Source organism: Manis pentadactyla, chromosome 1, assembly GCF_030020395.1.
Source record: "Manis pentadactyla isolate mManPen7 chromosome 1, mManPen7.hap1, whole genome shotgun sequence".
NCBI lineage: Eukaryota > Metazoa > Chordata > Mammalia > Pholidota > Manidae > Manis > Manis pentadactyla.
In genome coordinates this window covers 91,477,224-91,530,060 of record NC_080019.1, presented here as the reverse complement: position 1 = coordinate 91,530,060, position 52,837 = coordinate 91,477,224, and the positions used below count along the sequence as shown (strand labels likewise).

Below are 52,837 nucleotides of genomic sequence, written 5' to 3'. Positions count from 1 at the left end.
TCTCAATATTATTGTAGCAACAGACATATTCATGGGGAAAATGCACTTGGTTTGATGAATAATCATACTAAATTATCAGTCTGAAAACTTAATGAGCTGTGTGGTCTTAGACAAGTTATTTACCTTCTCTGTGCTTTTGCTTTCTCAATTACAAAATAGACATAATAGTACCTACACTTCATAGGGTTGTGAAAATAAAACTAAATTACTAAAGATAATTCATTCAAAGCATCTGGCAAATGCCCTGAAAACATGTGCTCAATACTTTAAAAAAAATTTCTCTAAAGAAATCTTAAGTTATAGAGCCAATCTATAAATCAAGAAAGCAAAGGAATTTAAAAGTTATTCCTATTATTCACTATGGGAAAGGACTAAGATATTTCTATCACACCAAATGATTTTTTTGGATGAAGCAATTCTGAACAACACAGTAGAACTGCCTCGGAAAATTAAACGTATTCTAGAAACAAAAAACTTAGTATTTGTTCATTCACAATCTCAGTGACTACAATATATGATAAAATTCCAGCAGACTCAAGTTCAACTAGCATTTACTAAGTTATAAGCTACTGCTAACAGATACTAAGTAAATGAAATTGACTAGGTAGCAAATCTGTAAACTATATCATATTATTTAGAGCTTCAGAATCATTAATGAACATAGATAAGGATAGCATATGCAAGGGTCTGTTTTTCATTTCATAGGTCCACAAGAGAGTAACATTTATACTCTTAAAAACAGGCAGTTATAAATTTGCAGAAGACACAAATTGAAGCAATCAGCTGTATATAAAACATTTAGAATTTAGCCAGCATTTTAATATCCCAACAAAGAATCTGAAAAATGTTCTCTATTAAGAATATGTAGAATCCACTCTTAAACAAAAAAAAAGCCTGTTCATTAAAAGACAATACTCTAAAAAGTGTCATGATATATGCAATTTACTCTCAAGTTACTGTTTAGCAAAACAATAATTTAAAAAAATTAAAAAATATAAAGGTATGAGACACAGATAGATGGACAATTAAACAACAGATAAAGCAAATGATCAAACAAATTATCTGATAAGTTTAAAAGAGTGTTTATTGTTGAGTCTAGAAGGAAGGTATATATGGCTGTCCTTTGTACTGTTATTTCAGCATTTCTATATGTTGAACATTCTTATAGAAAAAACATCTGGAAAGGAAGTTCACAGACATTCTGAATTTAGTCTCTTCCCCCTTAAATAAATACTAACTATATTTCAGTAAGTCATTTTATTTGAAGTTTTTAAATAAATTATCAAACCAATCAAGTTGAGATATACACAGAATTATCCTTGACTATAACAGAAGCTCCTGAATATAATAGGAAGGGCTTTTAAAATATGTTTCAGCCTGAATTCATTCCACTGGAATCCATTAAAGTGTCTAAACCTTACAGATTCAGTTATAGTCAACTGAAAGAGAAAGTTTAGTTTTTGGCTTTCCCTTTTTTAATAGGAAGTTGACCTGTAGCTTCCAAATACTTATTAATGAGGTCTTCTTGTGTGGCTGGTGAACATGGCTGGTATCTGCAGTACTCCATTGTGTATTCTCCCTTTCCCTAAGGAGTTAAAAAAAAAATAAGTTGTTTGGTTTTTTTAACTATTAAGGAAAATTCATGCAAAGACAAGATTTCACAAATTTGATCATTCTGTAGGGTGGTTTCTTGAAGAACACTGAGGTCAAGTTTAAACAGTTGCTTACCTCGGTGCATGACCTAAGCTCAGTGGAATAACCAAACATATCATTTAAAGGGACCTGAAAACAAACACAGTAGATATTTTGGCATTGCTTACTGAAAAATTTTTGAGGAAAATACAGAGAACCCTTAGTCAGAAAACTTCAGATTTCTACTAACTCCTCATGGTTTAAAAGAATTAAAAGCCAGAGAGAAACATTTTTGTTTTACTTAAGTAGAAATCCTATTTTTTAAGTAATTTCATTTGACAAACTAGGAACCAAATCTTTCAGCTTCACAGAGTGGTCACCACTGACAGTCTTCCCTCCTCATCCCCACTCCACTCTCTAGCTACAGCTCAAGCATTTAAAGCGCTTCTTCTGTGAAAATGTTAATACAATTTTCCTTTGGACACCTCAATAATATGCTGATAGCAGTGTCTTCTAAGAAGCCTTATGAACACTTTTTCCCATGAGATTTAAGTCAAGTAAGGTATGGGCAATGTGTAAGTATTATCCCAACAAATCAGAGGTAACATGATAAGGTAGCTATGTAAATAAAGTTATAATGAGAAAGGTAACATACAGCTAAGAAAATGACATTCACAAAAGGCCAACATGAAAAGAATCTTATTTTTAGCTTCTGCACTTTAGAGTTGCTCTAGCAGCAAATTATAGAAATTGCCACACATACATAAACCACAAATTCAACAAATTGCCAGGGAAGTGTGTCAATTTGCTCTACAGTCTCCAAAAACAAAAGCTAACTCTAATTTCCTTCTGTGGTTACTAAAAGCAAGATTGTCAGTGACCAACAGTACTTACATCTGCATATAGTGTAAAATAGTCCTCAATTCCATCTTGTCCTGTGATTACCCCATGACGCCGGTTAATTCCCGCAATCACTGGTCCCTGGAATTCAGTTGGGGCTATAACTTCCACAGACATAACAGGTTCAATAATACATACTGTTGCATTTGCCAAGGCTGGGTTTAAAAATAAATAAATTAGTTAATTTTTATTAATCTTTAAACATACTAGAATTCTCTTCTATCCATATATACAAAAGGGAGATAGATGTTCTATTTTTCTAGTAGCATTAACAGTCACTCTTGTAAATGGAAATTCCAGTAAGTCAACACTTATCAAAGCATTAGCATTAGCATTTCCATGACCATATTTTTATCTTTAAACATTATTAAGCTGCAGAGAGTAACATAAAAAGGGTCTTAAAATAACATTCAGTCAAGTCCTCTGTCATCTAAATTATCTAGCTGAAGGTTATTTATTTTGTTTCTGAAAATCTTCAGGAGTAAAGTCACTGTTAAGTCTTTGACCAAGGTAAACCAAATTTTTCTTGATGGTCCCTGGCAGACAGTTCTTTGTAAAAGAGAATAACTTTTATCATGGGTGGGAGGAGGACTGCAGGCACTCTTCATATACTTGGAGACAATAATCAAGTCTTTGAGATTATTGAGAAAATAATCTACTGAGAAAAATTTGCTAGGCTGAAATTTTTCAACATCTGTTGATAATTATAAGACCAAGTTTTCAGTTTCTGCTCTAACAAGTTATATGCCTTTTGGAAAAAACAAATCTGTCCAGGTCTCAAGTTTTTTCACCTACAAAATATAAAGACATTGGATGTGAAGAGCCATTTAAGCAGTAAAATCTAATGTGTACATCCATGTTTTTTTTAATCCCACTTAATATATAATTAGAACACTTCTTAGTATAACAAATGCTTATTTAGGCTTAAATGTAACATTATAGAGAGAATATAATAAAACTTCAAACTTTCGTACTTAATTTAGACATTATCATAGTGAGGAATAATACTTTAGCCTCAGACTGGGTGAATTATTGCTAAAGAGTTTAAGCAGAACCAAAAATACGACAAAGAAAATATCTCATTTTAAAATAATCACAGTTTTCCAAGCATTTTAAAAATAATAAACTAGCTATCATTGTATATTCATTAAAGACACTATTATATTAGCTTAAGTGCAATGATTATAAGAAAAGCAATTTAATATACTTGCATTTCTTTAAAATATTTCCTATTCAAATCATATCTTAGCTTAGACCTATCTTTCACTAATTAGTCTTAATTAGTGAATTTTTTTCTGAAAACAGAAATAACTGAACTTTGCAGATTTCTAAGCTTCATAAGCTAACCTGCAAAACCCTACACAGACATCTAAAGCAGTTGATTATCTTATCAATTCTGGACTGTAGAAATAGAGTCTATTTCTCTATTTCATGTAACCTCTAGGTTTACAACAGCATAGCTTCTAAATAAATGCAATTAATGAAGAAGGCACCCAAGAGGTGTGAGCAGACATATTATGATGCAGTTACACATTTATCTGATGTTTTCCACAGGTCACTAATATAAAAGAGCTAGACTGGGAAAGGGGCCTATGTTAAAGGGAAGGAAGGAGCCAAGGCCACAGTGCCCATCACTTGTGGAGGACAGCCTGTCCAGTTCAGTTTCATATTCTCTCACCTTGCTCCTTTCCTCTTAGCTCCCTCTTTCTTGCTAAAGCCACCTCTTGACTCATGTCCAAAGAACCCTGCTCTTATTTATACTTTCTTCTAACCTCATTCAGTGTGACAAGACTCCAGAGCTAATTCACCCTGCCATTTTTTGATAGTCACATGGCAACAAAGTCCTAAAAACAATTTTTCCTCAAGCAGATTCACGTGGTCCATAGCTTTTTAAGGTACCAAGTGAAAATACCAATATCATTGTATGAGCTTTTAAGCCTAAGTGGTGGGCAGAGGTGGTAATGTTTCTATTTCAGCCCATTAGGAATAATGCTGGTAACCATCAGGGCTGGGTGCTGAAGAGGCTGAGGAGGTGGTCAAGCACTATGACTCTGGTCTGGGTTTAATTCCACCAATAACTAGCTTGTAACTTTGGGTTATTCAGTTACCTGCTAAGAGTCCCAGTTTTCTCAACTGTAAGGTCTCTGTGAAGATAAGATAGTAATTCATGTACTTGGCACACTATATAGCACATAAAGCAATCAATAAATATTGCTATGACCACTCTGAGACAAAAGCTGGGGAACGGGTGGCATAGCACAGTGCTAAGTCAAAGGCAACAGGCAGGGAAGCGGGATTAGCATTCATTATGCTCAAATACATAAGTGCAAGTGCTTGAAAGTAAATTCTCATTTAATATTGTGGAATTACTATCTCCAAGCAGCCTGGAGAAAGTTCCAATGACTTGCCCATTTCCACATAGTAAGTAAGTATACAGCACAACCAGGATTCAAACTCAAAGCCCATTGTGTAATGGGACAGGAGGTCCAAAAAGGGGGCACTAATATGAGTTAAATGAGCTAACCATGACTCTGGGTAGGCCTTCATTTCTCTTATAGAGTGGTGACAAGTTCGATGGTTTTTAGGGAGGCTAAGCGTAGTACTCTTTCTAAAACTGGCCACAAAAAATGATGGCAATGGTCACAACCATAAGGTGAAATGCATGAAATGCCCAAACAGAACATTCAATTTCATACTTTAGTTTTAGTTATGTCAGTGATTCATCTCAGGAGCAAAGTTTAAATTATGATTCGGAATAGTTCCTACTTTTCACTTTTTTAATGAAAAACACATGAGAATTTGAACTATTTTTCTCCCAGTTTTAGTAATAGAGGATCTAAATATAAGCTCTTCTGATACCAGGCTTGTTTATCAACATTTTCGCCCTAAAATTTTGATACAGTATTCAATGGAGGTACATGCATGAGAAGTTGATTTTCTTACTGAGCTTGGCAAAAACTTCCTTTCACCTTTTACACACTGTCTTTTTTAAAAAATCTTTGCATTTTTAAAAACTGAAATGGAGTTGATATACAATACTGGTTTCAGTTGTACAACAGTGATTCCAATTATATACATGACGAAATGCTCATCACAATAACTGTAGTTACCATCTGTCAACAAAGATAATACAGTATTATTGACTATATTCCCCAAGTTGTACTTTCAATCCTGTGGCTATTTGTTTTATAACTAGAAGTTTGTTCCTCTTTATTCCCTTCACGTGTTTGTCCCATCTCCCCCAGCCCCAGCCCTACAGCAATCACTAGTCTGTTCTGTGTCCATGAGTCTATTCCTCTTCCGTTTGGTTGGCTTTTCATTTTTTTAGATTCCACATATAAGTGACAATCATATACTTTTGTCTTTCCATCATGGAGAAATAAAAATCAGATAAAGAAACAGCAAAGTAATTCATTGTTCATGCTAGCACTCTGCTTATCTGCACATGTTTTTCTGGCAAACCGCCACCCCCAGTACTTCTCAATTAAATTATCACCTTAGTGCTTTTCCTTTGTATGCCCATCAGGCAATTAATCATACTTAATATTTGTACACTTAAAAAATTAAAAATTCAATGGTACATACTCAACTCTTCAGTTAATATTCATAGATATGCAGACTATTGTTATGGATATATGTGTATATTCTGGGCATGTACATCTTATATTTCATATTTTATATAGGAACAATTAAACAGGATGAGGTTCTCTGTTGACTGACAACCATACCAATTATCTGGCTTACATAGCCTCTATGTCCAGGAAAGCTACCAATTTCCAGTCAAGAACCAGTATAAAACAAATTGAAACACCAATTGCTCTAATAGTACTTTAAAAAAATGTAACAATGTGTATGTATGCCAAATCATGACACAGTTTGTTTTAAATATCTTACAATTTTGTCAGTTATACCTCAGTAAAGCTGAATAAAGTCCATAAAGTGATCATAGCTAATTTTTCAGTTTAAAATGGTAAATGAGGGCAAGAGGCAGGTGTTTTAATCTGAATCATACCTAATAAAGTCTATTTTCTTTGTGACTTTATTTGCCTTTTTCCTATTCATGCAATCTCCAGATTGTGACAAGACCTCTAGATCAGATTTCAGTGGCATTTTAAAGACAACTAGCATAAAGAGCATAGAGGATTTTCTTTCCCTTTCACAATAGACATGAAAACACAAGTCACTAATGGTTTCCATTAGTTTAAATAAGGAATTAGCAACCTGGTCAAGGAATGAGCAATCTTCTCCAACTATTGCCCCACACCTGCTCACAGATGCAAACAGACCAAAAACAACATAGAGGTGAAAATTCATAGAGAATCAATAAAATCCTGACTTACAGAATGCTTAGGAAATGTGTTATGCTTTAACTAATTTTCTACTGCCCATTTTGATCTTCTTTGATTAAAGTATTTATGGAATGTTTTGTGAATCATAATGTAATTTTCCTATGTAAAGACACTTATGGACATTACTAATGAACTACCAGATAACAAATATGGAAGAAGTGACAGAGAGAATGGATTTTCTGCTCCAGGACACACTTAGAAGTTCTTTTGTTGAGTGACCCTGATGTCAAACTGCTGCGCTGTCATTTTCTTCTCTCTTAAAAGTAACCAATGTTGATATATTTGTAGTTGCTTAGGATTCTGCTTCCTCAGGGTTTTAATACACATTCTGTGTGGAAAACGTTGATAATTTTAGTATTTTTGCAGGAAGTCTGCACTGTGAATAAGGTTTACTGAATTATTAAAAAATACTTTGCTATCTACAAAATGCCTAAAAGCCTATGTCAAACATGAAAAAATTACTTATAAATTTATAGATTTCCTGACATCTGAATAAATCACTAAAAATAGCATGACTGTAGTTAATATTTCTTTAAAATATTTCTTGGAATTCTGAGCATTTCTATCTTCTCTATTATACACAGAACTTACAGATTGTCTATTAATTTAAACACACGAAAAATACCAGATAATTTAGGAGAACAAGGTAAGCTTTTAATTTTGCAAGAAAGAGAACACAGTAATCTATCCTCACTTCAATTCTATAGATCCTACCCAGTACTGGCCATGTGCCCTCCTGCACTGCCTGGTGCCTGGGCTCAGAGACCAAAGCACCGTGGGGCCATCTGCAGCTCAGAGGGACTACAGGGCAAACAGATGCGGTGATGTGGCAAGTACTAGGACATACAGTACCTTGTTTCACAGCACCTTCTCCTGCGCGGATGAAGGAGATCTCATTGGAATCAACCATGTGATGCGCTCCATCTTGCAGGACAAACCGGAGCCCAGAGAGCTTGTGACCAGAAAGAGGGCCTTTCTCACAGGCATCCAAAAACCCCTGTTAATGAATGAACACAACTTCTAGAAGGAGTGGCTTTCACTTGCAGATGAATTACTAAGAACCTCCCCATATTTTAATGTTCAGAAGCTTAAATTTTTATGAATGCTATATATTTCACTCCTCAAAAAAAAAGTTTTAAAAGGTTGAACAGGTTTACTATTTGGTTTTATTAGTGTGGCATCTAGATAAGCAATCCCTTGGAAAAGCATACTACTTAAAGGTATGAGCTGGTATGAAAGTGATGCAGAAAGTGCTAACACTTTCTCATAACCTCAACTGCAGCAATTACTTAACTTTCAGAACCCATTATGGAAACAGTATGATCTTAACTTCACAAGGAGGAAACCCTAGAAAGGCAAATCTAAGGAACTCCCTCAAGAAAACCTCCATCAACACTGGCATTTATTCAACAGCTGTGTCTTGAGCTCCTACTATAAGCCTATCACTGTTCTGCCTCTATGGCAGACCACTACATTATAGCTTTAGTGTTTCACAACGTTTTAAAAACTAGAATTAGAAGGTAATTTCACTTTTCCAAATGCAATTTTTAAAAATAAAACCAGTTTCAGTGAGGTATAATGATATACAAAAAAACTATACATATTTAGAGAGTACAATTTGATAAGTTTGCGATTCTTTGTCATTCAGTCACTTTACAGGTATTTGTAGAGCACCTGCAATTCAAGTCAGTTTTCCTTGGCAAACAATCCATGGCTGCACATACAGTACAATAGTTTTTACAATTCAAAGATGTAAATTCTATATACTGAAAAATATCTAGGCTCTCCTTGACTACATTTACCTTGGAAGATAGAAGATAATTTAAAAGTGCATAAATGAAAAATAGTCTTGAAATAAAGAACAATGAATGAAACACACTAATCACAAAAAGTTACCACCACTGAAACTAAAATGGCAATCTGTTAAAAAAGATTTCTAGGAGGTTAAATAAAAACTTAAACACCTCAATCTATAATAGATTGCTAAAGGTTTACAATAGTCTTAAAGCCTGTGACTTAGAAAGTGAACCAAACACTAACCCCTTTTATATGCAAAGCTCTCCACAATGCCCAAAGAAATATCATAGCTTCTTATCTGATTCTCAGTTCTGTGAGTTCAGGTTTAAGTATTTTACTCTCAGTTTACAAATGAAGAAACTGGCTCTGAACACTATGACTTACCAAAGAACACATTAATCAACAGCAGAGATGATGGCAGCACCCAGACATTGGGAATCTTAACGAATCATCATTCTACTACAGTTGTACACCTAAAACTTCCATAAATCCCCAATGACTACTACAAATTTCAACTGATTACACTCAATGAAGTAGTTTCAATTTACCATAACTATGAAGACAGAACATAATTCCCCTAACTGTCATAGCATATATTTATAGCTCTTGAAGATTCTAAATGAGATGGAAAGCTTACAATCAGGTAAAGAAGCAGGACTAATTAAAATGAACCATGGAAGAATATGACAGAAATATGATTTGATATCTAATAATCTATTTTTGAATTTTAAAAATGCAAGAAAGTTATTTTCTGTTTTTACCTTTTCTACAGCAGGCACAAACTGCTTTGGAACATTTGCCCCAAATGTTTCATCTGAAAACTCCAACTTAATGTAGTTCTCTGGGTCCAGAGGCTCCAGTACACCTATTACTTTTCCAAACTGGCCTGCACCACCCGATTGTTTTTTATGTGTAAACTCAAACCTGAAAGTGATTTCGGAGGGGGAAAAAAAAATCAACATAGTATTATGTAATTACCAAAACAGAATTACTCTGACTCATTTAAATGAAAATAGACATTTCATCATTTATTTTTTCCTTTGAATATCATGGCCTTGTTCTTAAATTTTATTGTAGAATATGTTTAAAAATGAATCCTTTCTTTTCTGTTCTTAGTTGTTGGTGAGGGTAGGGTGGGTAGGATACACCACAAAGCCATCCATGGTTTTCCTTAATTCTGCCAATTCTTTTATTTCACAAGTAGAAAAGTAAAAATCAAGTAATTAAACTAAAAAGTTGGTCTGAGGTTCTTGTTCTAGTAACCTACATCCCAAAGAGCTACCTACTTCTCTTGGAATGCCTGCCTTCTCTGAGACACAGTGTTCCCTTCTTAAATCTCTGTATCTGAGGACAGTTATTTGAAAATAGGACCTTTGCAGTTTATTCAGATAGTTGTTTGATTTTACTACTTAGACCTTATAGACTGATACAATACAAAAGGGAGTTTCAGGTGAAAAAACTGACACCTGAAAATGAATAACAGCAACATGATAATGTTAAGTCAGCATATATAATATAAATGATAATGTAAACAGACATATATAGACAGAGGTTAGTGTTTACTTCAAATCACTAATGGTAACATAAATAGGATAGTATAAGCATTTTATATACATATTAAACATATGTAAACATAGGCTACTGTATCACTGAAAAAAGCATTTCATGAATATGTATTGTTTGCAAGGCATTTCTTCCTTTAAACTGAAACCTTCCTCAAGATCATAAGTGGAAGAGGCCAGCTGCTTTCAAAATTGTCTGCAGATAAATGACACTACTAAGTATATGTTCCTGCATACAGATCTGTGAATGGTTTGGAAGAAGTAAGTATCAGTTTTGGTACAGAAGATGCCACCTTGGAATAAGCAGATATGGTAAAGAGCCTAAGTGTCAATGTGTCTGATAAACTGCCTTTAAATAATCATCTGATGATCAAGAGCTTCAGGATGGACTAGGAAAACAAAATGCGGAAAGGTTGATTTTCCTGGGAGGGGGTCGGGGTTGGGGAAGCAGCTATTAAAACTGAGAAAAGAAAGGAGAGAAACAACTATAAAGAGCAGAATCACTGAAGGGATTCCAAACTGTGATCCATTGACGTATCCCTGAGTATGTACAAATTCTGAGACATTTTAAATTGTTTTCAACTTGACAACAATGTAACATATATACAAACATACCCTAGATCTGTGCTAGGTGGTAATCACTATTTATGTATATCTACGTTTAAATTAAATAAAATTAAATGCAATTTAAAATTCAGTTTCTTCATTTGCACTAGTCACGTTTCAAGTGGTCATCAGCCAAATGGGGAGAGTGGCTGCCGAATGGGACAGCACTGAACACATAGTCTGTGCTATGTGCACAGCACAGACAGAACATTCCTGTTACTGCACGAAGTTCTATTGGATAGCCCTGCTCTGGAGGACCAACTCATAAACAAGTAAACCAGGCAGCTTCAGGGACCATGTTGGAATTATAATCAAGACTTTATCGTAGCTTAGAGAAGAGGTGGAAGAATTAAGACACCACTTGGTAGGTAATTAATAGGCATGCTGAAGGTGAAAGGACCACACCCCTATAACGAGACCACTATCTGGTTGTGAAATGCAATTTAGTTTGGGCAAAACATCATCTCTCACATTAAAATTAATGTTAATTAGAACTGTGTTAGTTTTATTATCTCTACCTTGTAGATTAATTTTGACTTTATAGAGGTGCCAAAGTTGCAAGCCACAGGTGGTTTTACTTTTATGTTCATACAGTTCTCTAAAATTATAGCAATGTATCCGATCTCAGAGACTCATAATAATATTTTTAAAGGTAACCCATACATTATGTAAATATGAGGATATCAGACCACTCTAAAGCTTTAGTAAGACTTTAAGGACTCAAATACAGTAATGAAATTCTCTTATTGCAGTTTATTCATTCAATGCTAAATAGGCAGTTAAATTTTTTAATGTAATAATTTTATTTTAAAAAGAATATTGGTACATGTACTTTTAGCAGTTGCCTAATATGTCACAACCTATTTACTAACCTTGATCTACAGAGATGGTAATTGTATTCATAAAGCTTCAAAACTTTATCTGGAAGCGACTTTCTCTAGGAAGCTCACGTTACACTTCTTACAAGTCTAACTGCCAATAACATAGGAGATGTTATCTAGCTATTTGTAAAACTTAAAATTTCATTATCAGCCAAAAGCTCTTTGTATATCATCAGAATGTATTCTGCCACTCTTTCCTGGACACTATCAAAGGAGCATATAATTCAAACAATTCACACACACACACATAATAACAACCTAAGAGGTTGGCTGATGGATGAATGACCCACCTCTGCCCCCAATCCCCCGACCCCCACAAAAAACCTTCAATTTTTTAGAAAAAGTCTTAAGAAGAAAAACAAACAAACCCCTTCTTTCATCCTCTAATTACTCGATAGTTGTTGGCTACCTTAACTAGAAAGGATAGGAAATGACTTGTTGCTTACTATTTTTTAAATATCTACTTCAAAGAATTTACAAATAAATTAAAAAGAGTATTTAAAGAGAACACATTACAAATACACTGTTAATTTTTTTTTAAAAAGCACCACTACAACATACATGTCTACTCAAAGAACCTTCAAAAATCCAGTTTGAGACAGGAGCAAAGAATCTATTTCCAAGCCCACAAGCTAAAACTGAAGGTTTGGCCATACATCTGATGCAAACGAACCTTAGCTTCCTGATCTAGGGCAAATCCAAAGAATTAAGTCTAAATGACAGCTCCCTCCGAAGTGACACAAGAAGATAAGAAATCTAGAGAGTGAAAATGCGCTGCCCACCAAAAGTTAGCACTTGCTTAAGCAGCTTGCAAAATCCCGCTTTTGTTAGAAGCTCCTTTGATGTAGCACTGTATTGAAAGTCAGTTCTTACATATGCTTCCAACAGAAGTTGGAAGCATGATATTATATCAAAACCTCATCTTTCTAAGATCAGTAAAGGAAGTGAGGGGTGAGGTGGATTAAAAAAAATAATGTTTTTCTAATCCAAATCACATAACCCTCCATATTAAGGCTAGTTTGCAGTTTCTCACCCTGATTTGGGCAGCACCAGGCCAACCCCACAGAAAGCTGGGGATGCGCAAGCCCCTTTCTGGACTCTCAAAATCGTAAGGGGAAAGAAGGAATGAGTCGCTACCAGGAGCTACTTTGCACTTTGCCCCATACCTGACACTGCGGGTGGTGTACAAGGAAGTTGTACTCCACACTTTTCGTGGTGAGGCAACTAGAGGCCCCAAAGACGCTCCATTAAGGCAAAGGCCAGAACGTTCAACCCTCCCAGCACTTCCGTTAAAGTTCTGTAAAAGAAAGGATGAAGTTCCCGCCAACCTAAGCCACCAACTGTTCGCGCACACCCTCCAACCTTTCAGGCCGGAAAGGAAGCCAGGGCTCCCCCAAGGCAGGGACCTGCGGTAAACGTAGGCGGCAGCAGGGCGGGGCCCCACGAGCAGCTCGGCCAGCAGCTGCTTCCCGACAGGGGAGGGGGGAGAAAGGAAGGAAGGAAGGAAGACGGAGGGAGGGAAGGCGCTGGCGATCCGGGCCCCGCTCAGCCCCAGCGTACAGCCAGCCTGGCGCGCCCACACTCCGCCTTAGCCCTCGAGCAGTGGTGGACGCACCCAAGTTCCCTCCGGGCTGCAAGCCTGAGCAGCCACGCACTCGCCTAGTGCTGCTCCCCCGAGATGGAAATCCCGCCGACTCACTACCCAGCCTCCCGGGCGGCCTCGGTGGCGGAGAACTGCATCAACTACCAACAGGGGACCCCCCACAAGGTATTTCTGGTGCAGACAGTCAAGCAAGCCAGCATGGAGGTGAGTCTGATGAGCGGCGCGGGCACCCACTTTCGCTCCCTCTGAGGCCAAGGGTCTGAACCTCACTCCACAGGCAGCTCCCCTCCCACCCCGACCCGGCCTGCTTTGGGACTCTCCGCTCGCCTCAGGTCTACAGAAGTTAACGATTCTGAGCATAGCTGACACTCTAGAACGGCAGGGTCTGTTTGTTATTTTCGTGAGACATCAATACAATTTTTATGGACACTATTACAAAGAAATGGGAAAATGGTCTAAATGGGGGACAGCATTTTCTCCTTTCCCCAAGTGAAACCTGTAGAAACCATTCAAAAGAACCTTAAAACTGCTACTCCGTTTCTCATATACTACATCAGTCTGAACCAACAAAAGCTCCCATCTTGATCTTTCTTCCCCTGAATTTTAAGACCAATCCTTAAGACCCTTTGACCACAGTGAAGGGGGAAACAAACAGCAGGAGAAGCTGACAACCAAAGTCAGAGACTAAAAGGTTGTGGGATGAAGTTTCCTTTAATTACCGAACACCACTGCCACTGACTGCTGTAAAAGATGAGCTCCCTCTGGCTAAAGAGTCAAATGAAATGCTTAAGGCCTCAGCAATCACTAAGTAGGCTTGTTTTCATTTGCTAATATCTAAAGGATTTGAGATTGTTTCTTATTTATCTAACATAAATTTAAGTGCTAACAGTCTTTAAGAGCTGACAGGGAGTAGATGTTATTTCAGAACTGCACCTGGTAACATAATTAGATAAAACTCTCAATTGTATCTTGACTCAAAAATGAAATATCTATGCATTTGTCTTAAAGTTATAAAACTTGTTGAAGTATCATTTTACAAATCCACTAATACACTAGTAAAAACAGTCCTTAACATCTCTTAACCACGCTGCAGTTACCTGCCTCAAAATGGATTCACACTTCATTGCACACTATTTGGAGGGCACACAGGGCTTTATGAAAAATCTTTCCAACAATTATATCTATTTTTCATCTTTAGAATTAAAAGCTGTTTCAAAATTTTTTATACAAAGAATATAATATCACAGGCTCAGAGGCTCAAGTCATCCAATGACTGGAAATGAACTGTAACCAATTTATTTTATATATGCTTTTTTTATCCCACCCTTTTATTCTCATCCCCCCAAAAAATCCGATAGAGGACCTATTAAATGTCACACACGTGGTGACGTGCCTTTTTCAGGGTCCAGAGCTTTAATTATTTACCCGCATCAGTAAGCCTTCCTAACCAAATGAGAATGGATTCTTCTAACAGTGAAAAGAACTGAGTTATTGTTATAATAACCCATCACATTTTCTTAATTTTAGGATATTCCGGGAAGAGGACATAAGTATCGCCTTAAATTTTCTGTGGAAGAAATTATCCAAAAAGTAAGTGAACATATCCTTTATTATTAAATAAAGTTTGATTTTAAATATTCCAGATCACATATGCTAATCAAATCATAGGATGATTGATGTCTTTAAAATGTGAAATCCCTGCCTTGAAAAAAAATAATGACCTTGCAAGAGTAAGTTTGATTCTTTTTTATGTATTCTGAAATACATGAAGTATTTTCATTGGGCTATTTAGAAAACACTCTATATACCTCAATTCAAATAAATTCCCTTAAAAAATGTTACTCATAGAGCAGTCTGAACTTATGCCTAATAATGAATGAAATAATTTACTCTCCAGTCATCACTTTCTTATGTCTGCCTTTCTCATTCTATTTTTGATTTATTTTATCTTTAAAAACAATTTTTTTGATATTTTTGACATTTATAAGCAATAGAATGGTTAGCTGATATCACCATGTTCAAATAAGGATCTTTCGGTAAGGACAGGAAATTTAAAAAAATTATACACCCATCAAATTATTGAGACAAACTTAAAAGTAAGGAACTGCAATTTGTTTCATCGCCATCTTAAAATTTAAAAAGCTTGCCCTTTTGTTGAGCATAACTCAGAAGAGATACAAACTAACAGAAGGAGATTCATTGAAAGGCGTTTGAGCTCCTAGACAGCCATCTTTACAAAGCAGAATCTATGCTAAATCTTCGAATTCTGTATCTAGATACAGATTGCTATGTCTGGGTTTGAGAATATTTCTGTTATTTCAGGAGCAGAGAGTAAGAGTAATGGAAAGAATTAAAAAATAATCAGAGGCTGGGGCTGGTATGTATATAAAGTGAGACAAAAATCTGGCCTTGCAAACCGATCATTAATACTGAAATAATATTCAAAGTTTTAAGATGAATTTATAAAGCAGACCTTATAAATGATAAGTAATCTACTTTAGATACCTTTAAGAAAATCACTAGACCATGCCCAGTGACATACCCTGAACAAATACTCTGAAGTCAAGCCTGAAGCAACACACACTATTAGAGGGCCAACACTTTGTTTTTTTCCTCAAGAATGATAATTAGTAATGGGTGGCCATGTACATGTAAAGATCTTTTGGAAAATGTTTCAAACAGCAAGTTACAGTGAACTGCACAGCTGAAGTACTTTACCCTCCAGTTGGACAAGATACTGCACCAGAAGTTGACTTGACATTTGAAGGAGAAATTGGAAAGAACCCAGATGAAGAAGATAACACATTTTATCAAAGACTCAAGTCCATGAAGCAACCACTAGAAGCACAAAATATTCCAGGTATATAAATATGGCATGGAAAATTTTTTTTTTTCAATCTTCAGATCAATTTCAGTTGTCTATGCTCAAAACTGGTGGATGTTACCATTATGTTGGAAATATACTGGCTTTTGCAAAAAATATTCATTACCAATCTAATTCAACAATGGCCTTGGAACTTGAGAGATCCATGGCTTAAATCATTTTCTGCATACATTTGAAGGAAACTAAGACATGACTTAGAATTTAGATTTTTTTTTACAGTTAATATAAATCTATTTATCATGTAAATGTTTCTCTTACTAGACAGTTTTGGTAACATACCTCCAGAAATGAAGCCAGTTCGACATTTAGCCTGGGTTGCCTGCGGTTATATAATATGGCAGAATTCTACCGAAAACACATGGTATAAAATGGTAAAAATTCAAACTGTCAAGCAAGTGGTAAGTAATTTCTATAAAATGCACTATTAACAGGGTCAGTATGTACTGAAAGTGGTAATTCATGATTGGATAAATAGTGCCTTTAGTCTTTTTGTATTTAAACTAGTGAACCTGGTATTTTGAAGGAGATCAGTTACAATCAAAGATAAAGATGATGAAGCTGTAGTTTCAAGAGAGTACTGAGTTATAATTTGGCATTCAGTTCTGTGCTCTGCTTAAGGCAGATTATATCCTTTGGCAACCTAAATTCTGTGTTCAAATTACTGCTGCCACAATACAGAAACTACCTCTCCTTTTTCCTCTACTGAAATGGTGGTGCCAGAGCTACTTGGAGACGAAGCTGGCATTTCCCCCTCGGGAATCAGCCAGAACAAAAATATTAGCATCTTGGTCTTTGTTATGCTTGCTGTATATAATTTTCTTTTATAACTCATTTAATCATAATTATAACTCCTACCTTAGTTGTTGCTAGCCTTGTTTTCTTAAGTCTGATATGACTATTTAGAACTGCCTCTTTCTAGACCTTAAAGAGATAAAAAGAAATTCTTTGATTCTAGCTTTATTAAGAGGTTAAAGAAAAAAAGAAAAAAAAAGTCAACTGATGGAAATCAAGAAAAATAGAGTGCAAAAAACAAATAGTTTTAACTCTATAAGAGGAAAGGACTTCCCAGTGGCCTCGTTCCAGCTGGTGGTAAACTGCAAGGCAGCGGGAGCACCTTTGCCCAGGGTTTGTGACTACTCATTAGATGCCCACTAGGTCACTGGCGGGCAGGAGAACCAGGGACAGTATTCAGTGTGTGGTGTGAAATACCTAACAAAAATTACAGCACTGTCATAAAGTGCCTTTTTCTAATGCATTTTTATAGACATCAACCTTGGTTACAATATTCCTACAGGGGTTCTGAGGCTGCAAATAATTGAGTAAAACTGGTCTAGGCTACAGACGTTAAAAATGCATTATGATTTTCAAGCCATGTTTTTATGGCAAAATAGCACAAGACAGTGCTTTAAGTTTTATGAAAGAAAACTCCTGCAACCCTTCACCAAACTATAGTTTTAAAGCATTAATGAAAATTGCAACAGAGGACTCAACTGCTTCAGGTTATGTATATTAGATAATCCTTACTTATTTCTAACCAACATGTTAGAAACCTTACTGATTTTTACATTATTTTAAAATAACATTCTTTGTTGATATGTTTACAGAAAGGATTACTTAAGTATACTATCAGGGGAGAACGGTATACTTTTATTTGACCCTGGTGCCACATTTATAATCACTATTAACTAAGGAGCCACAGGAGCGTGTGCTGTCCCTCGGAGGGTAGGGCTTATTTTGATACATAGATTATAAGCCTTAAGAGCCTTGTGTAAGTACAGCAAGTCCCTGATGAGCATAGTTTGAAACGGTGTGGATGCAGTCTTTTTGTGTAGCTGATGGTATAAGTAATTTATATGCCCAAAGCACTAAGCAGAACAGATCAAAGCTTTAATTACAAAATCAGGTAACTGATTTTACTACTTTAGGTTTTTAAAGAGAATTTTTTATAAAATTGGTTTCCTTTAATGTAAACACTCATTTCAGTAGGTTATCCCTTAAACAATGCTTTTCTGAACAATGGAAACATTAAGGAATCTTAAATGCCAGACTCTAGACCATAATGCTCTTAAGTAGCTGCCACAACTCAAACTGAAAACACCAGTTGCAATTTTTAGAGTAACAAATGAAAAATCAGGATTTTAAAATGTAGTTTGAAAGAAAACTTATTTATAAGACAATAGTTTCACTCAGGATAAATTATGATATTTTATTTTTCCTTATTAAATGGAAGTATTTTAATCATCTACTATGAAAGCTGATTTTTAAAATTAAAATGTCACTTTTACCAATAATATTGTTTCATACACCAGGTTTTTATTTTTTATTATAGCAAAGAAATGATGACTTCATTGAGTTAGACTACACCATTCTACTTCATGACATTGCATCTCAGGTAAAGTACCATTTATGTGTATTTGATGCCACTTTGAAAATTGAGACATGTTTTACAGCCACCAATGCCTTATTAATTTTGATCCCAAATCAGAAGTCATATAAATTCAAATAGACACCAGACTGAATTATATTATACTTTAAGTTTTAGTAAAAATTTACTTGTTTTGTGCTATTCTTTATAAGGGCTGTTGTCTCTAACAAAACATAACCCCAGCATTGTTTTCTGAAATCTTTTCTGAATTTTATCATAGCATTAGTTTCCTTTACTTGCAGGAGATTATTCCTTGGCAAATGCAAGTTCTCTGGCATCCACATTATGGTACTAAAGTAAAACACAGCAGTCGTCTCCCAAAGGAAGCACAGCTGGAATAGATGAAGACCCTACCAGGGGAAGACGTGTGAACTTGCTTCTAAGTGATGTGCATTCCCATCTCCACTGAGATCGACTTAAGAGGTCAAACAAAACCTAAAGTGTCACTTTGTATAAATGTCTTGATTATAGTACAGAACTATACATAATCCGTAATAAAGAGTTTACATATATAAAAGTAATAGTGCCATGTACATTCCGTAATAAAAAGCTTTAATTCCAGCCTCAGTGTGTTTAATTGTGTTGCATACTTACGGAACAGGGGCAGTAATGGTCTCTCTGAAAGCAACTTTTGGCTTTCCTGTGGTACAAGGACAGCCATATTCTCTTTCCATCCTCTAAAAAGAGCAGGAGAGATAATTTTTTGGTGTATTTAAATTTAAAAAATCAATTGAAAGAAGAAAAATCCTAACTTCTTAGAAGCATGTACTTATATAGAATAAACCAATCTTAAACCTTGTAATAAAATCTTAAATCATTTAAGTATCTTATAAGGGTTAGGTACATGACATAATACAAACTGCTTTTAGAGATTTTATATAAATGAATTCTAATTTAGATAATTTACAGTTACCTCTAATTTATCTACTAAAATTTCACCTTTGTTTTATACTATGACATGTTCACTGGCATAGTATATGAATATGTTGTCAGAATTTTCTACTATCTTAACTTCAAAAATATCACACCTAGAATTCTTAATCATTGTCATGTATCTTTCATTTTCATTAATATACACACAAGACCTTTCCTAGGAAAACAGAAGCCCTGTCTACCCTTTCTTTATCTATATTGTAATGATCTTTAAATACTGACTTGTGAAGAGGGCAGGCAAGAAATGGCCTGAAAAGTGAGTACTGGTGGGCTGACTTTCACAGCAGGTTTCTCCCTGCAGGATGTCTCCCTAAAGTTGGCACCGGGATTTACTTGACCCATCTAACCATGACCTGCAGGTGGATGGATGGTCTTACTGCAAATACTCTTGAATTTTGACTCTTATGAGTTTGTAATGTTTTACAAATAAAGAGATTTAGAGATAAAAAATAGTTAATGTGCAAAATTTAGAGATTAAAAGTAATTTATAACACATAGTAATGTAACAGTATATACATCTGGACACAAACCAGAGTGAAGTCTGAAGAACCACTGTCAGTTTATGGTCATTAGATTAAACACTGTTTGCTTTTACTCTTAACAAAATAGGCATAAATAAAGTGAATTTAATTTCACTTCCTTGTAACTCATTACCTGAGCATAGATTTCCAGGTGTAATTCTCCCATTCCAGATACAATTGTCTCTTTACTCTCGGTGTCGAAGTGGACTTTAAATGTGGGATCCTCTCTTGTAAACCTGCTAATACCTTTCGAAAATTTTTCCAGATCATTCTTTAAAAAAAGAAGTCATCACACATTTTACTAAACATGGTAAGTTTAATGGGATTGTTGAAAAACCTCTACTGAATGAAATCAAACACATTAGCAGTTAATAAATAAAAATGATCCCCATGTACTTCCTAGCCCATACCCTTTTAACATGTGAACTTGGACACCACATAGCCTAGGGAGCAGGGAATAGCTAGCTGATAGAATTTTATTTCCAAACCCAGATACAAAACAAGAGTTTAAGACTTAACTCCATATCTTTTCCTATTACACTGACAAAACCTGTCCATTTGTGGAAAACTGCCCATAAAAGAGAAGTAGAATCTGTGTAACTGTGTTATATTTTAGAAATCCTTTACATAATCAAAGATCAGCATGTTTACCAAGACTCTCATAGATTCAAGCCAGACAGTTTGAACCAATAGTAAGGCAACTACCACACTGACCAGTCCTTAAAAACAATCTGCTTGGATGTGGTTTGATATGCTTTCAGTCTCCCCAGATATAATGCTTTATGTGGTAAATAGAATAATGGCTCTCTAAGGTTATGCCCTATCCCCCCAAAACCTATCAATGTTACCGTACATGGTAAGGGGGGGGCTCTACAGTTGTGTTTAAGGTTATAGACTTCGAAATGGGGGAGATTATCATGAGCAATCTGGGTGGCTCAATGTCATCTCATGAGCCTTTAAAAAATGAGAGGAATGCAGAAGCAAAGGTAGGAGAGATTCAATGATGGAAGAGGAGGCAGGGAGAGGGAATTTGAAGCATGAGAAGGAATCACATCACTGTTGCTGGCATTGGAGACAGGAAGAAGAGGGCCACAAGCCTAAGAAGGCAGGTGGTTTATAGAAGCTAGGAATGGGCCTCAGGTGACTATCTTCAAGGATATGGGGATGCCAGTCCTACAACCACAAGGAGCTGAATTCTGCCAACAATCTGAGTAAGCAATGTTCCCTGGAGTCTTCAGAAAGGAACACTGCCCTGTCAATATCTCAATTTCAGCCGATTAAGGACTCTGTCAGATTTCTGAACTATACAACTGTAAAATAATACATCTGTGTTATTTGAAGCCACTAAGTTTGTGCTCATTTCTTATGGCAGGAATATAATACACACCTTGAATCACGAGTGTAACAGCTATCACGTGCGTGGGGCTGTGCTCTGTGTTTTGTACGTGTTATCTCAAATTCTAACCACAGTGTTACAAGATGGAATTACCACATTTTAGAGGTGAGGTTACGTGACTTGTTCAAGGTCACATACTCAGTACGTGGCAAAGCTGGGACTGAATCCTGGGCTAGTCCATCTCTGAAGTCTGCTGCCTTTTCCCTGCATTAGCCAGGGGCTCGCCACTTACTAGAAAACCATCCCTGCCCCCACTACTGAGATTCACAACTCTATGCAGTGACTTCATTATTTGATTTAAATTAATTAACTCAAACAAGCAGACAACTCTGAGACACCAAAAACCCTTTTGGATATTTGCTTTCCTTCTGTTGTTGTGAATTATTGACAGCTAAATATCTTACATAAACGAGTTAGGAATGAAGTACAGTATCTTTAACTTCTAGCCCTGCATATTCTAAAGGGAGAAGCAAACAATTTAGCAAAGCACTTTTAACAAACTGCCCTTTTACTATAGTTATGATGTAAAGTTTGCCTTTCTTCAAATTTCTGAGATGGAATGACTCAATGCTTCTTGCTACCTCAAAATTCTCTTTTCTATATTGAGAAGGGTATGGAAAATCTCAAAGTCCTCAAAATAGATTAACAGGTAGCTGGCTAATGTATCCACATGACAGTAAGTCAGAGTATGTACTGTGAATGATAGTTTACAGTTGAAAAAAGGTTATAAAAAATGCATGAATGAGTTAATGTCAATACCATATTAACATGACTGTTACAAATGTAAGGCAACTTCACTAAACCATTATGGTTCAAGATCATGACTAATTCCAACAGCAGCAATGCAAATGAAAAACCAAGCAATTCTGGCTTTGTGAAAAGCTAAATGGAGTCAAATCCAACAATAAAACTGTTATATATGAAAGTGAGAGAAAGTTTTTTGGAAAGGCTTTCCATATTCAGACATTTACTTCACAACTACCACAAATCTAGAGATGCATTATAATCAGGAGGCAATTAATCTATGCAATATCCTAATGCACTTTAAAGTGAGGTTTTGCCACAGCTTATGAGAAATGCCCCTGTTTCCCCTTTTCCATCCTTGCTGATCTGAATCTAGGAAGTTACACTTACTAGCCTGGACTAGCCTGGAGCCAATGATGCAGCAAAGTTATAAAGCACAGTCTTGTGAATGTTTCAATACCATAAATTTTTTCAAATATACTGACAAGTACTACTAACAGGTAGATTTTAAAAGGTGATCTCCATACCAACAGAGGAAATCAAGACCATAAGATACCATGTGCAGATGAAAAGAGCTCAACTTTTACTGTGATACACTGAGCTTTAAAGCAAACTCCTACCTTGTGAGAAGGCTTCATTGCTACTGAAATGACAGGATCAGGAACATGAATTGACTCCTAAAATATTTTAAGAATAATGTTTGGGTCAAAGATGGATTGATTTTAATGTGCAACTTTTCAAAAGAACAAAGGACAAAATGAGTCAACACCTTTAGGCTCTGCAATATATAACTTGGTCTGTTTGCATTATATAAATGTTAATAGAATACATTAATAAAAGCTGTCCACTTTCATGATCTCCTCCCTCCCAAACAAGAAAAATAAATCATCCATTTACTTACTTTACTGTTTAAGACTCTTCAAGTTTATTGACACTTTCAGTTTAACATTATCATTATAATGTGATGTGGAATTCTTATTAGCTAGCGGCTATGTTTGCTCTTGCTATCTTTGGGAAATTACTTTAATCAAAATAGACTATGATTGCTGATAAGAGAAACAGAGAAAAGGCACAAGGTTCTTTATACATTTGATATCTCATTTAATCAATCACAACTCTGAGAGACAGATATTATCTCGTTTTAAAAATAAAATGAAAGCCTTGGAAAGAAGATAAAATAAGTTAGCCAAGGGCCAGCAGGAAGTATAGAGCAGAGGTGAGATTCCAACGAAGGTCTATTTGCTTTAAAGCCTGAACACTTCCTACAACCTCCAGTCCCTTCATGTCACTAATGACAAGTGTTCAGAGAAGGCCGCATCAATAATTATAAAACACACCTCTTTTCTACATCCCCCCAAAACCTGTGTAGATTTTTTTTTGTAGTGTCTTAAGTGAACATGTAAAACCTCAGACATCAGAGAATATTTTACACAAAAAACCTAAATTATACAATTATGAATTCATCATATGATTCAGGAGAATACTGGAGTGCTCATCTACTAGCGTTGACTATTTCTTAGGTTAACGACCCCACTGTAAACTCCTTCAGTGAACATTACCTACCCCACTATGTACTCATACTCTTTCTTCACTGAATTCAAGAGAGGGACCACTCTCATGAACAAATGGCCACATGGCCAGAGAGCCTGTTCTCCTACAGGGGCAGAAGAGGGGAGGGAGTGAAGGGGACTCAAAGGCAGGAGGTGCCCAAGCACGCTCTTCTCTCCAGAACCCCTCAGGGATGGAAAGGGGCCTCTGAGTTCCACAAGGCAGGCTGCGTGCAGCCCACTGTCAGTCAGACTGTCCAGTCGCATCTTGCCTTTGGAGCGTGGTTCTGTTCTGTTCTGCCCAAGGCTAACAGTCCAAATGACACAGTTCCCTCAGGGACTAGACAAGGGTCCACTCCCTGGCTGCTCAGCAAGGAAGGGGCCCCCCACTGGGACTAGCCTGACGACAGTGAGGGCACCTAAGGGGGGCATCCACAGTGGGAGGCAGATCTCAGGGTAGAGGAGGCAGAACCACAAAGCCCAGGTATACCTAGTGGAGATTTTATTCCCATGCTAACCCTTGGAGGGTTGTGAAATGATTTCATGAGGAAATCAGGTAAGTCAGCTTACAGAGCACCTGTCTAACTGATATCAGAACAGCCACATGCAGTCTACACTGATGCCTGTGGTACTTAAGGTAAACTTCTGTGGTCGTTTTCCTGAAGTACTAAGTGTACTACATAAAAACACAGACTTTGAAACTCAAGTGACAAACAGCTTTGGAATTAAACGACGTACCATGGAAAGGCCACTGTTATCTTTGTTTGTGAATGTGTCTCCACTAGCACAGTCAATGCCAAACAAGGCACAAATGTCTCCGGCATACACCTCCTCCACATCCTAAAGAAAGAAATGACACAAAATGCTTGTTGCAAGTAATACAAATCAGGGTATGGTAACTAAAAAGTAATTGTATTATAAACAAACTACACATAAACATGGCAGAATTCCTACCAGGAATTCTACAGAGAATGATTAGCTAGAATCAATGAAATACCACCAATCAACCATGGCAAGATAGATCTTAAAACAGGGACCTTATTTAAACACATTTCAGTAACTTAGAGCTACTGCGTCATTACTTGAAGGATCTGCAGTACAGACAGAACACTGAGCCTCACAGTTCTAAAGTTATTTCTACAGAATTAAAAAGCACGTTCTTATCTATGCTGCCACAGTCCACAGTGAGACAGGCATGACAAAGACATACAAGGAAAAACTGCAAAGGAAGTTTTGAAAACAAAGGCTGGAGAATGAGTCCATTGTACTTAAAAACAATCAATTTCTCACAGATGCAAGCAGTCAAGCAAACACAGGATATCTAAGAACAAAGCTTTAATATCTTTAAGCTTCCTAGCTTTTGTCCATTTATATTGACAGTTCATTAACAACAGCTGTGGCTGTGAATGAGCAAGCGTCTCTTGAAGTCACACAGCTGTACCGATCTCCTAGCTTCTGCTGGTGAAACAGCTGTGACAGACACTAATCTCTCTAGCCTGCCCCCTGCTGTCAATCTCCCCAAAGAGCAATACGTCCAATTTTGAAAGACAAAAGTTATGGCCACCACAAATCTCTGACTGTCCTCCAGATTTTGCTTAGACTAATACATTTCTCTCGGAATAGAGCTGAATGAGGAAAGGGTGGGAGTAGGAGATGGCCTCCTGCACTTGGTGGTATTCCTGCCACAGCCTAACCCTAAAGAACAGAAGGATGGCAAAATACAAAGCCGATTCAAGAATTCGAGCCATAGACCAAAACTCATCTCCTCAATCAGACCCTGAGAGGTTTTAAATCTTCAGATGATTCCAGCAATAGTATAGTATGGCCCCCCTTCTGGGGATTGGTTCTATAGTAGGAATAAAAAGCTCTAGGATTTAACAGAGCTTTCAGACCTGACATATTTCTGAAAGGAAATTCACTGACCAGTGTAGGAAATTAGGCATGACCAGTGTAATTACTACCTTCCATTATCTTTAAAAACCACAGCTCCATTAACTAAAAACCTATTATATTCTTTGTAATGATAGCTCTTGAGGAGAGTGCTGAATTTTGTGTTCTGTGTCTTAGGGGATTGTCTATTCTCCTGAACCTTGGCCATTGCAGAAATACAGATAATTCCCAAAAAGTGGTATAAAATGTGTCCTTAACATCTGCCAATTTAGCCTCTACCAAGTGCCACATCTAAATTATAGTACATTTAAGTAAGAAGGAAGAAGCTAGGAAAACATGTTCAATTAGAAGTAATTTTCTGTGGGGCTCAGGATACCAAGAAGATAGATCTACCTCACCTGCACTGGAGAGATTTTGATCTCACAACAAGCACCCCACACTTGCCTCCATCATGTCGGCGTGCATGCGGACGAGCCGCTGCACCCGCACTTTCTTTCTTGTCCTCGTGTTAAAGATGGTGTCACCCTTCTTCAACTCTCCTTGGTAATTGCGGACGTAAGTTAACTGTCCAAATCGACCAGCCTAGAAGTTAAGATTTTAAGGGCAGAAAGATTAAAAAAGAAACATAAGAATCAAAATTAGAAGGAAAGCTTCACAATTACTTCCAAATACCCCCTATTTTCATAGCACACCTTATATACATGTTTCAGTGTACTGTCATAAACTAGATAAATACTAGCTTTGAAAATAGATTAGTTAAGTGGTTGTCCATCTTTTGGGTATCACAATCCAAGACATTACTTCTTCTTCCTCTGAAATAAAAATTATCAGAAAATATCAGTATGGACTTAGGACTATTTGTTTGGCCTTCCAGTAATATTTCGTAAGTTCGGTTTAACACAGTAAGATGTAAAACAAATAAGGTACAATTATTGGAAAAACCCAAAAATATCACTAGAAATGGTAAGATTGTACTATACATCTAAAAAAACTTTTAATAAGCACCTGGAAAGCTATACATGTAAGAGTTGTCTAAAGTGATGGAATAGAAAATGAACAATCAAGAATCAATTCCTCTTCAATATAACTTTCTTTTTTTAACTTTTCGGTTTAATCTAATTAGATGTGTATTTAAAAGTTGTCAATTCTTCCCATATTAATTTATAGATTTAAAACAATAGCAATAAAACACCAAGAGAAATATTTAAACATCTGATTAGTAATTTTAAAATTTAGAAGACTGGATAAAAACAAAGTTTTGAAAAACTATGGCAATGAGAATAAATCAACCCTGATTGATATAAAAACATTAAATATTATAAAACTTAAATAAGAATGTGGACATAGCACAAATTAAACTCAGCAGCCCAGGGAGTAGAGTATAAATACCAAAAATGTAAACACAGTTGTCAAAAAATGACAAAGGAGATTGACAAATCAATGGAAAAATAAAGCACTGTTTAAAACCCCATAACTGAACAATTGGTCCTTCATTTGGAGGCAGAGGAGATATATTCAGAATCCCACCTCACAGTATACAGCAAAACAAATTCCAGGTAGATTAATAGTGAAAAAAAAAAACAGTAAAAAAGCAGAAGAAACAAAAGTATTTGTGAAATATCCAAAAAGAGGAGAGTTTCTAGGTTAAAAATGAGAGAGAGACTAAAGAAAAAGATGTATTTGGATATATATGAACTGCTGATTGTTTTTAAAAAATCAGCTTTATTAGAGAAAGTTTGTACAAATAAGTGAAACACTTAGGCACTAATAAAAAAATAGAAACAATTACAAAAGAGGAAATACTACTACATAGTAAATATACAGAAAATGTTTTCTCATTAGGAACTAAGGGAAGAGGAAATATTACAGCACCACCATTCATTCATGAAACCAGTAATGATTTTAAAATAAGACTCAGTGCTTATAAAGATACACTGAAATAATCTGATATATTAATTCTGAGAGTCTGAAAGCAATCTAGCAATATAAACCATTATATATTAAAATATTCCATTCTTTTAACTCAGTAATCACTATTTGGGGGATCCTGAGAAGATATTCCTAAATACGTTATTTTTTAATGCTTTGTACATAAAAATTGTTACTATACTGTTATTTCTACTTTTTATTTTAAAATTTCCTTTTTTTCATTTTTAGAATAAGTATGTTGCAAAAATTTAAAAATAAAAAGTAGGAAAAAAACTCAAATATAACTCCATCCCAGAAATAACCACCTACAACACTTTCAACTTATCTACCTTCTTTCCCACTTAAAGTATTATGAGCAGAAGCAAAAAGAACCTAACAAAAAGCACAACAAGTGCCCAAATCTTAGTTTCTAATACCATTCTTGATTAAAAGGAATCAGGATTACAGAGAAATGGCTGCTTCTAGGGCTGGGGCAGGGACTGTACAAGATAAGCCTGAAGCAGTCTATAGTGCCATAAAATAAGGAAGTATTCAAAAGAGCAAAACATTTGGGAATCTCAAAGAGACACAGAAGCAACTGAAAGAGCTCCAATGGCCAAACCTGGCCAATCTGGGCAACAAAACAAACAAAATGTGACTCAAAGTACAAAACAAACAGTCTAAATGCCATACTGACATGAATAATGATTGGAATAAATAAATAAATGGGAAAGAAAAGACAACTCTTCCATACAGAAGTATCCCAAATAACTTAGGTAGATATTGCTCCCTCAAGGAGGGAGAGCATAATTCCACACTCCTTAAGTACAGACTGTCCATAGTAACTTCCTTCTAAAGAGACAGTGTGAAAGGCGGGGGTGGGGGAAAGATATTCAGCAGAGAAAACTGTAACCAAATCTATCATTACAGTCATTTTATAACAGGCATAAAAGCCTAGAAGAAAAGAACATTTCTACATAGAGAGGTTAAAAACATTAGAAAGCAGCTTACCTCCAGTTTAAACGCCAGGCCTACAAATGGATGGGAATTATCTCTTTTGGAGTTCATTAAGATTTTCTCTTTTGAGTCACTTAAAATAAAAGAAGTATCTGTAAGATGCAATACTTGATGTATCGTTTATATCAACTTGTTTCATCAAATGGTATAATTATTTGAGAGAAAGAACATGCATGCTGATCATTTCTGACCTCACATGTGAGATTTCACTGTGTAGTTACTACAGGTGACAGGACCATCACAGACTAAAACACACAGAAATGGCACAGAAGAAAAGTAAAATAATCAATGAGAGCTTAAAAAAATGTTTCTTGAAGATTTTTTTTTTTAGTATTACTAAAAACAGCTAGTCCCAAATGAGAAAATTTTCTGATGATATAAATGATGCTAGATAATAAAAAAATCACACTTCAAACTCACAAACAGAATATGATATAGGAACTCCTCTAAAAAATATTTTTCTATATGTCAAAAATGTTACCTAAATAGAAATGGTGACTGATTTTTATAAATTATGGGGAAAGAGAAACACAAACACAACATAACCACCCAAACCATTCTTAAATTCTTTCACAGTGTGAGTGTGTTAAGTATTTCTGCATGAACTTCATTTCAATTCATTCCCCAAACTTACTTCTCCTGATTGAAAATGGCGTAATTCTGGACTTCAGCTGGATTTGGGAGGTATTCTAAAACAGCATCCAAAAGAGGCTGAACCCCTTTGTTCTTCAAGGCACTTCCCAAGAAGACAGGAGTAAATGACCTAGTTAGAGTAGCTCTTCGGATTGCAAGCTACAAAGGAAATAAATTAAACTTAAAAATCAGAGTTTGTGGTTCAAATCAATTACAAGCCAACACATTTAGAATTAACTGCTCCTCTTTGGACTTCCCTCTCTAATGGAGGCTAGAATCCTCTAGACATTAGTCAAAATATGAAAAAGAAAAAACTTGGTTCCTTTTTCAGGGCTAGGAAATTATTTCTATACAACTGCTTTCAACACTCTTAGAATGACACTAATTTTCAACTTGGTAAAAAATATATAAATATAAAGGCACAACACAAAATGGTGTAAAAAGTATGCTAACAATTGTGGAAAAGCACGGGACAAATAATATATATGCACATACACACAAATCTTTAGAAAGATTCACCAGAAAGATACCCTTGTTTTAGGGAGGGAAAAAACTGGGCATTTAAGAGACAGATGGGAGATTTTTTTACTGGGTACCTTTGTATACTTTGTATACTTTTTAAATGTTTAAACCATATGAAAGGATAATGTAAAAAAAATTTAATTGATTTGTTTTCTTTTTTTAAAGAACATACATACAGGAAGCCAAACAGTACAAATCATTCATAAAGTAAGGGCCATGATAAGCAACAGGCTCTAAGATGACAACGTCCCGGTCGCTCCAAGCCTCAGAACCAGCACTACAATGTCCTCCAACTATAGCCCTCTGGCGGCCCCACTGGCTGGCCTCGGAGAGGATGCAGGGGACCTTGGCTCCAGCAGCTAGAAGAGGCCATCAGCAGTGCTGGGGCCACAACTTGCCCCTGCAGAAATATGGAGCCAGCGTACATTTCTCAGTCCCCAGGAAAAAATCAGAAAAGTAGTTATCCCCAAAAAGTTTAAAGTAAAACATCTATAACCACAACTTTTAAACATCACCAAAATGAAAAGTGGGATTAACAGCTGAACACAATACAAGGAGTATAAAAAAGGGGAAAATATGTAGGGCAAGAATAAGAAAGAAACAAATCCTACCATTTGCAACAACATGGATGGAGCTAGAGGGTATTATGCTCAGTGAAATAAGCCAGGCGGAGAAAGACAAATACCAAATGATTTCCTTCATTTGTGGAGTATATCAATGAAGCAAAACTGAAGGAACAAAACAGCATGGCCTGCATACTCACAAACTCCAAGAAGGGACTAGGGGTTACCAAAGAGGAGGGGTGAGGGAGGGAGGGAGAAGGGGATTGAGGGGTATTATGATGAGTACACATGGTGTGTGGGGATCATGGGGAAGACACTGTAGCACAGAGAAGACAAGCAGTGACTCTGTGGCATCTTACTGCACTGATGGACAGTGACTGCAATGGAGTGTGGGGGGGGACTTGATAATATGGGTGAATGTAGTAACCACATTGTTTTTCATGTGAAACCTTCGTAATAGTGTATATCACTGATACGATACCTTAATAAAAAAATATGTAGGGCAAGAAAGGAACCGCTATTTGGAACTATCTTAAAAATTTGCTTTTGCTGTTCTAGGAACCAGAAATGGCTAAGTCACTAGCTATTTAGTGTACCCAACGTCACATGGTCATATCTTAGACTTCTCTCCCATTCCCCGTATATACAAGTAGGGACATAAAAGAATCTCGCCATGTTTTTTTTTTTACATCCATTGAATAAAGAAACATATGAGGATATTAGACAAATAGAAAAAAGGAGAAATCAAAACTCTGCCTATACTAGCCTAATAAAAGCTTTATTTTTTCAAAATTTTACTTTGTTTTCTTAAGAATCACTTTCATAGTTGAAAGCTGTTGCCTTTCCACTATTCCTAATAATAATATATCCAACAATACAGAAACTAAAATACATGCAAGTAACTTGTGCAAAACAAACAGTAAGCATAGCTGGACTGAAACTGCTATTCCTAGAGAAGCCTGCTGGCAGGGTTGGCCCCCGCTGGTGCCTGACAACCTGGATTTTAGGAGGATTCCCAGCATTCTCAGAACTGGTTCACTGTGCCTACGCTGTCTGTCCAAACAATGTGGTGTTTGCTCAACCTGCTTTCCTCCTGGGAGCCTGGAACCTGAGGAAATGCCAGGCAGAAGATGTCTAATGTGACCAGCCCCAATAAAACCTTGGGCTGAGTTTCTAATGAGCTTCCCTGACAGACGAGATTTCACAAGTGCATTCACAACTCATTGCTGGAGGAATTAGGTATGGCTTGCATGACTGCACTAGGAGAGAACCCTTGGAAGCTTACACATGGTTTCTTTTCTGGACTGTATCTCATGTCTTTTTCCTTTGCTGACTTTGCTTTGTATTCTTTCACTGCAATAATCATAACCATGAGTATAACTCTGCTGAGACCTTTGAATACTTCTGGCAATGGCCTTGGGGACTCCTAAGACATGACCTTTAATAGATAAAAACCTAACTTCGTATTGTGATTCCCAGGATACAATGTCTGACTTTATTTAAGGCCAGAACTATATGTTCCTATATGGTGTTTCTTACTCATGCAAGAACTGAGGTGGCAGGTAAGGCCTCTGTTAATGCAAAAGGACTCAAAGTTATGAGATATATTAGTAAGCATCCTCAGCTTTAATAGGGTTCTTTCCCTCTGATCTGAGCTACTATAAACTGCGTAACTGCAGTGCACACAATAATTACTTATCTGATCTCTGCTAAGTGCACAAAGTGCTTTGGCAAACTATCAGTCTTTTCAGTCTTTTTTTTTATTATGGCAAAATGCACATAACATGAAATCTACCATTTCAATCTTTTTTAAGTATATAGCTCAGTGGCATTAAGTACATTCACACTGCTGTGCTCCCATTACCACTATCCATCTCCAGAACTTTTCCATCATCCTGAACTATTTCTCTGTACCCATTAAACTCCCCACTGTGTGCTCCCAGCCCCTGGTGACCACTACTCTACTTTCTGGCTCTAGGAATTTTGACTATTCTGGGTACCACACAGAATGGAATCATACAATATTTGTCCTTTTGTGTTTACCTTATTTCACTTACCATGTGTTCACAGTTCATTTATGTTGTAGCATTATCAGCATCTCATTCCTTAAGGCTGAACAATATTCCACTGTATGTATACACCAATTTGTTTATCCATTCATCCAAAGATCAGTATATAGGTTGTTTCTACCTTTTGGCTGTTGTAAACAGTGCTGCTATCAACATCAGTGTACAAATCTGTTTGAATCCCTGTTTTCAGTTCTTTTGGATATATACCCAGAAGTGGAACTGCTTGATTCATACAGTAGTTGTGTGTTTAATTTTTTGAGGAAACACCATACTGTTTCCCACAGTGGCTGCATCTTTTCACATTCCCACCAGGAATGCACAAAGGTTCCAATGTCTCCACATCCTTGCCAACACTTCTTATTTTACTATTATTAACAGAAAGAAACTATTTAGCTATTATGAAAAGTACAAAAAAATTTTCTGATTTCATTTTTGTTTAATAACAGCATGGATAGTGGTATATCTCACTGTGGTTTTGATTTTTTACTTTTCTTAATGTTTAGCAATGCTGAGTGTATTTTCAAGGGCTCATTGGCCATCTGTGTATCATTTATGGAAAAATGTCTATTCAAAAAATGAATAAAAGTCTTAGGCAGAGATCTCTTTAATTAAAAAAAACTGAGTAATCAAGTAAAGGAATCTATAAGGCTTTCTAAATAGTACAACAGTATAATATAGCCAGCATTTAGCAGCCTTTTATCTTAATTGGTCTTATGGCTATAACATTTCTGTATTTATCTTCTTTCTTCTTAATATTGATATAGCCAAGAGGTTGGTTGTTTAAGTATCTTTGTTCCCAGAACAATGACTTTTTTCCCATTTTAAGATATTATGTAACTCTCTACTCAGAAAAAAAAAAAAAAGTAATATGCCATGGCAAATATGTTTTGGAGAAACGAATAATGTGAAATAAGCTGACTCAGATTTCACTAATGAAACCCATGCATAAAAGCATCATGTTCCCTTCCCACAAACACAATAGACACCCCCTTTCCTTGTTAATGTTAAGACTTATTCTGAGAGCACTTGCCTTTAAATCAGAATTTGAGGGGATTTTTTCTTCCAGGAACATCTCACCAAGCTCCTCGTCTGAATTAGCAACACATTCAATCAGCTCCTGCCGGTGGTCGGCTGCTGCTGCCCTGAATTCTGCTGGAATTTCCTCATATCGAACAACCTGCCTAAGAAAACAAAGGTGTTATTTTGGCACTTTAAAGAAATTCAGTTAAACAAATAAAGCATCAGTGAGAAAGATAAACTAATGGCTAAAATTTTTTTTGGTAGGAGCTCTGACATACTTGCATTAAACTGGCAAATAAGACTAATGTATAACTTTAAAACTCAGAACAGTGGCAAAAATACTTAAAACAGACAAAGCAAATTGTTCATGGTTGTACTACTAGCAAACAGAAGAGCCAAGATTCAGAGCCAGTCCGCCTCCAAAACCCATATGACTCTTGAAAATTCTATTAATCAAACTAATAAGAACATCACATTCTCTCTAACAAGCAAGATTAGAGACCTGACCCTTTTCCTCTCTATTAACAACAAACTGAATCACACAATTTTTAACAGAGAATATCCCATTTTGTAGTAAACAAGGTTACTAGATATGACAGACTCTTTAACCTTGACCCCAGTTCTCCATTCCTCTAGGGGTTCAACGGGTAAAAGTCACAAATAAAATATATATAACAGAGAAATGGATATACTTGGTATTTAAAAACAACAGTCTGAGTTTTTCAAAATACTTTTTTACAAATGAAAAATATGTCAAAAAATAATCTTTCCAGAAAACATCTTCCTAAATTTAAAAAATAAAAGAAGCCAACTACAAATAGTCAGAAAATAATTCTTATGCTAAAGAATGCTCTTCACAGCCTTCAAATCTTAATTTCACCCTTCCTGTCAAGCTCCGATTCTTAGCCTTTCATTTTCAGAATCATCTGTGGAGTCTTTTCAAAATACACATACCCAGTGGTCTGGAGCTGAGAAAGGGGGCAGACATATTAAGAAATTCTACCTGTGGTTCCGACATACAGCTAAGTGTAAGAGCCTCTACTTTAGAGGACAGGAACATGGGGAAGTGGATTTATTTATTCATTTACAAATATTTTTTAAGGTCCTAGGCCTGAGGACACAGCATCAAATAAATCTGATAAAACATCCCTGTCCTCTTGGCCTTACATTCTAAGAAATGGTAGACAATCTCTGTTGTCATTACTCAGTTACCACACAAAAGGTAGAGAAATGCCTCATCCTCTGCATGGCCCCGTCTTTCCCTGTCCATAAGGCAGCTGATGAAAATAAATGGTAGTTAATTGAGCAGAATGTCCTTCATTCACCTGCCAGACCAGCAATCCCAGTGCCCCTGCAAAGGCAGGAACCTCACCCTCCCACAGGAAGTATCTTTTGTTGAAACTGCCAGGCTTTTGGGGCTATTCCTCAGGAGAAGGGGGCATTTATGACTCCCCACATTGTCTAGGTCAGTGCCACTCAAAGTATGGTCCTCGGACCTACAACATTAGCATCAACAGAGGGAGCTTTCCAGAAATGCAAATTCCAGGCCCCACCCTAGGTCTACTAAATGTCAAAATCTTCTGGAGGTGAATCCAGGAATATGTGAATCCTGAATGCCAAGGTTTGATACCCACTGGGAAAGTATAGTGTTCTGTATGCAAAAGTCATGCAAAAGTTAATTAACAGACTAAATACCATATCAAAAAATTGCCAATTTTCTTCTTGTATTGCCCAACCCAAACATATACTATTAACTGTTTTTATATATTAATCTTTTAATCTTTGTAATTTCATGAAGTAGGTAGAACAAGTATTTATGACCCCTATTGTCTTCCCAGTTTTTATTATAATACCGAGGACGACAAAGCAGATTTTCCATGAAGTCTGTAGAATGAATGAACGAATAAACAAACAGCAGAAACAGAGAGTTCATAATATTAGCCCAAGCTGAAGGCCTCCTTCCATCACACCACGCAGGTCATAATGCAATATAAATACACTACCCAAAAAGCAACACATTCTCCTTTGTGTTAAATACTAAGCAAAACAGGATTAAAGGTACTCAAACAAAATACATCTTAAGAGGATATTCTTCCAGCCATATTTCAAGAAGACATTTACTCTGTTTAAAGCAGTCATCCTTTTCCTTCTCTGTGATACTTAAAATACAACATTTTTATAATATATTTTTAACACTTACCCAAAGTCTCCATCAAAATAAATGGCTCGTTCCTCAATAAGATCTATAACGCCTTTAAAATCACCCTCCAAACCAATGGGTATTTGCATAAATGCTGCATTTTGACTCAGTTTAGACCTGAAAAATAAAAAATACATATGATTACCTATTTTTTCCTCCATAAATCCCTTTGGAGTGACAAAAGAAATAAAAAAACAAGTCAATGGCTGATGTTGTTAGAACTGGGAGGGGGGTCATCAACTCAGAACAGAAGATATAAAGCAGCTGGGAACAGAGTGACAGCCAAACTCAATGTGCTCAGGAAGCCATAATCCTAGTTAGGCAAGAAAAAGAATTCTAAAGTAAATGTTTTCACAAGAGATGGCCAGAATACCCTAAACTAGCAACAGGAGGAGGAAGAACAGGTCAGCAGTAGATGGCCAGGAAATTAAGGGATGGCAGGATGACCGTGCCCATCTCTTATTCTTAGACCAGCTGCTGCCAGCAAGGCTGAGCACAGCGACCTAAAGAGCTCCTGGAGAGCTCTCAGAGTGAGTGTTAAAGTCTGGCACTCAGCATCCACCTACGTGCCCAGGCAGCACGACCACGGACGGAAATGGCACTCATGGTCAGGGTTCTCACTTGAGGAGAAATACACCCATCACCCCTGCTTGCTCAGTCTAGACTCAAGGCCCTCACTTATAACTGAGATAGGTAACTAAGAACCACCAAATATATGAAGGAAATGAAGAACTTGAAAGAGAGGTGTGAGCTCATGAATTTGTACTAACTTCCAAGGAGGGAGTTACTAGGTGAAATAAAATGTAAAGATCTGAAAAGGTATTGCCTCCATTAGTAAAGATGTTGCAATAAAATAGAAAGTTTACAGAAATTAACTGTATAATTACTGAAATTAAAAGGAAAAAAACAGGCGAAATAACAGAAGGGACACAGAGAGTACCATATTAGTGAGCTGGAAGGCTGACCTCAACTATGCTCTCATCACCCAGCACAAAATGAGAAGAGATGGAACGTATGAGAAAGCATGGGAGTTGTGTGCTTGGCCCACTGGTTCAGGCAGTGGAGACAGGCACAGCAGCCAGGAAGCAGGAAACAGCTCTTTCCTCCCGCCAGGCACCAATACCACTCCCCTGCGACCCCTGACATTGCTTCAGGGGCTGAGCAGCTCCAGAGAGTAGAGCTTCTGGGCATCAAAGGGTGCCATATACAAATATGAAATGCAAAAGGAACCTGGTTCAAAGTAAAATTACGAATACAACACCTGAGAAAGATTCAAATGAAATCGACTTCATGAATCTTCCTGACAGGGATTTCAAAATAAAAATCATTAACATGCTCATGAAGGTAAAGAAAAATATTCAAGAACTCAGGAATGAATTCCAGTCTGAGATCCAATCATTATGGAACATAGTATCAGAAATGAAATACACAATGGAAAGTTTTAAAAACAGATTAGATATGGTGGAGGAGAAGATAAATGAAATAGAAATTAGAGAAGAGGAATACAAAGAAGCTGAGGCACAGAGGGAAAAAAGGATCAGGATCTCTAAGAATGAAAGAATATAGAGAGAACTGTGTGACCAATCTGAACGGAACAATATTCACTTTATAGGGGTACCAGAAGAAGAGGAGAGAGAAAAAGGGATAGAAAGTGTCTTTGAGGAGATAATTACTGAAAACTTCCCTAATCTGGGGAAGGAGATAATCTCTTAGGCCATAGAGCTGCACAGCTCTCCCAACAGAAGGGACCCAAGGAAGATAACACCAAGACACATAGTAATTAAAATGGCAAAGATCAAGGATAAGGACAGACCATTAAAAGTAGCCAGACAGAGAAATAAGATCACATACAAAAGAAAACCCATCAGGCTATCATCAGACTTCTCAGCAGAAACTTTACAGGCCAGAAGGCAGTGGCATGATGTATTTAATGCCATGAAGCAGAAGGGCCTCAAACCAAGAATACTTTATCCGGCAAGATTATCATTTAAATTTGAAGGAGGGATTAAAGAATTTCCAGATAAGCAAAAGCTGAGAAAATTTACCTCCCACAAACCGTCTCTACAGTGTATTTTGGAGGGACTGCTGTAGATGGAAGTGTTCCTAAGGTTTAATAGCTGTCACCAGAGGTAATAAAACCACAGTAAAAAAAGTAAAACAACTAATTACTAAGCAAATGCAAAATTAAATCAACTATCCCCAAAGTCAATCCGGGGCTAGACAAAGAGTACAGAATATGATACCTAATATATAAAGAATGGAGGACGAAGAAAAAGGATGAGAAAAAGGAACCTTTAGATTGTGTTTCTAATAGCATATTAAGTGAGTTCAGTTAGACTCTCAGATAGTAAGGAAGTTAACCTAGATCCTTTGGTAACCACGAATCTAAAGCCTGCAATGGCAATAAGTACGTATCTATTGATAATTGCCCTAAATGTAAATGGTCTGAATGCACCAATCAAAAGACATAGAGTCACTGAATGGATAAAAAAACAAGACCCATCTATATGCTGCCTACAAGAGACTCACTTTAAACTCAAAGACATGCACAGACTAAAAGTGAAGGGATGAAAAAAGACATTTCATGCAACTAACAGGGAGAAAAAAGCAGGAGTTGCAGTATTTGTATCAGACAAAATAGACTTCAAAACAAAGAAAGTCACAAGAGACAAAGGACAATACATAATGATAAAGAGGTCAATCCAACAAGAAGATATAACCATTATAGATATCTATGTACCCAACACAGGAGCCCTACATATGTGAAACAAATACTAACAGAATTAAAAGGGGAAATAGAAGGCAATGCATTCATTCTAGGAGACTTTAACACTCCACTCACTCCAAAGGACAGATCAGCCATAGTTAAGGAGACTGAGGCACTAAATAACACATTACAACAGATGGACCTAAGAGACATATACAGAACTCTACACCCAAAAGCAGCAAAACACACATTCTTCTCAAGTGCACATGGAACATTTTCAAGAACAGATTATATACTAGGCCACAAAAAGAGCCTCAGTAAATTCAAAGATCGAAATTGTATCAACCAGTTTCTCAGACCACAAAAGTATGAAACTTGAAATAAATTACACAAAGAAAATAAAAAATAAAAAAATAGATCAAGCAATATATGGAGACAAATGACAACAATAATTCAACACCACAAAATCTGTGGGACGAAGCGAAGGCTGTGCTAAGAGGAAGGTATATTGCAATACAGGCTTACCTCAGGAAAGAATAACAATTCCTTATGAACAGCCTAAACTCACAATTAATGAAACTAGAAAAAGAAGAAGAAATGAGGCTCAAAGTCAGTAGAAGGAGGGACATAATAATGATTAGAGCAGAAATAAATAAAATTGAGAAGAATTAAATAATAGAATCAATGAAAGCAGGAGCTGGCTCTTCAAGAAAATATATAAAAGAGATAAGCCCCTAACTACACTTATCAAGAAAAAAAGAGAGTCTACACACATAAACAGAATTAGAAATGAGAAAGGAAAAATCACTACAGAGGACACCACAGAAATACAAAGATTTATTAGAGAATACTATGAAAAATTGTATGCTAATAAACTGGATAACCTAGAAGAAATGGACAATTTTCTAGAAAAATACAACCTTCCAAGGCTGACCCAGAAAGAAACAGAAAATCTGAACAGGCCAATTACGAGCAACGAAACTAATTGGTAATCAAAAAACTACCTAAGAACAAAATGCCTAGACCAGATGGCTTCACCGCTGAATTCTATCAAACATTTAGTGAAGACCTAATAACCATCCTCCTTAATGTATTCCAAAGAGTAGAAGAGGGAATGCTTCCAAACTCATTCTATGAGGCCAGCATCACTCTAATACCAAAACCAGGCAAAGACACCACAAAAAAAGAAAATTACAGACCAATATCCTTGATGAACATAGTTGCAAAAATACTCAACAAAATATTAGCAAACCGACTTATAAAATACATAAAAAAGATCCATCATGATCAAGTAGAATTTATTCCAGGGATGCAAGGATGGTACAACATTCGAAAATCCATCAACATCATCCACCACATCAACAAGGACAAAAACCACATGATCATCTCCATAGATGCTGAAAAGCATTTGACAAAAATTCAACATCCATCCTTGATAAAAACTCTCAACAAAACGTGTATAGAGGGCAAGTACCTCAACATAATAAAGGCCATATATGACAAACCCACAGCCAACATTATACTTAACAGCGAGAAGCTGAAAGCTTTTCCTTTAAGATCAGGAACAAGACAATGATGCCCACTCTCCCCACTTCTATTCAACATAGTACTGGAGGTCCTAGCCACGGCAATCAGACAACACACAGAAATAAAAGGCTTCCAGACTGGAAAGGAAGAAATTAAACTGTCCTATTTGCAGATGACATGATATTGTACATAAAAAACCCTAAAGAATCCACTCCAAACCTACTAGATCTAATATCTGAATTCAGCAAAGTTGCAGATTACAAAATTAATATGCAGAAATCTGTGGCATTCCTATATACTAACAATGAACTAGCAGAAAGAGAAATCAGGAAAACAATTCCATTCACAGTTGCATCAAAAAGAATAAAATACCTAGGAATAAACCTAACCAAGAAGTGAAAGACGTTTACTCTGAAAACTATAAGACACTCATGAGAGAAATTAAGAAAGACACCAATAAATGGAAACACATCCTGTGCTCATGGATAGGAAGAATTAATATTGTCAAAATGGCCATCCTGCCTAAAGCAATCTACATACTCAATGGAATTCCTATCAAAATACCAACAGCATTCTTCAGTGAACTAGAGCAAGTCATTCTGAAATTCATATGGAACCACAAAACACTCCGAATAGGCAAAGTATACCTGAGAAGGAAGAAAAAAGCTGGGGGGATTACGATCCCCAACTTCAAGCTCTACTACAAAGCCACAGTAATCAAGACAATTTGGTACTGGCACAAGAACAGACCCATAGACCAATGGAACAGACTAGAGAGCCCTAATATAAACCGAAGCATAAATAGTTAAGTAATATATGATAAAGGAGCCATGGACATACAATGGTAAAATGACAGCCTCTTCAACAACTGGTGTTGGCAAAACTGGACAGCTACATGCAAGAGAATGAAACTGGATTATTGTTTAACACCATACACAAAAGTAAACTCGAAATGGATCAAAGACCTGAATGTAAGTCATGAAACCATAAAACTCTTACAAGACAACATAGGCAATAATCTCCTGAATATAAGTATGAGCATCTTCTTCCTGAACACATCTCTTCGAGCAAGAGGGACTACAACAAAAACAGAAACTAAAAAGTTTCTGTACAGCAAAGGACACCATCAACAGAACAAAAGGGCATCCTACAGTACGGGAGAATATATTTGTAAATGACATATCTGACAAGGGTTAACATCCAAAATATATAAAGAACTCACATGCCTCAACACCCAAAAAGCAAATAACCCAAATAAAAAATGGGCAGAGGATATGAAGAGACAATTCTCCAAAGAAGAAATTCAGATGGCCAAGAGACACCTGAAAAGATGCTCCACATCACTAATCATCAGGGAAATGCAAATTAAAACCACACTGAGATATCACCTCACACCAGTAAGGATGGACAGTATCGAAAAGACTAACAACAACAAATGCTGGCGAGGATGCAGAGAAAGGGGAACCCTCCTACATTGCTGGTGGGAATCTGAACTAGTTCAACCACTGTGGAAAGCAATATGGAGGTTCCTCAAAAAACTCAAAATAGAAATAACCATTTGACCGGAAATCCCACTCCTTGGAATTTACCCAAAGAATACAACTTCTCAGATTCAAAAAGACATATGCACCCCTATGTTTACTGCAGCACTATTTACAATAGCCAAGATATGGAAGCAACCCAAGTGTTCATCAGTAGATGAATGGATAAAGAAGATGTGGTATATATATACAATGGAATACTATTCAGCCATAAGAAACAAATCCTACCATTTTCAACAACATGGATGGAGCTGGAAGATATTAGCTCAGTGAAATAAGCCAGGCGGAGAAAGACAAGTGCCAAATGATTTCCCTCATTTGTGGAATATACCAACGAAGCAAAGTGAAGGAACAAAATAGCAGACTCACAGACTCCAAGAAGGGACTAGTGGTTACCAAAGGGGAGGTGTCGGGGAGGGTTGGTGGGGAGGGAGGGAGAAGGGGATTGAGGGGTATTATGATTGGCACACATGGTGTGGGGGGTCACAGGGAAAACAGCGTAGCACAGAGAAGGCAAACAGTGAATCTGTGGCACCTTACTACAGTGATGGACAGTGACTGCATTTGGGGTATGGGTGGGACTTGATAATATGGGTGAATGTAGTAACCATATTGTTTTTTCATGTGAAACCTTCATAAGAGTGTGTATCAGTAATATCTTAACAGAAAATTTTTTAAAAAGGCAGTGTACATACACTCCTTATACTAAGCTGCCTTGAATCAGATTTGGAAATAAGAACAGCATACTTTCTAATGTAATATCTAATGTAATATAAATAATTATGGTTCCACAATTTATTTATTTAAAATAAAAACTGCATACATTAAAAAAAAAAAGAAAGGAGAGAAAGAGAAAGCATGGTCCAAAAGTTAAGACCTGGAGGCCAGATACAGAAATTCTACAATCTGTTTAATGGGAATTACAAAATGAGAAGACAGATAAAAGGGAGTGGAACACAGTAGTCAAAGAAATGCTGAAAGGGAATTTTCCTGGAATTCAGAGAAAGACCTGATAGAAAGAGTCCATATATTGGCAAGCGCAAGTAAAATATAAGGAATAAGGACAAAGAGTGAGAACGTTTATAGTTTTACCAAGAAAATATTATAAACACAATAAAGAAAAAATTCATTCTCATAGTCCCAAATGCTCCAATTAGAGTGTACACCGCAATACTGCCACTTCAAGTTCCGCAGCATCCTAGCTTCTGCCATCAGACTCATCCCTCTTAGTCTCTCCACTACCACAAACTTTACTGCCTTGAGTAGGAACTCTACAGCTTCATTTCCACATCTACAAAAGGTGAAAACTGCAACTTCAACTCTTCTCAGAGGCTATGTGAAATATATAGTATTGCATAAAATGTAAAATGCTACAAATACCAGTGGGTTATATTTGGTATGGAAAGGAGGTATTACTATTTTAACAGCTAACATGTTACGATGTGAACAAAGGGAATATAATATACTACCTAAGGGTATTAATTTAAATTCCTCAAGTAAAAGTTAAAACTAATGATCTTGCAGTTTTGTCTAAATAAACAAAGTACTCTTAGAATCTTCTCTAGACTGTAACTTCTCTATTCAAAGCAAAACAGTAAACTGCCAGATTTTCTGAATTCACCTTCACCTTCCCTACAATGTAGCTCTTGTTTTCCCATTTCACAGGGATGGGAGTTGATGAGATCATGCCTTAAACCAAACTACTGACCTCAGCATTCCATTGGCTAATATAAGTCACTCACATAAAGAAATTGTAGAAAGGAAAAAAAACTTAGGGATAAAGCCTAATGACACTGAATTAATTGTTCTTCTGGTGCCACTGCTCCTTCTAAGGCCCAGTACCTCATTTGCTGCAGAGCCCTTGCTGGGCTGGAACCCACTCGGTCCAGCTTATTAATGAAAGTTAGAAATGGGACGTTGTAACGCTTCATCTGGCGGTTAACAGTCATGGTCTGGCACTGCACTCCACCAACAGCACAGAGAACAAGGACTGCGCCATCCAGCACCCGCAGGGCCCTTTCAACTTCGATTGTGAAGTCCACATGCCCTGCATGGGACAAAGAAGTGTGTGAGGGTCTTAAAGAGCATTCTGAGTTTTTATAACATACACAATTAAACGTTTTTGTATCTCTGCTTATGACACAAGTATTCTAATTAGAATTGTATTTCTTAAACCACCAATACTGTTCATCCACAGTGAGGTCCAGGGGCCTAACAAGATCACTTCCAAAAGAATCTAGGGCATGGGAGCCTTGGAATCAGCTGCAACATATAAAAGGCAAGAACCTTCCTGCTCACAATTTACTTGCACTGTTTTTTAAGGAAATCACATAAGGATGAAGTGCTCTAAGTGTCAAGTCAGATTTCTCTAGTAGGAATTCACAATCACACTTTTGAGTATTATATGATACTCAAGAATGAGCTAGGTCTTAACAGAGGAAAGAATTATATGTGCTTTTGCCAGAACAAGCTGCAAAAGAACCAAGACCTCAACTCACCAGGAGTATCTATAATGTTGATATTGACATCTTTCCACATGGTATAGGTGGCTGCTGACTGAATAGTGATTCCTCTTTGTCTCTCTAGTTCCATGGAATCCATGACAGCACCAACTCCGTCTTTACCTTTCACCTAAACACAAGCATAGTAATTCAGATTTCTCCATGCCTGCATGCCAAGGAATTTTTACTGAGATGGAACTAGAACACACAGTTAACTAATGTAATTTTCAGAGAAGCCTAACTGTCAAACCATATTGTCTCATGAAATGGAAGACTGATCACAGGTTTTGCCCTCTATTACTGTCTAACTCATTTCCTCACTGCTATTCTCAGCAGCTGCTGACACACGGCCATCAGCCCAGCCTTAGAGCTGTCCTTACCCTCTCTGCGCTGTTCCTGCCCTTCTAACCTGTGGTAATCCTCAAGCAGTATTCAGTGAACAGACGTTTCCCTGCTCTGTTGCCTGTGGGTTTTGCGGTCTGGGTGGACCTCAAAATATGTGACTTAACAAGATGATCTGCAGCTGAAGAACTGAAGAATTAAGTTTCTCAGTGATATGGTAATTTCTTCAGGAAAGTTACAAGATCAAAAAAAATTTTTTTCTGATATATTTTTTAGCTGTTAAGTTCATACTATATACTAAGAGCCTTTTTTTCTACTTAACCTTCTAAACATCTCTCCAAAACGTTAAAATTATGTAAGTACTGTTTTAAGGACTGCTCAAGGTATATCATATTGACTTAACATTCTTAAAAGACAATTCTCAGGATACCCACAGTGATGGTCTTTAGACAGACTCCTCAGGGCAACATTTCGAGCAAACTTGAGCTATCCCCTTAGTGACAGGACTTTGATTAAAGATTCACGGTTACCACTCTTTTAATCTTTAAGGTTTGCGAAGTTTATCAAATCATACCTACAAAACAAAAGGAAGCTCTAACTAACTTGGAATCAACCACAAACCACATACCTCATGCATCTTTGCAATTCTGCCAGTGTAGTAAAGCACTCGTTCTGTTAATGTAGTTTTCCCAGAATCAATGTGTGCTGAGATCCCAATATTTCTTATCTTTTCATTAGGAATCATCCCTGATGAACACCATCGGCAGACCTTCCAATTAATCTGAAAAAAACAAGAGAGCTCAATTCAATACACATTTTGTAAGAGGTAACAATGGGCGATTAGAATGGGTGTGGTGGACATCTTTCCTCCAAGGAATCTCAGTGGACACAAGGCACATCAGATAGCCTGGAAAGGCAAAAGAGGGAGCCTCAGCCTGCAAATCCTGTGACCAAAGGAGAGACTGCAAGGGAGAACAGCAAAAACATACTCTTAAAAATAAAGAAGTCAACCAGAAAAAGATATATCCTAATTAGCTAATTAATTAAAAGGGACAGATACTTTCACCAAATGTTACAGGTTTGAACATACGTACTGATCCCCACAACTATTGCAACAGGAAATAGTTTTAGTTTTAACTTTGATTCTTTCCCTTCCCTCTTACTGTAGTTCACAGCTAGCAAGGATGTTTGAGAACTCATATGCTTTATCTACGTAATGGTGCCAACAGCTCCAAGGCAGCTCCAATTCATTCTACAGAAAAACAATTAATGACTTACTCTGGGGTGGGTAGCGGAATTACACATTTTATGGAATCAAGACACAGTATGAATCTCTCCCCATAGGACTGCATATCTAAAATGCACTTCAGCCACTTCTGGGAAAAAGGGAAGCAAAAGAACTTGGAAAAGGTGGAGAAATGTTAAATAGAATCTGCGTGGTTGCAGCTTAGTTGCTTAAATCCCAGGAATAATGGAGAGCAAAGCAAACGAAATTTGCATGCTGGGAAAGGCTCAACTACCTAATCCTACTTCATCCACTCTTCACCACCCGCAAAAGGCATAAACGTGACCAAAGCAAAGCAGAAGAGGCTTGGCTCCTAATCAAATAACTCAGGGTCGGCTGGGGCAGCGGGCAGTCAGCCCAACGCCCTCCACAGTGAAAAGAGTACTGTAAAATGAGGAAGAAGCCGGGGGTTGGAGCCCAGAACACGTTAATTTTTTAGCTGCCTTGACTGTCTCTCCTGTAACTTCTCGGAGAGGAGTAACAGAGAGAAGGGGCATGACCGTAAGTCGGAGGCCCAGGGCACCACGATGCTGCTCGGCAGTAACGAGCGGGTACCGAAGGGCTTTTCGGCCCTGAATGCCCACAGCTCCTATTTGCAGCGGTCAGTCAGGAGGTCGCAGGGAAGGCAGAGTCACTACTCCCCGGCGCCGGAGGGACTCAAGGTGCCGAGGACAGTCGTGGTTCAGTCTCGCCTTCCCTGGCTGTCCTACCTGCTTCCCCCGCCAGCCCAGGGCGGCAGGGACCCACGGGAGCGGCCCGGGCCCCAGGGCCACGGCGGCAGCGGCACGCAGCAGCCTCATGACAAACGCAGAACCGGCGCGAACATCCGGCGCTCTCGGGTTAGCTCAGCCACCAGACCCGCGCCGGGAAGCTTTCAAAGTCACGCCAGCCACGAGTGCCGGAAGAGCACTTCCGGGGCGAAGGACTCGAGGGCGCAGAGAAGGGGAAGCGGGAGGGGCTTCCGGACCTCAGAGCAGAGCAGCCTCCGCGGCTCGGCGCCTCCTACCTACTCGGAAGGGAAAGTGCAGACGGTTTACGGAACTAATGCACCTTTGCGTCTTTTAAACGTAGTTGTTTTGCCTACAGCAATGTGTAGAAATGCTTATAACAATGCATGTGAAAAAAAATGCAAAATTGCTATCTATGCTGCTGTGATTTGACCTGAAAGGGAAATAATGATCAATTACATGTTTTTTTTTTCATTTCAAAAAGTTCTCTCATTGTTTGATATTAAACAGTTCACGTCCAGTCCATACGGAAGACTGAATCCTTGACTATTCCACTTGAATCTCTTGGCAGCATCTCAAACTTATGTCCCATAGGAAGCTTTTGATCTTCTCGAAACGTTGGTAGTCTTCATCTCTTAAAAGAAATACCCGTTCTTTGAGTTGCCCAGACCAAAAATTTGTTACATCACATCTTGACATCCGTGGTCTAATCTGTCAGCATATGTTATAGGCATTGACTTCAAATGTAGATCCAGAACCTGCCTCCTCTCCCCACCTCTCCAAGCACTTTCCCGCCACGAAATTGCTGTTAATAGCTTCCTAACTGACCTCGCTTCTTCTCAGTCTATTCTCAACATAAGATAACTAGAGGGATCCTTTAAGCCAGATCATACCATTTGTCTGCTGAAAACATCCCATCCGATGAATTCAATCTTGCTGTTACCTCTAATTCTGTAGGTTTGAAGTCTTCTATAATAACTAATTAAAAAAAAATCTAAAATGGATTCCACTCCCCCTTAGAAGAAGAGTCTACAAGGCCTTACTTGAGCTGCCAGGCCCTTGTAGCCCTACTTCCCAAGCTCCTTTTGCTCCAGCCACGTTGGCCTCCTTCCTGATGTTCACACGATCGGAGCATTCCTCTTCCCCAGGTACCGTCATGGATCTTCCCCTACTTTCTTCTGTGTTCAAAACAGCCTCTATCGATGAGATGTTCCCTGACCTACTCTTCTAAATCAGCAAGCTCCTCCCTTTCCATCTTCCCACACTGCTTCATTTTCCTTCAGAGCACTTCTTAGATGTAGGCAGATATTTTACATATCTGTTTATTGTCTGACTCTCTCAATGAGAATGTAAGTTCCATAAAAAGTGATTTGGTTTTGTTAATTGCGGTATCCTCTTGCATGTGCTAACTGTTCAATTATTTGATAATGAATGAGATGAAATGAATAGAAATCAGTGTAAATTACAAGGGACAACATCGATAGATGAATGGATAAAGAAGATGTGGTACATATACACAATGGAATACTACTCAGCCATAAGAAAAGGGCAAATCCAACCATTTACAGCAACATGGATGGAGCTGGAGGGTATTATGCTCAGTGAAACAAGCCAAGTGGAGAAAGAGAAATACCAAATGATTTCACTTATCTGTGGAATATAAGAACAAAGGAAAAACTGAAGGAACAAAACAGCAGCAGAATCACAGAACTCAAGAATGGACTAACAGGTACCAAAGGGAAAGGGACTGGGGAGGATGGGTGGGTAGGGAGGGATAAGGGGGGGAGAAGTAGGGGAGTATTAAGATTAGCATGCATGGGGGGGTAGGAGAAAAGAGAGGGCTGTACAACACAGAGAAGGCAAGTAGTGATTCTACAACATTTTGCTATGCTGATGGACAGTGACTGTAAAGGGGTTTATAGGGGGGAACTGGTATAGGGGAGAGCCTAGTAAACATAGTATTCATCATGTAAGTGTAGATTAGTGATACCAAAAAAAAAAAAAAAAGGCAGTTCCTGTGTGGTGACCTCCAACGAGTTCTACACAAGGGTATAAAGGACATATAAAAGTGTAGGCAAAGAATCTGTTTGTGTTTATACAGAGGATCAAAGCCTAATTGGGCTAGCCCAAAAATGAACTAAGATACGATATGAAAGAGAACTTCCAACATCAGCACTCTCTGGAAGACTCATGCCAGAAGATGATCATCAAAAAACCCCAACAAAGATCCACGCACTGCTACAGCTGTAGATGCACTCATCCCACCAGTTCCTGGACTTGCCATGGGAATGAGGAAGGAGATATCTAAGCTGCCCTGTGCATACAGTAAAACAACAAATTTGACTGGATCTATACTGCTGGAACTCAACCAAGAATTAGAAGTGCAAATTGTAGCGCTCCAAAATCTTACAACTACAGACTATTTACTGTTAAAAGAACATAAGGGATGTGAACATTCCCCAGGAATGGGTTGTTTTAATTTGTCTGATTTCTCTCAGACTGTTCAAGTTCAGTTGGACAATATCCACCATATCATAGGTAAGTTTTCACAAATGCCTAAGGTGCCTAACTGGTTTTCTTGGTTTCACTGGAGATGGCTGGTAATTACAGGTATGCTTTGGTTATGTAACTATACTCCTATTATGTTAATTTAATTAGTAGTTTAAAACCTATACATGCTGAAGTTACTCTACAAGAAGATATGTCAAAGAAATAATCAATCTTCCCATGTTTTCTTCCACCTGCTACTTCTATAGCTTTTCTTCTTCCTTCCTAATTACAACCCTTAAATAGAATTCGTGCCTCATATCAAATTTACCGAGTATCATAATTCTTCCAAATGGTAAAGATACCTCAAGACAAATGCTGGGCATAGAAGCTACAGGGCATAAATATGCAAAGAAATAAAAAGCTAACCATTTCAAACAATAAGGCTTCTCTCTCACTTACCAACTTTACATTTCCCTGTATGGCCCCAGAAGATGACTGGTTAGCCAGAGACGGGTAAGATTCCTCAAGGGAGGAACAACCTAAGACAGGCACAATCGCAGGGGGGTCATCAGGTGAGAAATTGGGGATCAACAGAGGTGAGGCTTAGAACCTCACCCCCCCTGTTCTGAGAGAAATCTTCTGCATACGTGGATGTTTTATTGCCCTCGTCTAGCTTGGATCAACACATAGTCTACAGGCACACACCTGATCATCTACATGTGCTCTCTTACAACACTAAACTATGTTTTCTACCTTTATCTTGTATCTACCTACCACTTCAGCATTTTATTTAAAATAATAACAATAAAGAGAGAAATGTGGTATCCACATATAAATAAAAAAAAAATTACAAGGGACAAGAAAACCCAGACTCAATGAATTTTAAATTTACTTCTTTATATGGAATCCAGGTATTAATTTGAAATAAAGGATTTGTAAGCTGCTTTGATGAATAAATCCATTAACACTGAATATACTTTCAAACACTTTCATTAACAGACTTTCAAAAATTTAGTCTGTATACACCTTTATATGTATTTGTTTAAAATATATAAATACAAATATGTAAAGGTTGTAAAAGTGAGATTACTTTAGATATAATTAAAGATATATTAAACAGTGTATTGTCTTACACTGAAATTACACTTTCTGTTTCCTTAAGTAAAAATTCATACTCGTTATCATGTTTCCATATTAAACCAAGTTATCATATACAAAGAATTATAGCAAAGTAATTATTTTTATTAATCACGACTTTTAACCAAAGTAACTAACTTGGGTTTACTCCAGAGAGAAAACTGGAAGACAAAAAAATCAAGACCTGTTTAAATTTTTTAGTATACTTTATAGATGACCTCTGTTAAGTTTTAAAATTGCAAATACACATATGTAATACCATCCAAAGCATTTGCATTGTTAATTCATTTTATAATGTATGGGAAATCAAAACTACCTTTAGTGACCAAAACTTTGTATTATTTTTTTTACTTAGAAATTATCCAAGTATCCAAAGACTAATTTAATATTTTCTAAGGTCTTGAAAAGTTAACTGAAGATCTGAAAAAACCCCACAATTTTAGTGCACATTTGGTCCTTATAATAGTGTTCTAATAATTTTGTAAGAGCAAAATCCCTGTAAAAGACATTTGTGTTACAATTTTTAGGTAAACACTGATGTATAGTTGTAACCTTTCAATTGGTGGAATTAATAACTTATTTGACCCATAACATCAATATAGGAAATTTAGAAAGTTTAAATCATGAGAAGTTCAACCATAGTTTTATATAAACTTAGCATTAATTTTATATAATAAAACCTGGAAGAAGATAGTTGATCTATTTGAGCTAGATATAACTATATTGCACATGAATTATTTTTTTCTGAATTCATCTTTAAAAATTTTCAAGTGGGAGGAAAAGATAGGGAGAGGAACAGGAAAAAAAGGTGAGCTAGTGCCAGCTTTATACCATCAAAGACAAACTGGCATATTAAAATTTTTGAGTTTGAACAGAGATCTATTCAAATCAGTGTCAAACTGGAAGTGCTTCCACCAACTGGGGCTAGGGGCCTTTTTGTAGAGAAGCAGCAGAGACTGAGCAAGGGAATTACTTGATTGGCTAGAGCTTGAGTGATTGCGTTTTTTGAGAGAGCCTAGTTGGCTTTTTGTGATTGGTTGTCTTTCAGTTTTGATTTCTTAGCCTTCAGGCATCTCAAGCTTAGGTTTTGGTTTGCTACTGGGGCATTAAATCCACCTCAATCTAATGGCTCCTTTATTTAATACAAATAGGAAAGTAACCCTGTAAAAGGCTAATTACCTTCCCTCTTAAAGGAGAGAGGAGAAAGTTTTGATATAAGCAATACAATAAAAAAGCCCTGAAGTATGGAAGTCAAGATTGGACAATATTCTACATAAACAAAGTGGACTCTTTTAGACAAAAAACAGAGGCTTGTCTCCTGAGGTTTGGTTTTGTTATTTTTTTGGTGCTGTTCCCTCAAGTGAAAGTCTTGTTCATGTCAAAATTCCTCAAGGTGGTCACTACAATCGCCTTGCTCAAGTTACTCCAGGAGGTAGTGCAAGTCTATTAGCTGACCAACCCACAAACAATTGCCTAATGTTCTATCATAAAACATTGCTATGTCTGTCTCAGACTTTAAAGCTAATGTTAAACCACCCGACTTCTGATCTAAGAAATGTGGTCAGAAGGCAACATGGGTGGATAGAAGGTCTCCCCCAAAGCAAACTTCTCATACACAGACCCAACTGAGGGAAGTTTTTAGAGACAAATAATATGAGATGGTAGGCAAGAAGACAGAAGACAGGACACAGTGTTTAAAGTCAAATTCACTAAAGGACACCAAAGTCTGATTGGAACCCCCAAAACCTAGGAAACAAATAAGCATGACACTGGAGACAAAGAGATCATCAAAATGCAGAGTTATTGCAAAATCCATGTAACCAGGGACAGAGAAGCCTTGAGAAGTCTCATTTAGTATCACCAAACTAAAGGTCCTAATCACTACAATGAGGGTCTCAGTCAAACCTTAGTACAGTCTCCAAACTGTCCTAGCCCTATCAGCCTAAAACTACTGTCTTAGTCCAAACCAGTTGCTGTAACAAAAATACCACACACTGGGTGGCTCATAAACAGTAGAAATTTATTTTACATCATTCTGTGAGCTGGGAAGTCCAAGAGCAGGTACCAGGAGATCCAGTGTCTGGTGAGGTTCTACTTCCTGGTTCACAGGCAGCCGACTTCCGTGTCTTCACGTGGCAGAAAGGGCGAAGAAGTTCTCTGGGGTCTTTTATAAAGGCACTAATTCTATTCATGAGGGTTCCACCCTCATGACCTAATCATCTCTCAGAGGTCCCACCTCAGACACCAACACATTGCCACATCAGGGCACCATCTGATTTCAATGTCCTTGACCATAAACGACAATGAATCATGAAGGCAGAGTAATGAAAACCTGTTAGTGAGACTGCCAGTTACCATGAAAATTTCTAAAGTGTCAAAGAGCATAAGTGTGCAACTTGGCCTTTTTGTGAAGGCCATATTCACCAAATTGTTAATATCCTTGCATTCCCAAAAGACCCAGGGGTTCCAGAAAGACTAATGGTGTCTATTTAAAAAAAACATGTGAACTACAAGCTAGAGAGAGCCTTCTTTTTTATATTGGTCAACTTCAGCATTATGGTAAAAATGAATTCTGAAAAAAGTAAATTTCAGCATGGTGTGAACATAAAGAATTGAATTTAATCTCTGTATGTCACACATTTTGTAAATAGCCCCTTAGGCATAAGGAAAAATATATATTTAATCAATCTTTATGATTTCTATGGTAAACAAGTTGAGAGGAAAAAAGTATATCTGAGTTCTCTGCTATATGATGCATAGAAGATGTACTGTGTGCAGTACAATTATGTATTACAGTGTGTTTTCATATTTGAATGTAATGATTCAAGTTATCCGTGTAACATTAGGCAGAAGGAATATTTAGAGTTCTGTTGGGATTTGCTCTATCAAGTGAACTTTTAAAAGTGTTTTTTAGCATTTATGCCTTATGACAACTTCCAACATGCTATAGTATGTTATTAGTATATACTAAAGTGTG

The 52,837-nt window shown here is 37.1% G+C and overlaps 2 protein-coding genes across 4 annotated transcripts; one reads left to right on the top strand and one right to left on the bottom strand.

Annotated features, from left to right (window-relative positions):
• Positions 1–1,066: 1,066 nt before the first annotated feature.
• Positions 1,067–46,436, bottom strand: GFM1 (G elongation factor mitochondrial 1). Of its 3 annotated transcripts, XM_036904097.2 has the most exons (18): positions 46,216–46,435; positions 44,849–45,001; positions 43,876–44,008; positions 43,220–43,424; positions 35,603–35,719; positions 33,413–33,563; positions 29,230–29,387; positions 28,590–28,668; positions 26,115–26,252; positions 24,519–24,620; positions 22,854–22,910; positions 20,227–20,364; positions 19,234–19,316; positions 9,440–9,602; positions 7,734–7,878; positions 2,527–2,687; positions 1,729–1,782; positions 1,067–1,585 (listed from the first exon to the last, which is right to left on the bottom strand). In XM_036904097.2, the coding sequence occupies exons 1-18, from the start codon at positions 46,303–46,305 to the stop codon at positions 1,454–1,456; spliced, it is 2,259 nt and encodes a 752-aa protein (XP_036759992.2). In that variant the 5' UTR covers positions 46,306–46,435; the 3' UTR covers positions 1,067–1,453. The 3 variants fall into 3 exon arrangements, with proteins under 3 accessions (XP_036759992.2, XP_036759993.2, XP_057355574.1); XM_036904098.2 differs by lacking the exon at positions 22,854–22,910 and having other exon boundaries at positions 46,216–46,436; XM_057499591.1 differs by lacking the exons at positions 43,220–43,424; positions 44,849–45,001; positions 46,216–46,435 and having other exon boundaries at positions 43,876–44,010.
• On the top strand, positions 13,305–19,200 carry LXN (latexin). The gene is made up of 6 exons (XM_036904099.2): positions 13,305–13,534; positions 14,858–14,920; positions 16,013–16,190; positions 16,476–16,612; positions 18,544–18,606; positions 18,882–19,200. The coding sequence occupies exons 1-6, from the start codon at positions 13,406–13,408 to the stop codon at positions 18,978–18,980; spliced, it is 669 nt and encodes a 222-aa protein (XP_036759994.1). The 5' UTR covers positions 13,305–13,405; the 3' UTR covers positions 18,981–19,200.
• Positions 46,437–52,837: the final 6,401 nt, after the last annotated feature.

What these genes read in the sequence shown, in the direction of transcription:
- LXN (XM_036904099.2), top strand. Translation starts at nt 13,406, where the DNA reads ATGGAAATCCCGCCGACTCACTACCCAGCCTCCCGGGCGGCCTCGGTG. An exon ending in TCAAGCAAGCCAGCATGGAG is followed by an intron (nt 13,535 to 14,857) that starts GTGAGTCTGATG and finishes TCTTAATTTTAG; the next exon opens with GATATTCCGGGAAGAGGACA. An exon ending in TGGAAGAAATTATCCAAAAA is followed by an intron (nt 14,921 to 16,012) that starts GTAAGTGAACAT and finishes TGTTTCAAACAG; the next exon opens with CAAGTTACAGTGAACTGCAC.
- GFM1 (XM_036904097.2), bottom strand. Translation starts at nt 46,305, where the DNA reads ATGAGGCTGCTGCGTGCCGCTGCCGCCGTGGCCCTGGGGCCCGGGCCG. An exon ending in CCTCAAATTCTGATTTAAAG is followed by an intron (nt 29,388 to 33,412) that starts GCAAGTGCTCTC and finishes TTTCCTTTGTAG; the next exon opens with CTTGCAATCCGAAGAGCTAC. An exon ending in AGCTTAGGTCATGCACCGAG is followed by an intron (nt 1,586 to 1,728) that starts GTAAGCAACTGT and finishes TTAACTCCTTAG; the next exon opens with GGAAAGGGAGAATACACAAT.